Source organism: Rhipicephalus sanguineus, unplaced genomic scaffold (assembly GCF_013339695.2).
Source record: "Rhipicephalus sanguineus isolate Rsan-2018 unplaced genomic scaffold, BIME_Rsan_1.4 Seq1138, whole genome shotgun sequence".
In the NCBI taxonomy this organism is placed as follows: Eukaryota; Metazoa; Arthropoda; class Arachnida; order Ixodida; family Ixodidae; genus Rhipicephalus; species Rhipicephalus sanguineus.
In genome coordinates, this window is record NW_023614391.1 from 323,177 (window position 1) to 395,265 (window position 72,089).

Sequence of the window (72,089 nt, forward strand, 5' to 3'; positions counted from 1 at the left end):
GAGATGTAATATAGCAGTAATATTGCGTGGTACAAGCGTACATTGCCATCGGGCGTCACACCATGTCAATACCATAACGACTGGTGGTTTAAAGACAGCCACCCATTACAAAAGGCACACACTTATGCGCGTATTCCCTTAAGACCACGTAGTGGGTGCATCGCAACTTCGAAAACGTTTCTCGCGCATAATTTCTCCTGGTTGAAAGCATGCTACCCATTACATAAGGTACACACCGTAGTGCGCGCATTCTCTTAAACACTCGTAGTGTGCGAAGTGCGCACTAGGGGCAGGATATCGCTATCGCGTTCAACTCTTAAAGGCGAAGCTTAAGTGTCCCCCAATTTTTTTAGACAGAGCTTCAGTTTTGACTGCAGTTTCCGGAACTTTCCTGATATCGAAAATCTACATAGCACGAAATGTTTTCCGCTTTTTAGTACTTCGAGTTAACGAGTTCACCTAAAATAATTTAAATTTCGAATTCAATCACCCATGCACGGAAGGCGTGATCGCAAAAGCTTACCGAGTGGCCTAAATAAACATCACATTGGCTTGCCTGCGCACCGTGCTGTTGAGTTGCAATATCACGCAGGAAAAGAAAAAGAACTGTTTATGGCCACGTGAATTGTAATCCAGCGCGACCAAGAGGTCACGAGCATTTCCTGTATCAGTGGCGAGGTTTCAGAGATGGCTATTGATTTTCTCATTGTTTCGTTCCCTCTTCTTGCTATTGTAAAGCGCAATTTTCATTTTATTCGGTGACACCGGTGTAGCACAACCCTCGTCATTGTTTTGAGCAAGAGATGCTGAAGAAAAAAACAAGACACACAAAAACGAAAAAAAAAAAAACAATGCACCTACCGACCCCTATGCAATATGTGCTGCTTCGCAAACAATTGAGGTATTCTTTTATAGCACAAAGGAAATGCAATCAAAGAATTAAACCCGGGATGTCCCGGCTATATTTTATTCTTGCCTATGTACGTGCGGTGAGTATATCTTATAGTAATTGAAGTTAAGCTACCCGCCTTTCTATGTACTAGAATGAAAAAAGAAAAGTCCCTAGCGGCTGACTATGCCATGCAAAAGAGCTCCTTCCTTTAAAAGAAAGAAGCACACACCAGAAAGTCGTAGTTAGGAGCGCAGTTTGAGGAGAACTGCGAAGCTAGGAACGAGCGCTAATTGAAGTTTCAGGCGACGTCTCTTTCACTGTTAAATGGTGGTGTAACATTTTGACAATACATTATATGATTGCCATAGCCCTGGAACAAAAGGCGAAGGTATACGCCCGACCAGGATCCCAGCGCCATAGGCACGCTAGAAGCACTACAGCACAACTACAGATGTTAAGTAATCATGAGACCATACCAATACAAAATGAATGGCATGCAGCAACTTGCATGCTTAGAATACCAAGTATCAAATTTTATGAAAACGTAATGACGAACACCTTGACATAATATTTGAAACTAAGGAGAGAAGACTAATTCAACAAAGCTACATGTGCAGAAACAAACTCAATACAAACAATATTCCCATTTATGAATATATTACACTATAAACAGCAAAGAATTCGGAAATGTAACGTGATTATAAGAAAGAGAAAACAGCAAAAAAAAAAGAAGCTTGAAACAATACAGAACGAACGTTTTTGATCGCTTTGTAAACGTAAAGAGATGTAGTTTCCTCAGTGGCATCCATCAATAATGTATAAATGTTCAGCAAGTGCGGAACCTACCATTTCAGTAAATGAGTGTCGCAATTTATTCTTGTTCGTATTCCAAAAAATGTGGTTCTAAACAGATATGTAGCCGTACGAGTGTATTTAGAAAAGAAATTACCACGATTTGTTTTGTATTCAGGGAAGGCGATTTCAGAGAGTCATCGGTAGCACAGGTTATTATTGTTTAATATACAGTCTTGATTAAAATATGAATCTGTGTGCACACTTAGTGACAGGTTATGAATGAAACGGATGCGTTCTTTTGAATAATATAGAAGTTTTCCACTTTAGTTTTAGATGTAATAATTCGTAACGTCTACCGAACATGCCAAGTGATTCCGCTACATTTTCTTTGATAATGTTCATGGGCAAAGTCTAGCGTAGGTTATCATTAAAGAAAAGGCCAAGAAACTTATGTTCCGTAACCCTTTCCAACAACTGGGACTCGAATATAAATGCATTATCCATAACAACTGGCTTATTAGAGGATAAAATACTTTGAATGTTGTCTTTTTATTATTTAGAAGTACTTACTCAATTTGCCAGAGAGAGAGAGAGAGATTATTTAGCCGGCTGTAGATTACTAGAACCAGCGATGATATGTTTGACGACGAGATATTGTCTGCGTATAAAGCTATGTCATGTGTGTTAGGAACAAAAAAAAGTGTAGGGCCTAAATTGGACCCCTGAGGTACACCATAGTTTACAATGGATAAGTCAGATTTGACGTTAATATTATCAACGAACTGTGAGCGATGTTGAAGGTGCAGTAAATTAAATGCACGACCTCGAATTCCATACCGCGGTAACTTTGAGAATAGTGTACTGTGCGAGTCATTGGTGCATTCACTGTTATATATTACAGTGATGATTATCGGCAATATGCTTTTGAAGCATCTAGTTGTATGTCTGATAGGTATGTCTGCTGTTTCTTCCGCAGTCATGCGCAGTGAATTTATTGTTTTTTGTGGTTCCTTTATATGCTTCTTTATACTTCGTCAAAATGATTACATTCTCCTTGCGGGCAAACCCTATATTTTTTCTGCTGAAATAAATTACTACAAAAAAGAATATGCTTTCTTTCTTCATGCTTTCTCTAGTACTTATTAGCTTCCAATGAGGCAAAAATTTCTGTTGTTACCCCAAGAAGAAATGAACAGTATTATTAGTCCAAACGGTAGTTTTATAAAGGCACGCAGTTATAACTAGATAAAGTGGTGGAAAGAAGCCATGAACAATGACGTCACAATATCTGCAATTCAGTATTTCGCGCTTGTGAATACTAAGTGAATAATGATATATCTACATAAACACACACTTCCTTTCTTTTTTACACGGGCTACGCTGTACTGGAAGAAAGACTGGAAGGGATTCAAAATGTTGGCACTAAAGAGGATATTAAATATATGAAAGTAACATATTATGCAGCGTCTGTACCGTTCTATAGGCTCTCCTATTTCATTATGAAAACCAGAAGACTAAAGAGCGTGTGCTAGGACGTGTCGGCTATTCACAGTAATTTGTGATACACAAAAAGAATTTGATGGAAATGTACGACAGAAACACAGCACCAACTTTTAACGCGGCATGCGTATAAACATAGGACAGTACGAGCTCGTGCATGCTAACTTTTTTTAATAGTTAGCACACTGAAACAGCGACAACAACACAGCCAGATTGCCGTCCATGATTTTTGACTCTGTGCATCCTTCGTCAGATTCAACTTCTTCAACTTCCCTTTGCCAAGGCATGTCTGGAGTTTTGCTTTCAGCCAAGCGCCGTTTTCGCGCACGTCTTTAAGGCTCTCAGCAAGCTCTTGGTTTTGTGCTCTTTATTGCTGAAAAAAAAATTCCAGGAGCGCCCGAGAGGCGAAGCATCAATGTGGTGCCATCGAATTAGGTATTGACGTAAGGAGAAACAGACTCCCTAACCTGAAGTTTTCAAAACGGCGATCAATTTTCTCGTTAACACTTCAGTACTAAATATGTTAATTGAGACGTTGAATAAATACAAATTACTAGGCATAGATTTATGCGAAATACAAAAGTAGTATTACTTGCCCTAAGCGACAGCAAAGCTAATTTTGGTATGGTTTCGCTGCTTCGCACTGGCGCATTTTTAAATATATGCGCAAGCAACTTAAGACACCTGGTATGTGTACTCAGGTAGCACCAGGAAGCTGATGCCTTGTCCCTCTGTCCACTCTCATCAAACCGCCCGTGATTCACATTTAGCCTGCTCGACATCGTCCAGCCAAGGGACAAACATACGCCCAGCAGCCCGGCGCTATCAGATGTCTCGGTAAATTTTCTTGCTCCAAAACCTCCCCAACCTCAACATTCCCCAACCCCATTCATCTCAGGAGGATATATCTAGACATCTATTCAGACGATAACTGCAAACTATGCGGCTCGGTTCAAGCATCTTTCAGACACATTATCAGGGGATGTGAGGTTCTAGGTATAGAAAATGCAGTCTCCCCAGATGAAGTTGCAGCGCTGTGGACGGCCGCGCTGCGCAGCTAAAACCTGTAAGAGCAACTATGGGCCATCCAGGAAGCCCGTGAGGCGGCAAGGAGACAGGGTCTCCGCACCATTTAGGGGGCAGCCTAGACCCAAGCCACGAATTTGCCGGAGTTCGCAATAAAGTTTTTACCATCACCACAAGTCTCGTCTCGCTAGAATGCATACATACATAGACTCGCACGGTCGTAACTCATCAACAGGATTACCGGTTCAACCCGCCTTACAAACAACCACTTAAGACTAGAAATTTGCAACCCGAAGTTCCAAGGCGGGGCATTACTTTTGTAAAGTAAATCAGCCATTCTACAGGCAATCATTGCGTATCGGTCAATGCCCGCTTGCATCGACTAATCGATGTGAGTTTTAGAAACATTCCACGACCGCGGGACGACCTTCCACTAAACTTTTTCAGAAGACCTTCGACCATATCAAGACTAGTTGTACATGGCAGGGCCTTTCCGCCAATGTTGCGAAGTGCTTTGGATTCTGTGCGCAGTCACAACACCGAAAAGCTTGCGAGATCCTTCTCTGCTAGTCGTGCGGAAGTTTTCTCTTATCCGTCCGGTACTTTCTAATTTGTTGGCATAAACTTTTATCATACTTTCGACACGCTGCGCTAACACTGTATCTCCGTCTCGTGGTGCTGCCTCCGTAGTCGCCGAGTTTCCTAGGCATTCTTTTCGCGCGACGGTGAGCCTCGAGTCATTCGAAGTGACCCCGGCAAGATGCTCCTTTCCCGCTTTCTGGCTGAAGCCCTGTGGACCTCTAGCGCCACTTGTTATTACGACGTCAGCTTGCCATCCGCCATGAAATCCTGTTTCATCAAGCGTTGCCCTACATGATCGCTAGGTATATTCAATAATCAGACCAACCGGACCACCGTCCGTCCTTTCCTCAGGTTTCCTTGTAAAACTGGAGGCCGTCCAAAGCAACGTTGGTCCAAAGAAGAACAAAAAGAAGGCCCTTTTTCGTCATCTACTGTCGCGTCCCTTCTTTTGCCTTGTATAGTAAATGTTCCTATGGCCAGCTTCCGACGTCCGATACAGAAGGGTTTGACCGCATTGTTGGCCGCCATGAAGTCGCCACTTCAACAGACCAGCAATATAATCTTACCATCGCCATTCCCGATAGGAGTATACTGAACTGGGCACGCGCTGTGTCTACCGGGCGCCTAATTTTACCGTTATGCTTCACCGTACACAGTCGTCGCGTCACATGGCGTGGCACCTATGTGGCCTGCGTTAACCCTAATGTTGCCGTATTTCTTGTTGTCCATCGGGATAGCTTTATAAATAGTATAATTTGCCTTCCATCAGGTTGATCTCACAACGAGTAAGGAGTGCGAGTGTTGTTTTGTCGTTATCATCGACACAAGTTGTTTGTTTCGCGTAACTCCTGCAAGGTCTGCTACTGAACGCTACCGCCGCTGCACCAGACATTGTATATTGTACGCGACTCTCAATTGCAACAGTACAATCTGCGTTTTTAGCTTGCTGCCAGGTTTCGTGAAGTCGGAAGATAGTGCAAGCGCTAAATGCGTGCGTCACAGTCGTAATATGCACACGCTGACCATCATCCTTTTGTCTTTCCCAGTTCTTCTGGCATGTGTCGTTGGCCCTATCGAACAAAAACAGAAAACTGGCCGATGTCCTATTTTAAATATCCAATACCAGCGCACAGCGTGCGCGCGCAGAGGATTGCACAGGTGCAGAGAACGCTAAAGTGTTCCTAGAATCACGACAATTGAACTACCGGCATAAGACCTTGATAACTCGCTCTCGATGTACCCTCGTATGTCCACAAGCATTTCACGAAGTATTCTAGACGCCTTTTGTGCATTAACTCAAAGCATTCTTTACGTATATAAGTATATTCTGTCTGTTCCGGTACGCTTAGTATGGTTACATTCTACACCTGCGGTACCTCGTGCTCTGCGCACACAGGACGTCAGCTACGTTAGATAAAAATAATGTACATTGTCTAGTGATACAGTCACAAGAGCATCATCAGTCTATTCCACGGCGAAGCCTTTTGGTAAGTAAACATGTTGTATCTTTATCACGATGCAGAAAACGTTGCTTTCATATATATGGTCAAACGCAGTTATGATAACAGGTGGGAATAGAACTGCCCGTTTCTTTAGATGTAAGGGAAGAAGTCGCATAAAACAAAATAATTCATGATCACATAGGCCCCAATAAACAAAACATTTATGGCTGTTCCAGCCGACAGTAGTAGGCCCTAAGCCATCGCGAGTAAACCCATCGAATATACACACTTGCTGTTTTACTATGATGCACAAGCATAGCTGACTATTCCTGATATTTTACCATTTAATTCCCCGTATATCTCGCTCCTTGATTATGCAAATCTGTTTAGGTATAGCTCTCAGTGCACAACTACTTGACCTACGTTATCGCCCTTTTAGTGTGACCTGCCCACGTTTTGCTGGGCTGCTGTGGCTGAGAACAAACAGCCTGATGATTGTATCGTCCGATCACGCCAGTGTGACCGAGAGCTTTTTTTCAACCCCATCAGTTGAGGGCGGAGTACTCAATTTTAATCAGCGCATGAAAACGTGAATTCCATAATGTTCATTTTTGGATTAAAGAGCGTGCTAAGCCGCGATAATCATTGGGAAGCGCAGAAACGTCGAAGCGGCGCCAAAGATCACCTTAACCATTCCCACTTTTGTTGGCTGCTACAGCCCAGATTCAGTAAGTTTGCCTCTAAGTGACGTCGACGTTTATTTGTGCATCAGGTCGGTTACAAGTAAGGGTCGAGTGGCGTTGTGCCAGATGGCTTGAAAAGCTTGGCACCATATACACCACGCCCTTTAGCAATATGAATCAAGCGAGCTTGATCATTTGTCCCCGCATCGTCACTTGCCCTCCCTTCACCTCGCCCGCACCGCCTTCATCCTCACCAATTTTCTTAATACCAATCTCACCTCACACTCACCTAAGCAAATGATGGGGATGTCTTGACTTCGGGAGGCTGCCCCCGTAAGGCTGCCCACGCGAGGTCGTAAATACTCAATACCGTAAAGCACGTTGCCGTAATACCATAAAGCAATACCTAAAGCAATACCGTGGATATGCTATGTAAGGTGCTTGTGGCAGTTTTAGCTCTCACTGCGTTGCGCCTCTTGTGAAGACACTCGACTTTGGATAGAGATATGAAGAGTCGCAGCCGGGGAGTACTCATCAATTCAGTGACATCGAGAAGGCTGAAGCGAGAAGGAGGGCAACTCAGAGCGGAGTCGTATTGCTTCGAAAATGCTATACCTAATGGGGTCCAACCTATCGGGAGAAAGCGGAGGGTAGAAATTTAATAGCGAGAAAGCGCTCCGTAACTGCTTTTCGCAGAGATTGAAGAGTGTGTGTGAAAGTAGTGAAAGTGTCATGCGATTGTTGATTTCACAAAGCAGGCCTGATTTACCTACCTGCGCATAACGGCTGCAAGGAATGGATTTTTCGACGACTGAAGGGCGACAATAGTACAGACAATATCCTAGTAAACGAGACCAGTTCTTGCGGCGTTCAGATGAGAGCCGAGCTGATCACTGAGATTAAACAGGATTGTTGTGTCGGTGGGCCTGCGCTCACTTAAGAGCATGGCACGTGTTTTCACAATTGGCTTATTCTAGTTTCTATTACGAAAAAATACTGGAGGCGTTGCCATAAAATCTGCCTTTGTGTGTGTGTGTGTGTGTGTGTGTGTGTGTGTGTGTGTGTGTGTGTTGTGTGTGTGTGGTGTGTGTGTGTGTGTGTGTGTGTGGGTGTTGTGTGTTGTGTGTGTGTGTGTGGTTTGGTGGGTGTGGGTGTTTGTGGTGTGGGTGTGTGTGTGTGTGTGTGTGTGTGTGTGTGTGTGTGTGTGTGTGTGTGTGTGTGTGTGTGTGTGTGGTTGTGGTGGGTGGTGTGTGTGTGTGTGTGTGTGTGGGTGTGTGTGTGTGTGTGTGTGTGTGGGTGTGTGTGGTTGTGTGTGTGTGTGTGTGTGTGTGGTGTGTGTGTGTGTGTGTGTGTGTGTGTGTTTGTGTGTGTGTGTGTGTGTGGTGTGTGTGTGTGGGTGTGTGGGTGGGTGTGTGTGTGTGGTGTGTGTGTGTGTGGTGTGGTGTGGTGTGTGTGGGGTGTGGGTGTGTGTGTGTGTGTGTTGTGTGTGTGTGTGTGTGTGTGTGTGGGTGGTGTGGTGTGGGTGTGTTGTGTGTGTGTGTGTGTGGTGTGTGGTGTGGGTGATGATGATGATGATGATGAGATGGGCTGTGTTGTCATCGCTTAGCAGTGGTACATTCGTCTCACATCGGTGCCTCAATTAGGAACAGTTAAGAGATCTCGAACACACAAGAAGAGAGGGGTGGTTAAGAAAAGCATGTAGAATTGCTGTGACGCCATGGTGGGGAGTAAGCAGAGAAGTAATTCAGGCAATGCCATGACTTTGTGCTTCAGGGTTACTACCGTAAAATAGATCACCAAGTCGGGCTAGTTGGTTGGCAGTCATCGTAAAGGCGAAACTGAGCTAACAATCACAGACAAAAGAAGAATAAAGAAGACTGGACGTGCGCATACTCCCAATTGGATGTTTAATGGGTGAAAGATGACGTATATTCAGAGAACAAGTGAATGAGCCAATCTCATTGGTCATCTAAAACAACGTTACCCTGCCGTCCTAAAGTAGCGTCTAAAAGCCGCAGCTCACAATCAGCTAGTGTCAACGAAGGTTCGCTTATACAATCACGTGTAGTATTTACCTAATACCGTGTAGATTCTTTCGCACGTCCTATATCTCTGTCGGTCTTCGGTGCGACACCACAGAATTTTCCCAAGGGCAACGACGGGAAGGAAGAAGCAAAAATAGTTGATACGTTTTCTTGACAATGGGCTGTACCTTTGCTACAACAATGCTTGCTGGACTTACGAATCGAGTGCTAGAAAGCCTCTATACACGTTATCACTCGGCACTCTCAAAATTAGTCAAAAGGGGGTACAATCAAGCTGTGAATTAAAAGTGTTCTCCAAGGTAGCAAGTACGTACAACGCACGAAGCGTCCACGCAGCGCGTGGACCGCCTGGGAGAAGCTGGCTACCCAGAGCGAGCGGTTGTTTCTTTGGCCTAGCCCAGGAGTCTCAAACTCACCTGAGCCAGCGGGCCGCAGTCACGCAATTTAGTCCCGCAAGGGCCGGGGCAGTGAATAAATTGTCAGCAAACGTGGTCACTTGAAATTTTGAAAGAAAACCTTTCCCATATCTCATATAAGTGCCATTTCTGAAGACTTGGTGCCAGGATTCCAAGAACGTGCTAATACCGATCTCCAAAAATGCCGTTTTACGGTTGTGTTTCAGTACATGGTGACCACGTGCGGTGCTTCACGAGAAGAAGTCATGCCTCTGTAGCTCACGAACATAATGATTAAGAAAAGAAAACATGTGCGGCGAAGACAGTCATGTGTGGGCCGCAAGCGAGAGGCGCGCGGATCGGCGTGTTTCAGAACCCTGGCCTAGGCCGTATTGCGAAAGTCCCGCAAAGGCCAGGCTCAGCAGAAAACTGCCTTCCCTGAGTAAGGGAGGAACCCATTGTGCCGTGCATTCACGGCGTACCATATGAATCAAAAGAAGGCGCGAAGCACGTCGATGTACACGAGTCATTTAGCGATTCCCGCAAAGTGGTCGCAGCTTGCGGCAAGAGCCACGCCGACCGAGTAGTAAAAAACAGACACGAGGTAAAAAGCGTCGCGAGCGATACATGCCATGTTCGGAGCGTGTCGTGTGCAGAATCCCTTTACCGCGCGGGAAAAGCTGTGTCAAACCATTCAGCAGATGAATGAAAGAGGCTTTGTGCTAACATGACACTGTTCTTAGCAAAAAACTATGACGAATTAGTCCTTCATTGAAGCAAGTGCGAATCTGTGGACTGCAAAACCCGACCTGAAAGTAGTGTTCAGGTTTGAACAAATTCATTGTTTGCAGCATTTGTGTAAAAGCAAATGCAATCATTAATGCACGAAGAGACACTCGGCTGAAAGTCCGGGACTGTGTCCTCGCACAAATGTGTTTCATGTGAGCACAATGTGCAATCGCGTTTTGTCAGCACAATGCGCAATCGCGTAGAACCACTTGTAGAATTGTGATAATGCACTAGAAGAGAGAAGAGAATTTCGAAGAATAAGCTGCATACGGAGCTTCGCATCTATTCGCAGTGCGACGAACAAGCTTCACACGCACTCCTTAGCGTAGGTTATGGAAGGTGGCACTGTGAAATCCGGCAGTGAATATAATGCATTATAGAGAAAGTTCTTCAATAGCGGCAGGGGAGGAGCGCCAATGCTAAAAAGCGTAACACGCTGTGCAATTGTGAAGCTTTATTTTCCCATTCGCTGGGATCAACAGGGGCTGTGTTGCGTTATTGCTCTTCGCTGAAGGTTGGTAGCTTGTCGTAAAACTCCAGGTTAGCGTGTATACATTGGTCAGCACAGGCTCTATATAGTAAATGGTTACCGGTGTCTAGGCGCCATTTAGATAAGAATGAGTTATACCAAAGACCGCTGTGGATGTGTACATATTTCGGACCAGGTAATGAAAAGTCGCCAACAGCGTCTCCTGAGAAAGACCAAGCTCCTACTGAATTTTCTTTTTTTTTCTCTTTCTTTCTCTAAAGCCATCTTGTGTCGGCTGCACGTGCGGATAAGTGAATGCATACTAAAAGAAAAAAAGACTTTTGTAACAGAAATCGTCAGTCTGATTTAGACGGACGAATAAAGATTATCTACCTCTAAATATAGCACTGAACTTCGCGTCTCTTTAAATGTTATCGCTGAGAGAGCATCCGTTAGATCACGATGTCTCACACTCATTTTATGAATTTGTGGATTTAAAAGGTTCGTATGCTGACAAGGCGAAAACTGGGAGGTGGCGTGGTTGCTTTCTTCAAACGACCTTAACCATGTCCTATTAATAAGTAGCTGACTAGCTTTCCAACGCACTGCTAAGTTCAACAAGCTGCCAACTGCCGCCACAGAAATAGGGAGAAGACGCCGCCTACCATAATTCTTTTCGCATACCCTCTGCCTTAATCAATGTTCACTGAAAATACGACAGCTACAGTGGTTCTTGCTTAGAAGATGGTGTTATTGCTTAGCATTTGTAATGTCGCTTTGTAATGCCAACTTGAGTCAGTGCGTGTTTCAAGAACCAACACGTACGTGACAATGACGCTATCCTTTCGCATTACGTAGATAATAACTGTGTTATACATTACGTAACTGGCAGTAGTAAGCATTAAGCAAGTATTCAAGGATGTAAAGTCTGTATAGATTTTTGGAGCTATAGATCTACTTCTCCCGGTACAAACCCGGAAAATGCCTGCATGCATGCGCTTGACCTTTAAGCTCTGCGAAGCTGAACGCCAACGAAAAGCCTTCATGCAACACTAGTACGGCGCGTTCGCGAATACGAACTGCGGCTCTAAGTGAGTATTCCGTGCATCCACCGCCAGATGCGATATTTGCATCCCAATTCATTGCGCGTTCGCGCCGACGGAGCCAATCAGCGTCTGTGCGCTGTCTCGTGAAACCCCCTGATTTATTTGTCATGGCGTGTAGTCGAAGTGAGGAGACTTCTCGTCGCCCTTGCCTAAACCAAGACATAAGAGAAAGTTGAACCGGTGCAAACCAATGGTCTCGGCCTTTTCAAAGGCAAGCGAAACCGAGCTGGGGCTCGAAAAACATGCTCTAACAGCGTTAAAAACAGTAATTTTAACACGAAAGTGTTTCATGCCGGGGTCCACCAAGACTTCAGTGACGTATTTCTGTCACGGAAATGACGTCGAAAAAGTCCACACGATCAGACGGCAAAGAAGAAAGGTTACATCAACGGAAGTGGAACGCAAGACCTTTCGGAAAGCGACAACAGATGCCGGGCACGCTATCCACTGCGCCATGGTCACAAACTCTGGAGGCTTTACAAGCGCGCCTTTTATATTGCATACTTTCCGTTCACAGTGCGTTTGGTCGGCAGGGTGGTTTCGCCGTCTGGGAGCGGTAAAGCGAAGTATACATTATGACTCTGGCCTCCGCGATTAGCTTCTGTGACGTGTCGTTGCTACGCGTGCGTCCCATTCGGCACGTTTCTAATTGGAGAAGTGCAATTTTATCAATGCCTTAAGACACCGCTAGGTGGTGACCTTAGGCCAAGCCTCGGCCTCGCTCATAGCATCCATCCATATGTTTTTTTATTCACATACCCTAAAGGCCCTTGCCGGGCATTACATAGGGGGGTTTACAGTAAACGGGGTAGGGGTGAGGTTACCTTTGAATAGATATACACTTGTTAACACCAGCATAAGCGAGGCAAATAATAATGAACACTATCGCACACAAAATAATTTACAGGGTTTAGACATACAGGTTTAAAAGATAGCTCAGCGACGATAGCTCAGCGGCTTATATTTGGTGTATGTAGCAAGAAGTGATTTGCCGCAGCTTCTACAGTGATCATCAATTCAAATCGCGACAGTATATACAAGCGCGTTTCCACGTACGCGTCTTATCATGTTATTACTCCATCTTTTTTATTTGAATTTTACATACTTTATATAATATAATATATATACTTTATATAATATTGTAATATACTTTATATAATTTTATATTCACGTTGGCTCTCTTTTCAACATCCGTTGTAGAATTAACCCAATGGAACAAATGAATCAAAGAAACTACGTTGATTACCTGAATTCAAACACAACACCGAAGGCCGATCTTCATCCAACTAGACCTCGCAATTCAGTTTACAAAGCTTCAGACATTATGAAGTGAGCGGCTATGACGTGTACGAACACACGTCCTCGGTATTATCAAGGAAAGTTCTATGTGTACAATGATGAATGCCCGGACACCACAAAAACAGTTTTTTTTTTCAGAAATTGCAAACAACGCTTCTTACACTGCACAAAAGCCGCACATAAACCGCTGAATCCATGGACCTCACCACCGATTATTATTAGCCTTTGTACATGAAGCAAATTTGCATGTGTATTTTTGATACCACTAATTACTACGCCTAAGGGCAGGCTTTCGAAATAAAAAAAGAGCCAAAAAGATTAAACAGCGGGCTGAACTAACTCTGGGAGTGATTATTTTTATTCGGCTCAGGTGCCGTATTGTTAGCTAACAAGCTCGAACCGTTAAGAAAAACCAGTATGTGATATTACGTCCTGCTAATACGTTTAATGCACGCACGCAGCGGTAACACTAACCTACTGCATGAGTCTGAAAAAGCGTAATCTCTGCATGAGTTCACTAAGCAGCACTGTTCCTTAAAAGATGAAACATGGTTTCCCGTATGGCATGGTATCAGCACACTCTGACATCACTAGTACTGGCAGTATCTATGCAAACTGTTTGTCGTAAGTTTGCGTCAACTGTGGCAACACGCTCGCTTTTTTCTTTTCAGCACTGATGCCTGCTTTCGCAGCTCCTTTCATATTGTGCCTGTGCGTCATGTCTCACATGTTCGAGGGTATAAGCAGCATCCCAAATATTCCGAAAAACTCGGAGAGGCCTAGGACAGTGCCTGGAAAGTCAAGAAACGTTGGAGAGACCGGAAAGATCCGAGGTGTTGGGGCCGAGGGCAACGTTACGAAGACAGCGTTTGTTGGTAAAATTCAGTAAGTCTTCTCTCATTCATATTACTAGAAAATAATGCTAATGAATCAAAAGTAAGGAATTTTATTTCACGTGTTATACCTGCGAAACTTCAATATCGGCGCGTATATTTGGCATGTACGATGATGCTTATTTAGGGAAATAAACAAATAAGCCCACTGGCTCACCCAATTACGATGATCTGTAAGGCTGTTGCGACTCGGAACATATTAATGATGGGTCCACATTTGGCGATCAGATTTATGTCCTCATGACTGTGATGAAGATTGCTGTGGTGATTGCAGTGAGAGAGGCAACGTAGCAGAGTCGTGATACGTTGAAGGAGTTAGTATTTATTAAAAAGGCTTAGCCACGTAAAGCATGTGAGTCCTACTCTGTCGCTGCCCCTACACGATTCAATTGCATTAGTTTAAGGCGCATCCTTAGAAGCCTTATGAAACGCGAAAAAAAAAAGCGAGGCTTGCAATAAGCCGCGGAAGGCTTGACCCAACAAAACTGGGCGATTCTGAAGGCTAATCTGGTTGCGTCTAGGTTGTTTCTAGCCCTTAACTAGGTGATGAGGGTTCTTTTTAGGTTGCTTTTCGCTCGTTGCTAGGCTTTACCTAGGTGACGCTAGGTTGTGTCTACGTTGATTCCCAGCGCAGAGAGGTTCGAGTTAAACCACAGTCTTTCACACACATCACACGCATGTGCTAACTCTATAGAAAGAAACTCGCGCTGAAACCAATCTTTCGCATCTCTCAGACAGTTACAGTCACGACACGGATGTCTAAACTCCAGAGACAGAAACTCAAGCTGAAACCAAGCGTTCGCCGCTCTGATAGATCTACCGGCATGTCGTCTTTGGCGTATGCCTTCCATCGCTTCGGGGTCTTCTCGCAGCAACCGTTGCCTTTCCCGTTCCCCCGTGTTGCGCTGTCGCCTTCTTCCTTTTAAAGACGATAGTCTTTCTTGAGATACTTAAACGGAAAAATTTTGGTCTTTCTGTCTTTCTGTTTGTCGGCACGTCACTCGATTCAGCCACTCGGCCAAAGTTGAACCACTTGCCCAAGGGCCAGCCATCTTGAACGGCTGACTAGGTTTATACTTGTGTACATTGTCGATCAAAAAGAAACCATTACGCATATCTGAGGCGCAACATCACTAGGTAAGTATTAGGTAGTGTGTTCCTTTAATAGAAAATGCATACATGCGTAATTCTAAAGACCCTAGTTTCTTAAGCTGCGCTGAAAATGCGACTGCGCTGAAACTTGCCTGCCTTCGTGCCCTCTGCACGAGCTCATTGTTGTGTTTCGGTTTCGGTTCTGTATTGCACTGTACGAATGCCATGGGGCGCCGCTCTGGCATTCCTGTTTTACCCAGGCGACGTGTAAATAAAAGAGTGTGTGGAGAGTACTCGTTGAGTGCCGACGTTTCTTCTGCTTCAGCGCTTCGCGCCAAACCGCGTGTTCGGGCTGGCTGGCGTCCCCGCCGGTCGCGTTGGTCACCGCCGGTCTTCGCCTGCTGCTGCGCCGGGACTTCCAGTCCGCAACACAGCACTCATGTTTCCCGACGTATTGCCAGATGGCGTCCATATCTCACGCAGCGCCTCTTCTATCGTCTTTAGACGACATTTGCAGCGAAGCACGCAGATATGCGGCCAATTTTTTAGTGGACTAGTGGTGATCAGTGGGAGTTCCTCAATTTCTGTGGCACATACTCGTTTATGACGATGGTAGTTTTCTGATAGGCCGAACAAATTTCTGTGGCACATATCCGTTTGTTGGGCTAACTGTCGTCTTCTTCAATTTAAGTTGACCAGGGGTGAGTAGTGGGATTTACCCAATTCCTGTGGCACGTACCTGGTAGGCCACACGGTGTAGGCCACACAAATTACGGCTGCCAGCGTCGCTGTTAAAAGTGACCGGCGGAGACGTTGGCGTGATTACAAAACGGTCCAAAAAGTACTACGTGATCACAAACGATGCCATGATGGCGTCATCTATGAAGATACATGGTATGACTTCATATGACGACGTCTTCACTTCACATCGCCGCTTGGAAAAAGGTGAGTCGATACTGGAGGCATTGCAACACCACGCGAGGTGCAGGAGGCTTTGGGATGGGAGGAGGGAAGGACAAACACGACAGACTACAAAGAAAAAAAGACGGCATACGCGTTCGGTTCATCATAGGCGATGAACCGGTCATTACCGTTTAACTTACGAGGGTGTAAAAAGACGAGTTGAGAATTGTCAGTTTATGTATATGAAATTTGTTGTGGGCGAAAGGCGCCACAGAGGATTATTGCGCTATATTATGCGGACCACGTATGGCTCCCTCTCGCACCCCTCTCCCACCTATCTCTCTCTCCATGCGCTGCGCGCGCCGCACACTCACTCGCTCAGTCGTTCCCGCCACCGAGCGCAGCAGACGCTCTCCCCACCCGCTCCCCACCCTACCACTTCCATGAAAGCCAGCAGCGAGATCAGGCGCATAGTTGTTTCCGTCCCATTTCTAAGGAGCTTTGCTCATCGGTTGTATTCGTACACGGAACAACTGCTAGTTTTTACTATTGCTTTCATTGAAGCACCTTTGCTGCGGAACTTTGACCTTTCTTTTAAGTGGAGAGTTCAGAAATGCCTATGTTGATTAGGGACGTAACACTCTGGTCAATAGAACGCAATGACAAGCACCGGCTTTTTGCAAGTATACAAATAGCCACAAGCTACTAATAAGCACCAGGTTCATGGCCATGTTGGACAATACGTGGATCACCATGAATTCAGGGAGGAAGTGGGTTGAAACCTAGTGGATATACGACGCCGTGGCTCCAACCGGGGTCACGATGTGCATGACATACAACTGACTGTGCCACATAGATATCGCTAGTGTCTGATACTCCTTCCGGTGGGACTGCGGGCCTGTTTCATTCATTATAAGAGAATTGTAAGGCTGCAGCTATACAATGGATTAGCTGTCCGGTAAAAAGCTCAACAATGTCCCACTTTTTTAGCTTTTTACTTGCAACTGGAAGTGGAGGTTCGATGGGGCACTGAGGTTTAAATTGTGGGAATCTTACCCACACTCTGGAAATTCGAAAGATCCCACAAACTGTGGGAATCGATGCTATGCGAAGCATGCGCGGGATGGTGAATGTGGCGTAATTTTTCAATCGAGCGAAACGTTACGGAATGACGCTAGAGAAATGTGGAAGTGGTATGCCCATACTCATGTTGAAGAGTCGCATATGCATTATGTAACCAGCTGTTTACAGTTGCGTAACGATGCCAACAGCAACATGCGTGTTACCAACACCAGACGCGGTATGCTGATATGTAATGCTTATATTCTTCAATACTGGATAGCGCTAATCCGAACAGGTCAAAGAAGTAATACGGATGCACCGGACAGACGTTACTAGCAACTAAGCTTCATTCAGGAAAGTTTCCCTAGATATTGTCACGTGGTCGTGACGTCGACGAAGACAGCAGTCGGCGTTTGCAAGATGAAACTGTTTATTTGGCCGAACTTGTGGCCGGAAAATGAGAACTAGTACTACCGCAATACACGCTGTACAAAGATAGCGGCGAACAGGGCGTCGTCCGTCGATCAACTGACAAGCGGTCAAGCGCGTCGGCTTTTTTACAGGCGCTATCGAACTTTCCAGCAATATCGCTGGTGGCGGCATTATCTCTAGACAAAGCTGGAACATTCGCGTGCGGGTCGCAATCTTAACAAAACGATCTACTACAATCGTGAAGCTTCTCGAACATTGCTTCGCGGACAGCGTCGAGCGTTGATAACCGTCCCTGCCGGTCAAACCCGAATACATCAAAACAAGACAAGAAGTGGGTGTGGCAATATACACACAGCCGAGTGGCACGCGAACGCGCACTGCACGTACGTTACAGTCACAGTTGCAGTTGTCACAGTTATGCTTGCATTTGTCTGTTATGATGGAGAACGCACGCACGTTCACCAACCCATGCGCATGTGTGGAAGGGGTTCTTGACAGTTCTTGAACAAGGACATCATCACCGTTATCAGTGAGCACCAGCAGATGTACCGGATTTGTTAATCGGATCCGTTCGTTTTTGCGGTTACGAGGGGTCTAAGTGTATAGTGATGTGCGAGGTATAGTGCAGCTGGCGTAAATCCTTAATTCCTCTTACGATGAAATGATCTACGATGCCTCCTGTCCTGGACGTGGCAGCGAGGTCTTTTGATGCCCTGTCCACATTCCAGCCGTCTTTCACCCAGTATAAAGACCAGTCGTTGTTGGGTCTTGATAATTCAATGTTATCGTTATCGCTCACCGATAACGATGAGCGGCCTGGTTCTCTCGGCAGATTTATTGTAGGAAGCATTGACCCCGGTTTTTGCGTAATCGATGTGGTCCACGTTGCGGACCACGTGAACGAGTGCATGATAATTGAGCGTCTTCCAGGGGTGTTCTGTCTACAGCTACCTTACTTTCCTTGCGTCCGCCGCGGCGTTGTAGCGTTTACGGTGCTCGGCTGCTGACCTGAAGGTCGCGGGTTCGATCCCGGCCGCGGTGATGGCATTTCGATGAAGGCAAAATGCTAGATGCCAGTGTACTGTGCGAGCTCGATGCACGTTAAAGAATACCAGATGGTGAAAATTTCCGGAGCCCTTCGCTATGGCGTATTTGATAATCATTCGTGGTTTTGGGACATAAAACCCCAACAATTATTATTATTACTTTCCTTGCGTGTAAGTGTGTGTATTCGCCGTTACAGTGTTGGTTGAGACTATGTATCACCTGTGGCACATACCCGCATAATATTAACTCTGGTATGTGGGTATGTGCCACACGTGACTGAGAGAAAGGGTTTCATGATGTACGCGACATGTATTTTGCGTTATTCATGTCATAACCAATGAATCGTGTTCGTCATGCACTGATTCCCTGCTATGCCAATTTTGGTATATTACAAGTCATGGAGACGACCAGGAGAGAGCTCAGACGTAGGCGGCTAGATAGATAGATAGATAGATAGATAGATAGATAGATAGATAGATAGATACGTAGATTGAAACGGCCAAAGTGCCTGAGGTTCGCTAAGAAATGCTTCGCATTTAATAGGAAAACATGAAGGTCCGACGAACACGATTAAACGGCAAAAACATGGATAACGTGACCTGCCTGTCGCCTACGTCATGAAACCCTTTCCCCAGTCACGTGTGGCGAATGCCTGCAAACCACGGCTCGTGGAATGCGGGTACGCGCTACGTATGATTCAAAGTGTAAATCAACCCGGGAACGGCGAGAATAGGCTGAAAATTTCATGACACTAAGACGGTTAAACAAAAGAAAAATATGGTTTGTTAGGATTGTCATTTTTAATGTAGCAGGCACGCGCTGACAAAGGTGCTGCAGCGACCCTCTACGGCAACCACGCGATGTATTAAAAGTCAATGTGTTACATAAATAGATACGGTGAGCATTTCCTAACAACATTGTAAACGGCCATGCTTCTCTAACGTCAGTTTTGGTTGCAGGGGTGGCTACCCGCTTTAACCGTGCAACAAACATTTAATATGTACTCCAATGACTCGGTAAGCTAAAGTCAAGCGTGGCTGGACCCCGGTGTTATAATCCAACGAAAGCTACTTACGCTATGTCCATCATCGCACCGTAGGACGCACTTCGCTTCGATAAAACTGACGTCTGTGCTATGAACTGAATGCCGATGTATACTTCGAAGCATGAGCTGTCTTTTATGCGCCAGTGTATTCGACGTGTTTGGCGAGCCCACAACAGTCATACAGCTCAGTTTACACAATTACCTATGTCCACCTCGTAACGCTTGGCTAAAAGCCGAGAAATCCGGAATAGGCAGCTACTCACTTACTGCTTTGCATGATATCGATTCGCACAATGCGTGCGATCTGCGACAATTTTTTTCAGATATACCTGTATTGATTTGGGACGTAGCACGGTTGTTAATACAACGTAACGGCAAGCAATATGCAAGTATATGGCGCAGCCATATTCCGTATATATACACTAGGTTCATGGCGGTGAATTACAATACACGGATTACCATTAACTCTGGGAGGAAGTGGGTTGAAACCCAGCTGATATACGACGCCATGACCCTAACGTGGGTCGCGATGTACAGCCCGTCCAAGTGATTGTGCCGCATACATCTCGCTGGAATTGAATACCACTGCCGGTGGGACTGCGGGTCTGTTTCATTCATCCTAAGGGAATTGTAGGGCTGCAGCAAGACACTGGATTAGCTGTCCGGCGGAAAGCGCAACAACGTCCCATTTCTCGCTTTTTTGTCGCCATTGCCCGCAGCAACGTTCCAAAGGTAGTTGCAGGGCACCACACAATCCATTTTCATCTTTTGGCCCTCAGAAAGGCTTGTCTTTGCTCTTTCCATGAGCATCGCTATGTGAGTTTTGCGTGCATCCCTCGAGAGATGGCGCCACACTGCGTGACCACGCCGGCAGCCTACGGTGCGGCGCAGATGGCGTTTGGCAGAGGCGAGACTTGCAACGAGCTTTACTTCAAAACAGGTTCATTCCGGCTCAGCAAGCTTTCAGGCTTGCGTCGCGTAGTAGTCAGACGTTAAGATTGTTTCTGCTATCACCTCCAGCGAATCTGCTTTGCTGGTAGTCATTTCATGCTTGCATCTGCTCTTGATTACCGGAGAGCCAGCTATTTTTTTTATTGAGTTATCAGTAGCAACACCCGTCAAGAATTGATTGGTAGATTGATCGATTACATTACGCTTTGCATAAGAATTTCGTGATTTGAACGGGAGTGCAGCCTGGTCTATTCAATTTCCTTCTGTTCCAGTGCCAGACATTCGAAACATCGCAGTCGGTAAGCGTCATCGCTGCGACGAATGATCTCTCATAGCTTTAAATTGGGATTGGCTATGTGATGGCAAGCTCCATTTTCACAGTATCGCTTCCACAACCCCAAGAAGTCGCCCACAGGTCGTTCAAAACCGACGGGCTGTGCGCTACAAGGAATGAGGGGTAGACGAAAATAGACTGCGGTGTCGATGTTAAGTTTGTAACTAAGTGAATGAATATTTTTCAACGGTGGAGCTATCACTACAGGAGACCACTACACAAAAGGTGCATGCCTTGTCATGCGATTTAGAACACCATTAAGAATGTCCAAAGCGCAATTAAGCGCGTTAGGCCCTTAACCCTACTAGATGGAACCTATGAAGAGCTGCCTGTAAATGCATCAAATTGACATAACATTATGTCAAGGCACTCGATATTCTACTGCAACCAAAACATTGCCATAATATGTTGATTTATTTATGTTACAGTAAATAGTTCAAATAAAATTGCAATGTAATATCTTTTAATACTGAAGTCATTCATGCTCCATTTTTGCATAAATCAAGTCAAATCTCAGGCTAGAAATATAGTTCAAGCTTGTCTTCGCTTATCTAGATTTTCAGCGCAGAAAAATTATGCCTGTGACTTGGCTCATGGGAAGCGGCTCGTCGAACGACTCGTCGAACTTGGTAGTGCAAAATAAAGGTAGATGAAGGCACGCTTATTTCGCAGGAGGCTCAATTCATTCAAAGCTCACTGTATGCTCCTCTACCTGAGTCAGTAGTCAACACAACGAGCAAAAATAAGTGGTCTACACAATAGTGTACAAAGCGTCCCAAAGGGTTAATGCGTTTTCCTCAGCGCTGATGGTTCTGTTATTGCAAGATGGCGAGTGTTAAAGCTTAGCACGTTCTCATAAGGTTGGCCATACTCGTAGGCCTGCGCTAGCGCGTACACCGGTCTCATGCATGCAACTTCCTACTCCAACAAATATTTTACACTCACTCTTAATTCAAGTCCCACAGTGTTACACGTTTTCTCACAAGAATAATCTCAATTTCCGTCCATCATCACGAACATTATTTGCACAGTGAGCTATCACGTTTCACATTCTGCATAATTTGCATAATTTTTCTCTGAAACTGCAAGGTTAGACACAAAAGTGATATGTATATCGGAGGAGGGAGGAGGAACTACTTTAGACGCGATCGTCGGACGCCCTCGCACATAAACATACGAAGCGCGGGGCGATGTTATCGCCATTGGACTTTATGCGAAACCTCACGGCGACGGCAAAAACGCGCCTGGAGTGTCCATACGATCGTTATCGCAATAAACGATAGGAAAGTGCTTTTTGTTCACTGATGTTTTTTTTTCGTCAGTGTCCAATGGCATTGCAGAGAGTGGTGTTTCTGTACAAGGTAATTCAATAAAACAATAGTCAGTAAACTTGAGAGGCCTTTGTCCTGCAGTGGGCGTAGTCAGGCTGACGATGAATATTGATGAATGAAACTTAATCCACAGAACAAAAACTCCTGATTATGCAATGGTATCGCTAATACAACGCTAAATTTGTGGCTATCTTTATCGGGGATAGTATCAACGGAAATTCGGTCCGTTTATGTGACGTGCCAGGCAACATTTATTTTTAAAAAGCCCTTCTCTTGTATGGCGAGAAAAGTACTTGTCGATGATCAATGCGACCGGGATACTTGCTGCGGTTGAAGCTGCAGAAGAAGGCAAGACAAAGATACAGTTGAGGCAAAGGCAAGGAAGGTAGCCGGAATTGAAACTTCTGGTTTGCTGCTGTGCATTATTAGAATGTAAAGGGGGAAAGGAGGGCGCTAAACCAGAGCGGAGAGAAAAAGGAGGCTTGCCAGTACCGGTCGGCAGTCAAACATTCATGGTGATGATCTGGTGAAACGCAACCGGAATGCAGTAACATTAAAACGCAGATTACCCAGGATTGAATGCGAAGCAGCGTAAAGAAGTTGTGTAGGAGTAGTGATACCAGTACCACTGTAACGTAACGCATCTTGGTAATGCAGTGACAGGATTGTCGGAGTTAGAAGTTAGCAGGAAGGTAATCCAATTCGCTCGCTTGCCCAAAGGTCAGAACCAGGACGGAGATCACGCCCGGAAAAAAATTATTTCGTGTCAATTTTGTCAGGTATAAATTGGGCAAACACGTTTACGCCTCTCATGACAGAGTATGGCTGGTAGAAATGGTGGAAGCCCCACCAGTTGGCCCACAGATTCGCCGATACTGAGGATGCGCCCCCATCTTCAGCGCAACCGCTCATTTCACGCCCCGTAGTGGGTGTAATTGCCAAGGTAATTGTTACATTTTCCTTATTATTTCCGCAAAATTAAGAAAAAGATGCAGAAAATAGACAGTGCACTTATAAAGCACGCCTTTCTTTCTTTGCGTATTCACTGGGTGACCTGTCACTGGGGCGCACGTATCAGAAGGTATGCCGCTTCTTTCGGCGGCTTCAGCGATCTCACCATTTTTCCAGCGTCATCCCTGCACGTTTCGGGGCCATAGGCTGCGCTCCATGTATCACGGCACTCGTGCATTTCAGTCATTGTTTTCCTTCCTGAAGGAAAGAATGGCTAGAATTATCTGCAATCGCCAGATGCAGAAGAATCACCGTGGAATTTTCGAAAACCTAATTGCCGTGGTGCAACGATAGCGATCTCGCTCACTGGCATCTATTCTTTCTTGTCATTCGTCTTTCGTGAGAACTCACTTGTGGTGAAGACGGAGGCGGAGCGTCACTTCGTGCAGTAAGAAAGCTGGGAGGCGAATGAAGTATTTAAACAGGAGTGTTGCAATTTATCCGCCCTAGCCACCGTAAGAGTATGCTGTCACCAATGATGTAATAATGATCATGCGTTTTGCTGAATTGTATTTGTTCGTTGCGTTGAACAGCTCTGCTCACTCCTCTGGTGTCTCAGAAACTGACAGCAGTATCTGTACTACTACTACTACTACTACTACTACTACTACTACTACTACTACTACTACTACTACTACTACTACTACTCTACTACTACTACTACTACTACTACTACTAATAATAATAATAATAATAATAATAATAACAACAACAACAACAACAATAACTATTCCTCACGCAACTCAAGCGCATTCTACGTAGTTTCATTTGTACAGACGTCTATTCCGGAGGCCACCGGCTTGCAGAAGTTTTCAGGAACAGCGCTGGCGTTATCCTGTCCTGCAACATGGTCGGCGACAGGTGAGTGCTCCTTAGCACCGTAAGCAATGCGCTCTTCATAAATATTGCGCAAAACTGTAGTTTCGGCATGCAGCAAGGGGTGGAAAACTAAGTAATCACTTCCGCGTGGTGGTCACGCCAGGTCACGCTAAGACGAGGACGCGAAGTGGAAAAGGGCTACCAGGCTATTTTATATCCTACATTGTGCTGAAAATGAAGCGCCCCAACAACCGATTCCTTGAAAAGATAGCTTTGCGTCGCTCCGGTTTTACATTGTCACATTGCATAACTGTACATTACAGGAGAAAGAAAAACATCACCTTTGTGATTAAAGATGCCACACCGGAACCTCATTTCAAGTATAACTAAAAAGGCCAGCCTAACATTATGCTCACGAAAGGTCTTTTTCCAAAGCTGCTCAGTAGCAGCAAGTAGATGTTCATTGATGCTAATAATTGCCGTAAAAAGTGATGTATAATTTGGTGCACGTTAAAGAACACCAAGTGATCGAAATTAATCATGAGTTCTCCGCTACGGCGTCCCCTCATAACCAGAGGGTGGTTTTTGCGCGTAAAACCCCACCAAATATTTCAGCAAATTCTCTAAACTCTAAGAGATGGAAGCTTGCATGCACTTGTCAGCTACCAATTGTTCATAATGTGGCATTGCCACCGTTAAAGCGCGCACGAAGGAACTATTTCCGCATTTATTTCCGGTATAGAACGAGCAAACCTCTCAGGGGAAAAATCACGTGAGTTCTAGCGCTGAGTAGTAGGTTATTACAGACTGTGAGGTCAGCCTTCCCTCGCTGGCGTGAATGTTGCTACAAATATTTATTGCATGTGCGGGGACTCAGTGCAGTGGTCGGCCAGGGTTGCACCACGTAATACTTCGGGCGGCGACAGTACCATCGAGTGGATGTTCGCCACATCATTGCATCTTGATATAACGATGTGCGCTAACAGCGTTCCCATTTCAATTCCTTGTCTATTTTCCCGATACGCCAGTGATACATAATTTTCTGCTTTTTTTCACAGTAAGCTGATCAAACGAGTCCTTTCATTCATTCCTCTTTATATCATGGATCGTGTAAGCAAGAATGATATGGACCAAGTATTGCACCAGTGCTCAAGACGGCCTCAAAACTTCGAGGCCTCCTTTTTCGCTCAGCTCCTGGACAAGAAATATCAAGGAATTGCAGCGTTTCCAGGTAATCACAGTCTGAGCGTACAGATAGCGCCGCTGTTACGTAACAGCAGAATTCGGTGTATAAAGGCCATTTTTCATTGTCCAGGGCGACGCGCATTACAAACCTATATGGAACAAAGATATAAAACATACATATTTTACCTGAATCAGGTTAATCTCGGCGTTTTTCTACTCTCCCTACAATAAACAGTTATTATTAACATTTGTTCACGTCAACGAAGTTAAAAAACTCACAGGGTCCCTTACGTATTCAACTAAGACGACTCGATGGCGAAAGCCATCTTATTTTTCTTCTCAGTCGATATGCTGATCTTGCCCCGCCACCCTCTGAAAGCTTTCTGCACCTAACGTGGTTTTGCACTGCCTCCGTGATCGGCCCACCTTTGACCAAGCTAAGATGTCGTGTTATGGCATCGTCATGTGACGTAACTTCACATGGCGTCATCACGGCGTCATAGCGACGTCACAAATTCTGACAACCTGTAACGTAATGATGACGTCATATGATGACGTCGTCAAGTGATTATTTTTTTGCATCTCTCCTGTTGTCCCCGACGCCGCGGGACGCCGACGCCGACGGTCAATTTTCACGTTTCACGATCTAAGGCTTTCGCTTTAATAAAATCTGTTTTTGCGAAGGCACAGTAAAAGGAATAGTTCGACCAAAATCAATACATGTAGGTCTACACGCGTCATGGTTTCAACTGATTGCTTTACAAGCAACAAAACACGTAAATACATAGAGATAGGTTATATTATGGTAGGTTGGTGGTGTTCTTGACGTGCACCAAGATACAGTTTTGTATAACTCGCGATATTTATGTACGTCGCATGCGTTACAGTATAGAAAATGGAGTCGGCGGCAAGCTAAAGCGCTCTTTAGCTGCGGGTGTGGTTGCGCGGCATTGACATGAGCATTACAGTGTCCGACGATGCCCTGTCACAGGAACCAAATGGTGCGGTAGCGGTAACGTGGCGAGAAACAACGAAGACCTGGGGGAGGCCCGAGATGCGGACATGTGCTGCCGCGAACATGACTTCGCCATGGATAGCATACCACCCAACAAGTCGCGGCACGGATTGGAAAACAAGCTTACCTATACAATGTGAGCACATTTTTTTGTGTATTTTCTTTGCAACTCAGTTCTGCAGAAGCCCGCAAGGCGGTGCAAGTATAGCGAAAGCAAGAATCGACAACCACCTGTCTGCGACAAACGGGAAATCCATACGGCTTTCTCGGAAAGAGTTTCTTAGTTGATGAAAAATCAGTCTTGGTCCGGTGATCGAACACGGGACCAACACCTATCCAGGGCGGTCGCGATACCTATAGAGCTAACCAGGATGCCAGCAATCCGTAGCACGAAGGTGTAATAATTGTCAACTCGAAGCACATGGGCTGTGAATATGGTAAATCAATTTTGGGGGAACCCATTTGCTAATATATCAAAAGAGTTGATTGACCATCAGAATTATATCGAAATTGCTTAATTACCTGAAAAAGAACTTACCACCAAAATTTTCCTCTTATATGAAAGAGACAAACCACACTATCCGCGAAACGTCTATATCTGCATTTTAGGCGATAGCTTTCTGGTGATCATGGACATCCGGCCACTGTACATTAACATACTTCACCGTGAGGAAATCTAGGCTAAGGTATCTGAGTATGAGAAATTGGACCCATCGACCGGTGTAAGTGGCGGGATACTGTCTACTGTCTTGGAACTCGTAACAAACCATAACCACATTGAGTATAATGGCAAGCACTTCCATCAGGTTAGCGGCACTGCAACGGGCACAAAAATGGCCCCTAGCTTTGCGAGCACCTTCGTAGAATCTCTTGGGATCCCATTTATTCAGAAACGCGGCCCGAGAGAGAGAGAGAGAGAGAAAATGCAAACGTTTATTAGTAGAAGGTCCAGAGATATGCTTCGTAGGATGGAGCCCTGAATTCAAGGCCCGATTGGCTCTTGCGACTGCACGTGCCTGCTGTATCAGCTGACGCTGCTCCTGCGGCTCTGAGCTGGTCAGCGCGGTGTTCCAGGAGGAGTGTGAGGGTGAAAGAATAAAGTGCGCCCAGGCGTCTGTGGACATTTCCAGGAGTAGCGATACATTGTGAGCTTCGCTCCACACTAGGGACAGCATGAGGAAACCTTTATACACCGGGGTATTGTAAAATAACAGCCCAAAAGACGACAGACGAACACACAGAGACAAACTAGGGCTGTCGACACACAGCCACCGCAATGAGCGATACTGTTCGAGAAGGGTCAGAATGAACATAGTTGCAAGAGCCCGCAAAACTAGAGGTGAACTTCACAATGGCGGTAAATCAGGCTAGTTGGTTACTCATGATCCTAAAATAATGGCGCAAAAGACGACGGACGAACACACAGAGACAAACAGCGCTCGTTTGTCTTTGTGTGTTCGTCCGTCGTCTTTTGCGCTGTTATTTTACGATCATGAGCAACCAACTAGCCCGATTTACCACCAGGGTATTCTTGGACGACATATTTTTGTAAGGAACAATGATGGCGGGAGCCTTCTTCGGTTTAAATGGGACTTCAACGCGTTCCGGTCATCGATAAAGCTTACACATACTATTTCCAGGACTACCATTGCTTTCTCGGACATCACTGTGTGGATTGCTTTGCACGAAGCACGGTTGAAAGCGCTGCAGTACGATAGCGCATGAGCGCAGCCGCGTTGTTTTATTTCATATTTCGCGGGCTTTCTTTTAAACGGCCGAAAAATCCCCACGCAGCATGTACGTTGCCACAAAAGTTAGACCGGTCGTTAGACTGGAAGAAAAAGTTTAAACGCCCTTTGAAGTATAAGGAAACGCACTTGACCCTACAGTGAATAATAAGAAGTTTTGCTTAAATGATATTACTTAGCAAACTAATTAAGCACAATATAAAAAAATATGGTAACGAGCGCCACATGACACCAAACAATATGTCCTTGGCTTCATGCAGTTGCGGTTAACCGCTTTTTCTGAATATTTGGTTCTATTTAGGTAAAACACCGTGTACACATGGGTTACCCAACATCAAAGGTCCACGACATTGGACTGTCTGGTGCCGTGTCGTTGGAGGGCATGGAAATGTATTCCCACAAAGAAATAAGTAAAAATTTAGATTTTTAATAACGAAGAAAGTAACCACACGAAGAAAGAAGATAATGAAATGAAAGCTCTTGCGACCAATGTCATTCAAATTCAAATAAAATGGATTCTCTCTGGAGACAGGTGTAGACGGTAGTTGTACATCGTGAGTGTTTTAATGTGGACATTTATTTCCCAACATGTGTAATAATGAATGAAAAAAAAAAGCAGCGCTCCTATACAAGAGCTTTGACATTTACCCGGCAGGGCATCTTTCTTTTCTGCCCTTACAGGACGAGCTGCAAGTACGACAAAAAGTTTTTCAAGTGTCTCACAAAAGCGACGAGTCTTGCGGCTCTTTCTGTCGGCGTCAGCTTTTTCGACATACTAAGAACTAAATGCTACGCCTTTGATCGACCAACAAAATGCGCCGACAAAGATAGGTAAGATTGGCTCTGATATTGTACTGGGACCACCTTTGTTAAACAGTTGAATACATGGTGCAGTGAGAGCCGTCCTATGAAAAGTAGGCATGAGGAGAAATCGTTGAGCAGAACATTTCGCTGCAGACTGCAGCGACCCTCTTCGTTGAACTATTTTTCGACTACTGCGACATGCTCTGCGCAAGGATTAATCATCATTTTAAGCTCACATCTATGCTTTAATTGTATTATGTCGACATATGTTTGGTGAGAAACTTGCAAACTATGTGGGAGGTGAGTAGGCATAAATTACTGATAAGTTTCAAAAATCAAGTACTTTCGGCTAGGAGAAGAATTACCCCGATGAGGCACTGTCGAGACGTGCTTCTATAGTATATATGTATTAAAAAACGAACGCTCCTCTTTGTTCTCTCATTAAACTCACTTCACAGACTCCACTGTGAACAAAACGACACCTGGCACCTGTCAGGTGTCGTTTTGTTCTGTGAATTCCACTACCATCTCTGCTCTATTATTACTAGAAAATATACCATAGTTACCGATTGCTCCATGTTCTCTCTGTAAATGCGAAGCATTTCTTAGCGAACCTAAGGTATTTTGGCCGTTTCTTTCTATCTATCTATCTCTATCTATCTATCTATCTATCTATCTATCTATCTATCTATCTATCTATCTATATATCTATCTATCTATCTATCTATATCTATCTACTATCTATCTATCTATCTATCTATCTATCTATCTATCTATCTATCTATCTATCTATCTTGGTCGTCTCCATAATTTGCAGTATACCAAAATTATCATCACAGGAGATCAGTGTATGATGAACACGATTCGCTGGGCATGACATCTCTTCCTCGCAGCACAAGCACAGCCAAACTCCTTGAACTGGGCATGCATAATACCCTTTCTGAGCTAGTTGAAGCACATCTTCAGGCGCAGTATTTAAGACTTTCCGTGAGCGCCACTGGCCGCCATATTCTCGCTTCCATTCGCATAAACATACCCGCTAATCAGCCAACCTTTATACCCATTCCTCGACACATTCATGCCTCTATAATAGTTAAACCCCTGCCCCGCAATGTGCATCCTCAGCATCACATCGCTCGCCGCGTAGCTCGCGCAAATGCCCTTCACCAGAGTTATGGACAAGCTCAGGATGCCATTTGGGTAGACGCTGCTTGTACAGCACAAGAAGCTGTAGCAGTTGCCTACAACCTACTCTGCCTCATCCTCTGATTCACCGCCTTCCTTCAGGCTCTACAGCTGAGGAGGCAGAGGAGGCTGCCATCGCCCTAGCCCTTGCCCAATCAGACGCACAGTACATCTCACTGACTCAAAAACTGCTCTGTACAACTACGCCAGGGGCAGGATACACCCGCCCGCCTGGCAGTTGCTGAACACCCCCACGCAAAATTTACCACGCATGGTAGAACTCCAGTGGGTGCCGGCTCATTCAGGGAACCCCGGAAACGAGGCTGCCGATAAATTGGCCCGAGGATTACTACGCCGGGCTCAGGACAGCCTCGATTCGGGCTTCTCGAAGGAGCGGGCGCACACTTTTGCCGAGCTCACGCAAATACCCCGTTTGAACCGTCGGACATACCCTCCCCCAAATCCCTCCCTTACCCACTCCCAACAAATCCTATGGAGACGTCTCCAGACCCGCACTCTTCCTTCCCCTCAACTGTTGTCCCATACTGTGGCACTTCCCTGAATGTTCCCTGTGTGGCGAACCTCACGCCACCCTTTCCCATATTCTTTTCGGCTGCCCTGCTGATCATCCCCCGCAGGGACAGCCTGCCATCTCCAGCTGGGAGGACTGGGAGGTCCTGCTCTCGTCTGGGGACCCGGCGTTGCAACTTGCTGCGGTGACTCGGGCTGCCGATGTCATCGCGGTGAGAGGCATGACCGTGTAGACGTGGCGTAGGACCGCGCAGTGGTCCAGGGACCCGGGAGGTCCAAACACACTTGCAAATAAAGTTTTTCTCTCTCTCTCTCTCTCTCAGTCACTTGTGGCAAATAACCGCATACCAGAGTTCATGTTATGCGGGTATGCTCCACGGGTGATTCACAGTCTCAATCAACATGGTAATAGTGAACATACGCATTGAAAATTCCGGGAGATCCCACGCATTGTGAGAATCGATATGATGATCACTCATTGAATACAACAGCTGTGCATGGTGTAACGTCAGTTGTGTTTGTAGCGCTGGCTGTCCGCTCTTACAGCAATTCATAATTAGCTATCTGGAAGCGACATGTGTGGCCTGCGGCTTTAATTTGCATGAGCGTCGGCAAGCCCTACATGATCACGGCCAACATCGACGTAAGTGACGACCTCGTTAATGTAAACATGGACACGTTGAGGTACGTGGACTGTGTTGAATAACGGCAAACCTCGTGCGACTGTCGCTTGAATTTCCGGCGTCCAAGGTACGCATTGTGGCCGAGCCAGGACGAAGCACGTCACTAGTGCACACCTCTCAATACGATTGAAATGGGTGCCCGTGGGACTGCATATCACCACAACCACGATACGGCAGACAAAATATCTCGTGTAAGAGGACACAGTTTCCCGTCGCGGAAGTAACAGCAATAGCTATACATAAGTCAAAAGGAATCACATACGCCCACGTAGTTTACGAATATGGTAAGTGCCATCTCTTGAAATTGGTCCACGTAGCCCTTTCTAGGGCTGCCAGTTTTGACAGCCTGTACCTCACCAACGCAAAGGTGACTTCAGGTTCGTACACGTCACCCGCTCTGCCAACAGACAATTTGTCGACGAAATGACCTGGCTAGCAAACAGGCCTCTAGACACTGTCTTGGACCGGGCTACCGCCTTTGTTCGGGGCCATAACCATAACAATCACTTCACGCTCACCGCGAACGGGGATCCACAGTAAGTACAGTGTGTGCACGCGCACGCGCACAATTTCAAACAGACGCTGTGCTCACAGGGACTGACGTGTTAGCACTTGCTGAAACCTGAAGCGACGAGACCACTGCAATCATGCGATTCCAATTTGTCGTCGACTGCAAGCGGATGAATTGCAAAAGGCGGAGGCGTAGCGATATAGTATGTGAACACGGCGATGCGAAGCTTCAGCTTAGGCCACATGATACTTCGCCGGCCACCAGACACCGAACACACACTGGCAAGCAGCGGAATCGGCGACGTCTGCGTTGCGCACACCAATCACAATAACCGAAGCATTGCGCTCACCACCATCTACCTGAGCCCCGGAGCGCCACTTCCACAGTCACCTTCCCACCGCATGTTTCGCATAGCATCGACTCCCGCGGTACGTTAGATCTGCTGAATTTTAATCTTGGTGCTCTCGCATTGAAGTGGCCCATCACCATAGTGTACGTCCCTTGTGCTGCCTTTTGCCTAGCTACTTGAACATCGTGAAAGAATTGTTTAACTTTGGAGGCTACCCAACGTTGGAGGCTACCCTTGTATTTTTTCATTTATATCTTTCATTTATAATTCGTGTTAATACTACGCCTGCTGCCCTTCTATTCATGCTGTAGAATTTTGCAACGTCGCCCGCAATATATCTATGATATAAAAGACCCATGCCACCCTCTCGCTCCTCAGGCAGCCCTCCGAAACAGAGTAAGTTCCCATTAGTCAGCATTCTGTATGCTTCACAAGTTCTAACTTCACTAAGGTCAGTTATATCCCAGTTAACGGCTCCTTACTCATGAAGTAGGTCTGCTGGCCCAGCCTCACTAGAAACGACGCGCATGTTTACCGTTGCCAGGCTCCATTTCAGTAGCGGCCTGTCCAGGTCAATAGGTTTTCTTTGCCGTTCGTTGCGTTACGATTCTAACCGCTGCCGTGACCAGGTGTTCCGTAGCTTCTGTAGTCTGGAGGTCAGGATGTGGTGGTGGGCACCATGTTAGAGGAGTGGGTGGCCTGATGATGCATCGGCGAGGCAGGTTCCTGTTCTGGTGAGTGGTTTGGCACACCATGTAGGCCGAACAAGGTGTGGCCTTGCTGCGCATACATCATTTCACGCTTAGAATATTCAGTTTGTAACCCATGTCCGGATGGTGAAAGGGAAACCGAGCAGCATTAGGGTCATGCAGTGCTGGGCAGTATCGAAGATACATGTATCTTAGATACTATCTTAGATACTCATCGGGTACTTGTACTGTATCCGATACGTCGCGCAAAAGAGTATCTGTATCTGTATTTCCGATACATTCAATAATGTATCGTGTATCTTAAGATACAAGATACCGCTATCGCAACACCACTATGTGAAGCAATTATCGCTGGCTGAACTCTGCTTCTCAAGCTGGTACTGGCGCCACTAAGCCACCTGAATAAAACTAAGGGCGGCAACATAATTTTATTTTTCCGCCAGAGTCTCCTACTGAAGGCAGGCGACGAGGTCTGCGCGTCCCTATTGGTGGAGTGGAGTCATGTGGCAGCTCGCGCAGTCTCCACACAAACAAGCGTGCGAGCGTCTACGTCCAGCCCACGTAGCTTTTGTTTTCTCGTTTTTTTGTTCTTTTTAGTTGCGTCAGTTCCATGACACTTGCTCTTAGCCACGGCCCTGCGTCGCGTACTCTAATGAGTGCAGCGCCTAGTACGCAAATTATTATGCCGCTTTCGTGTCGTATTTGAAGATTCTCTTGCGTGGTGCTTCGTAACGAAATCTGAAGTATGCAAGAACGAAGTGGCCTTGCGTCTCATGTCTTTCACACATCAGCGATTTGAAGGATCTCGTGGATGTAAGTTTGCCTTACATGCGATGACATTGACCTATATGTAAATAACGTTCTAAGGGCAATAGATCCGCCGATACCGGTGCTCGATCTAATAGAACAAGCCTTTACATAATAAAAGATATCTCGGTGTACTATATTATTTCTTTTCGTGCTAATTATATATCCAAAGAACTTTTGAAATCATAATTTGATTATTAGCACTAACGCTTTCTTACCTGTTCTGTTGCATTCCGTACCTAGGTCTCTTTATTGTTTTTTCCGATGTGGTCGCTGCAATATCTCTTTTGTAACGGGCTGCCAAAATAAGCTCTCTGTTTTATAGTTACTTTTAAATGTCTGCGTTATTTCTCCTACTGTTTACACATTTATACTTCACTTGAGTTTACTGTTCTGCCAAGGTGATTTTGAAAAAAAAATATATAATTATATGGGCGTGCCTTTGGTACTATACAGTAAAATTAATATCTGAGGTTCAACGTCCCAAAACCAAGTTACGATTATGAGAGATGCCGCGGAGGGCTCCGGAAATTTTGACCACCTAGGGTTCTTTAACGTGCACCTAAATCTAAGTACACGGGCCTCAAGCATTTTTCCCTCCATGGAAAATGCGGCCGCCGCGGCCAGGATTCGATCCCGTGACCTTCGGGACAGCAGTTGAGCACCATAACCACTAGACCACCGTGGCGGGTCTTGAGTACACAGTACCAAACATTCTGCTTACCGCTTAATGAAACAGCGAAGTTGAGTTTGCGTTATAATAATGGAAATTATTAGGAGCCATCTTAAAGACGTTGCTTGGGGCAACGTTACTGGAACAAACTAGTTTGGCCGTTTCAGGCAATTTTCCATAGGCAATGAATTTTCTATTGCCTTACCTTAAGTTAGTTCAGTAAAGAGTTTCGTTTCTACGATTTGACTGCCGCCATATTAATCGTCGCTATACCACGTGACAATACAATACGTCTGAGACGTTTCCGGGTTGCAGATGTTCTTTTGTTTAAGAAAATTGTTCAAAGATCGCACGTTAGTGAGTATATTGATAACGAACGCTTTACACCAGCAGATACGTAGAATATGAACAGCCATTGCGGTTTTATGTCCCCTACGTATACACCATTCGTCACAAAAGTCGCTTCCAGCTTTGTTACTGCTGTACACCTGTCCGGTGATCAGGTATTGCGTAGTGGTCGTTTACAGACAAGGTTAAACTCCACGCCGGTATTTGCACCATCGTGCGAAGGCTTCTTATCCAAGTTCTTCCCGGTAAGTTGTTTCGGAATTGAACCCCGGTAAGTTGTTTAGGAATTGAACTAATGCACTTTGAGCAAGACAGACAACACTTTTAAGATACTAAAGACATTTCATTCAAATGAAACAAAATTGGTCAGAGTTAAGGGACTTCAAGCAGACATTTTTGTGCATTGGCGTTTGCTACTGCGTCATATGGATATATAATAACTAACTTGCGAATGTATCGAAGTATCTTAAGATACAATTGGTAAGTATCGTATCGGATACAATTATCGCGATAGTATCTTGTATCTGTATCTCAAATACTTCTTGCCTGAGTATCTTGTATTGTATCGCGATACAATTTCAAAGTATCTTTGCCCAGCCCTGGGGTCATGTCTTCTAGGAAAACCTATGAAAATTTTAAGTGCGTTCGTCATAGGAATTCGTCACAAGGTGCAACGCTGTCATGACCCTCCCATTGTTGTCGACCAACGCTTTTTATTGCAATTATATGAACACTCTCGGCGAATTTTTGCCATCGCAGTCGCCGTTGCGTCGCCGTCATGTCCAGTATATGTATATGTATGTATATATATAACAAAGGCACAAAGAAACATAAATCAGAATAAAAAATTACACCATCTCCCGCTAAAGGGGACCATGAGGCGATGCGAAGCCGGAGCACTTGCACGATCGCGTTCCGTTGGCGTTCGCTGGGCATGCTACCGACCTCGCGTCGTGGAACGCCAAGAGGAACGCTACGCGCGTCGTGTCTTCCCTCTAGCCTGGCCGTTAATTCTCACAGGGCATGCGGGGAACGTCGACAGGCGCGCGAGAGAGTTGCAGCGTAGGAGAGGAGAGAGAGGGGGAGGGGACGCGCATGCGCTGGCCCTCGTCGCGGCGCTGCGCAGGAGAGAATTTTGGCATGTCGAGCCCGCATTTCAGAGGAGCCAACCGAGGCAAGCGCTGGACTGAACGCGCGCAGCGCTCTGCCATTTCAAGGAGAGGAGACTAGAGGAGGAGAGTAGCGTATGCGCCGTGAGAGCAGAAGCGAGAACGCAGGAGAAGCGCAAGCAGGTGCTGGTAGAGAAGTGGAGAGAGTAACGCGCAGCTGTTGGAGAGAGGGAAGGAGGAGAGTCGCGCATGCGTAGTGTCAGTGCGGACCACAACGCTGCGTACGGATGACCACGCCGCGTTACATACACCCGAGCAAGAGATGCTTGGCATCTAAAAATATCTAACCAGCGACCCCCCTCCGCAGCGCGCCGCGTTAGGCAACTCTACCACGCGCCATGCATCCGCCGGCACAATAACGGCGAGCTATTTATATACAGCATTTACCGCTGGCGGTACGCTGATCTTAGAGGAGGTTGAGCATGTGCTCTATCACGCAACGCTCCTACATTGTATTTCAATTTGAAAACTGCCCTTGAGAAGCGCACGAAAAAGTGGCCCCTTTCTGTACCCACTCGCGATGTGGAAGGAAAAAAAAAAGAAAGGCGAGTACACCTTGCGTCAGACGCCACCGCGTGGCAGGTGATACAGAGGGGTCACCCCATGCGCCGCACTTTAAAACAAAAAGAAAGATCTAAGAGCGTCGGCTTTTGCATAGTCGACGCTGGCAGCGCGCTGCTCAAACACAAGAACGTAACAACTGCGACAGTTGTCGATTCGCGCTTGCCCTGTGTATACCTGTGCGTTCTTTTCGAGCGTCTTTCTTTGTGCTTCAGCGGCGCGCTGCAAGTTTCGAGCTGCTTGTCCTTCTTCGTGTGACATTACAATTTCTTGTATATTGCATTCATTGCTTCGCTCTTGTAGCGAAACTGTGACTTTTTGGTTGAGTCGAAGGAACAACTGCTTTAGTAGAATGTTTAAAATACCCTCCTCATAGTTGGTGCCAGTCACTGTTTGTTCACCGTAAATTGTACTTCACTGCAGTTCGACATGGATGGCCGCCTCTTGCAAAAATGCTGTTGAGAGATGGTAAAAAAAAGCCACCTGGAACAGGCGGATAGCAAAGAGGTGGTCAGAGTTGGAAAAAAGAGAATACTAATAATTATGATTCATTTTTCAGTTTGCGAGCGAAACAACCGAAGAATCTGTGCAGAAAGTTCAAGAAGGACATATCAAAGCCCAAGAGGTGGCGCGTTTACGACCCGCCCAACTTTTTCACGGCCTACTTTCAAGCGAAAGGAAAAGGCAATATTATGAATGAGTTATGGACTTCTGAATGACAAAGTAAAAGGAAAACAACATTGTAATTTAGAAAAATATGAAGCCTATAGACGCGACAATATGTGGAAATGTATAAAACTGCGCCAATTATCACACCTGCATTCTTTGTGAACACCTGTACTTGAACTGTAAGACGCAAAAGAACTGTATTGCTGATCCTTCTGACGTGTGGCGTTGGTTATACAGTTTCGTTTTTCTTCATTTCATGATGCGCGTTTCTGCCACTCAGGTTCACCAACCAATCCGTGTACGTAAGGTGCGTCTTTCAACCAGTAAAGAAACACATCACTGTGAAGTGGTAATGTGCAATCAAAGTCGGATTTATAACTATGGAGTCACCATAATAATAATAATAATAATAATAATAATAATAATAATAATAATAATAATAATATAATAAATAATATAATAATAATAATTACAGCATATCCACGAGTGAATGATGAAGAGCTTGGGCGAAGCTCCTGAAGCAATCGTGGTCTCGGGATCCGCTTCTCGTTGAGCCCGTTTCACAGCGGCGTCCTTGGCGTGCACCGTCTCAGGATCCGCCTGGCTGCCGCCAAGCGAGCGCCCGCCGCTGCGCATCGTCCATGCTCCACCAACGATCCGACACGTACGGCGACGATCCAGGAGAATGAGAGAGGCGCTCGCTCCCCGCGCATCCCCGCGCAGCCGCCAATCGGAGAGCAGCGGCACTTCCAGCGACATCTAGTGTCAATTCACACAAGCGCCATATTGCACACAATTCTATTTTACCAACGCCATCTAGAAAATGAGACGAGAAATGGTGACGACGACACAAACTATGTACAGCGCCATCTAGAATATCGTCCCTGAACTGCAGTTTGTATGTACTTCTATGAGACAGCGCCATCTATTGCATTATATGGGAGATACTGCCGTTTACGCCGGACAACGGAGACGGGACAAGGTTAGACTAAGAGGAGCTACACCTCTTATAATAATAATAATAATAATAATAATCAATCAATCAATCAATCAATCAATCATTTATTTAACGTGCCCAGGAACAACCGTGAGGTCTTTGTGCAGGCACACGCCAAAAAAATAAATAAAAATAAACAATACAATACAGACAGTCTTCAGAAATAAAAAGAGCAAAAACACGTAGACAAAGAGAAATGAACACAAAAGGGGAGGAGTAAAATAAGACAATATGAGAAATATTGAAGGGGAATAAAAAATTAGATTGCACATATACAACTATGCGGAAAGACGGAGAAGGGAAGACTTTGTACATTGTGCCATACTATGTCAAAACAGTGCAAAGCTCGGATAAAAACAATGATTGTGGACTATGAAAGACGTCAAGATCAAGAAAATTATTATTATAAAGACTTTGTATTCTGTGAACGGTAGAGTGTTGGAAGAAGCAGGCGGGTACATGAAACGGTCTGTTCTCTCTGGTTAACTTACGCGGAATTCGAAAATTAACACAATTGAGAAGTACAGGGCAGGATATGATACCGTGGACTAGCTTGTAGAGAAATAAGAGATCAGAACGATTTCGTCGGCAGTGAAGTGATGGCAGTGATAATGACTCAGGAGTACTTGAACGAGATGCAGAGTCATTTTTAGCAAAGCGATGATTATATATGCTGAGGAATTTTTTCTGGACTCGTTCAATGGTGTTACCGCTGGATTGAGCAATGCCATTCCATATCACGGACGCATACTCAAGTTGCGGAAGACATATTGCCGTGTACAATTTGTGTAGGGCCATGGGAGACCTGAATTCTCGAGATATTCTACAACACATCCGAGAGAACGAAGGCCCCGCATAGCAGCACGCTTAACGTGAGAAGAAAAGTTTAACGCGCTGTCAACAATAACACCAAGATCACTGATTTCATAAACCTTGCATAACGGCACAGAATTGACAAAGTATTGAAATGACACGCTAGACGTTTTGCGAGTGATAGACATGAATTTTGTCTTTGAGGTATTTAGAGAAAGGTTATTGCCGTTGCACCATTCGGAAAAAGAACACAAATCCGACTGCAGCAAGCGACAGTCGTAAACTGAATGAATTTCCTTAAATATCTGATGTCATCGGCATACAAGAGGAAAGAAGAATTACGGATGGCAAAAGAAACATCATTAACGTAAATTAAAAATAGGAATGGGCCTAATACCGACCCTTGAGGGACCCCACTAGTCACTTTATACAGAAGAGGTTTGGCCATTCACGGCAACATAACAAGATCTATGAGCAGATAGCTGTGCAAGAGATTCACAATCGACAAGTCAACGTCAAAGTTCGCAAGTTTAACCATAATCAGTGTGTGGCTGACTACGTCAAAAGCCTTGCTCAGGTCACAGTAGATTGCGTCACCTGTCCTCTCTGAGAAATAGGTGTGGAGATCGCGTCATGAAACTAGCAAGATTTGTGGTAGTGAGCGGCCAGCAAAAAACCATGTTGATTTGGAATCAATGAGTTTTTCACACTAAGAGACAATATTTTGTGAAGAGCCAGTTCGAAGATCTTTGATGTGGCACATAGTAGAGATCGGGCGATAATTAGAAACATCTGTCTTAGAGCCCGACTTAAACTGGGAAAACACGAGCAGTTTTCCACATGCTAGGAAATGTGGAAGTGTCCAGGCAGTTATTAAATATCGTAGTCAGTACTGGGACAAATATAGTACCATATGCTTTTAGTATGGCGGAGGGGATGCCATCTGGGCCACATGATAAGGGGTTTAGCGCTAATGCATTCGCTGATAGATTTTTCATCCAGCGACAAGACTGGATGAGCAATGCCTTGGGCTGTTGTCTGATATCAGTGCTGGAGTCTGAGGCCTTATAAACGGATGAGAAATGTGGTGGCAAAACAGTCAGCGACGGCATGCACTTCTACCCCATTTGAGTCTAGTATCTGAAGGACTCTCCGCTTTTGCTAGAGCGTTTACGTACATACTTCCAAAACTCAGCCGGCCTGTCAGAGGCGCTTTTTCTAAGAATTCAATGTACGAACTATGATCCCGTTTATATAGGCGTTTAGAGAGAGTTCGAAAAAAGCTGAACTCTTCCTTCCACTCGCTGGATGGAGAACATTTAGATTTCCTGTGTGCGTGATCTTTATGCTTCAGTGCACTGATAAGTTCAGATCAGAACCAGTGGGGTATTTACGTTGTTTAGTGTATCTGAGGAATAAAATTAAGCATGCTGCTCAGTACAAGCTCCGTAAACCGATCAACCTGGTCATCAACATTAGGTTTGTCAGTAACCTGTGTCCACTCAACGGTGGACAAGTGATGATAGAGGCCCGTGTAATCACCTCGCTTGAACGCAAATCTTGGAGATTTGTTTACGTAACTGCTGTAGCTCGTTGTTTCGGCTGATGCAGATAATCTTATGTTAAGTGGTGGGAATTTGTCCGGACGTACAAGAGAGATGTTGGAGCGGGAACTTCAAGGGGTTGATCGTTTGACACACACAGGTCTAAGACTTGCCACTGGAATTGACGACTGAATTATGTTGCACTAGGGAATTAAACGCCAGAAAGTCCAAGAGCAGGCTGCACTTTTTCTCTGTGAAATGATTGTAATGAGAAAAGGTAAGCGTGCTCCAGTCAATTCCAGGTGCATTGAAATCCCCAAGAACAATAATTCTGTGCCCACTATGAGAAGATATCACAAGTTCAATAGAAGACATGGCATCGTGAAACAAGGCAGGGGAAATGCTGGGCGGTAAATAGAAGCATCCAATCAACAATTTTTCACGGCGCTCAAGGTTGATTTCTAGCCAGATCGATTCTTCGATAGTTTCTCGGTCTTTCCGTCTAACGGATTTCAGTGAATTGTCAATGGCAATCAGCACGCCACCGCCTTTCTGTTTGGTTTCACTGAAATCTCGGTCACGGCGGTCACGGCGTGACCGCCGTGACCGCCGTGATAATAATAATAATGACCGCCGTGATAATAATAATAACGACAACAACATAGTGGCTGTAATAAAAGCATATTTGAAAACGTTCTCCCGCAACGGCTAAAACTCGAATTTCGTGGTCGTTGGCGGACACTGGAATTATGAACAAGCTTTACACTTTACGCTCACATCACTCGTAAGGTCTTCGCCCTCTTTAAATCACAGCACCAGGATCTTTGTGTGGTCTGCCTACATTGCAGTATGAAATGGCGGTGCAGAACAATGTCGCAGTCTGAGCTTTCGGATAGTCAAAGAGCCCAGCGAAATCTTTCCTGCCATCTCGGTTAGCTTTAAGACACTGTTGGTGGACGTGCTGTGGATTGAAAGACCCAAGGACTGGCAAGTTGTTCACAGCTGCAACTGCGCAACATTACCCGGATTTAAGAAAACAAGACACGACGCAGGCGTTAATTTTCAATTCCACGTTGCTTATCAACGATACCAATCACGTGGTCTTAAGCCCTCCGTGTATAGAAGGGACACCGGATGTAACATATTCATGGTATATATAACATTAGAATATGCGCAAATTTTTAAAATATCCCGCGCGCAAATGACAGAAGTTGTAGGACGCTTAAGATTCATATTTAAAGGGACCCTGAAATGGCTTTTTTTAATATTTGTTCAGGGTTTAGGACAGAGCATCATGAAATCATTCGCGCCATAAATTAATTTAAGCCTTGTATCATGGCAGCTATGAGCAATTATATGATACCCTCCTTCTCACCTCTGCCTAGCCTCCTCAACTTGTCGAACGCTCCGCCGTCGCTGACAGCGGCAACGCAGCCAACGTGTTGAGTTGCGCTACCCTCTCTATGGCCTCCGCAATGAACACCACCAGTGCGTCTGGCGAGCTGTCGGGCAAAGGCAACGAAGTGCTCGCAGTGGTTATCCACTCCGCCAGGTGCCGCAACACTACCAGTCGTTCTTATTTTAATTTTCTGTACGCCTACAATCTGCAAATGCCAAGCATGCGGACAAACAAAAAATGTTGCAGTGGCTTAGCTCGGCTATGCCAGGATAACGTAGCGTTAGCAAAGGTTCAGCTGATTATTCTTAGCTTACCTGATTGTCTAGGATTAGCATAATTATCATGGTTACTGCTGCTCCAATAACACCCACGGTATATGTATTATGTGGCACATGTATATTGATTTTGCCAGGCAACTACTTCGGGATCCTATGAGTTAAGCTTCTCCGCTCATCTGCATCGTTGAGCAGCATTTGCGCTCTCCTTCTCCATGACTATATCACGCTGGCAAACGCTAGTCAGAGGCGCTATCAGGCGGCTCCAGCGCAGTGTCATACGGCGACACAGCGAAGGCAAATAGCTGCGCGCGCGCCGGCGCCAATATGTCTGCCACGACTACGACGTCACTCCTATGGAAAGCGCAGACCGGCGGCGGAGTGCGCGGAGGTGTCGGCTCCGGTGCGTGACATCATTGATCCTCGCGCATGCGCAGCACGGCTCTTGAGGAGGCACGCGAAACTGGCTAGGCTAGGTCAGTGTAGCTAACGCTACAAAAGTGTTTAAGAACGATTACCGATAAGCGTAAACTCTGGCAATGGGGTTGTGTCTTCAGGGGTGAACCTACAGACACAGACGCGTAGATGTTGGCGTTGATCGGATAGCCGTTGCTCGTCGCTCACTGCAGCGACTAGCTGAAACGACTCTGCTCGCCAGTCGCCTTACATGCATTACACGATGTCACAGCTTTACAAGTCGCCAATCCCTAGATTTGCAGCACACAACACAGCTAGGGAAATTGATGATGTTCAAGAAAAGACACCTCGAGATAAACACTGTCGCGGAGCTCACGTCAACACGGAGCACGTTGTAACATAGGCAGACTACGTTCGATTGCCGCCGCAGGTTCACTGACATGGGCTGGACATATAAAATCATATTGGTCATCAGTGCTGCGTATTGTGGAAAAATCCTGCGTAGAATGGAAGCGAGAAGTTGAAAACTCGTTTGTCTGCGCAGCTGCGATCTGTAGCGGTTCGCATGTTTAGAGTCGTGTAATACATTACACAGTTGGTGCAGAAAACCTAAGTTGGTCTGCAAGTGATCGTCAGGACTTGCTTTAGCGGTTCAGTGCGTTTATACAAAATCGTCGAAACAGTACAGGACGACCTTGATCCGGTTAAGTGATCCACTACCGCGATGCGATCGTGAACTTACTTTGGTCCTTTTCAAAACTGTTCAAAAGGGAGTGTTAGTTTGAGTTTGGGGAATGGTATGGGTGAGCTTGACTGGGGCAATATCGTTGTTCCCATTAGGATGTCCACCAATTGGAATTCAGATTATAAATCATTCCTTAAACTGAGGAACCTCTGCTCATTCGCGATTTCCGCTAACATAAACGACGACTTTCTCGGCCGTTTTCTTCAGCGCCTTTCAATAGTACCTCCGCCGATACGCATTGCCTGGCGATCAAAAGCGCAGCGTTATCGGAGGAGTAAAAGAACGGTCGAGTACTTGCCATGGCTACGCGATAGCTGTTCGGGCTAATCCAGGCACGCAGATAAACCATCCGACCACGGTCTCCGCATGTAGACACTCGCAGGTGCTTCTCCCGGGACCTTGCAGAGGGGCGGTGCACTTGTAATTACCTGTTGCCATGCCTCCAGAGATTCATTCGTATGCTGTGTTTGGATTCTCCGAAAACCTCGACTGGAGTACCCTGCACTTCGTCAAACCCATTGATGACATCCGAGTGTGCAGTGCTTGCAGAGTCGTGGCTAGAAAGGCTGCCTTTCTACCCTGTCGCCATGTTCTACGCGAGCCTTGCTACGAGCAGTGGAAGCCAAGGGTGAAAGTGTGCTTCCTCGATGGCGACCTGTGTCCAGAAAGTGAAGTCCATTGGAGGGTGTTTCCAGTGGAGAGAATGATGAAATCTGAGGTATGATGCTGATGATTAGTGTATTTCTGTGGTGCTTGGGCCAGGATTGGTCAAATAGCGCCATGTCTATTCATGTGGTGTTAGCGATGACCAATGATCATGAAAGGATGTGTCATGGCTCTAAAGATGCCTAAGATCATGCGCTATATAAAAGCGTAAAAGATATCTATAGAGTATAAAACTATGGCAGCGAGACGTGATGGGCTTGTGGGAAGAATGACCAGTTAGCATAATTTGTACAAGTCTGAGGTAGGAGGCGCCTTACGCATACTTCTCTATGAGTACTTCTCTTGGTGTTCTTACTCGGCGGTAACATAAAAAGAGAGCCATCCGAAGGAAAGATGGGAAGGTCAATATGAGGCGACCTCCAGTCGGCTACCTTGCACATGGGAAGCGTAAAAAAGTACTATCGTGAGCAATATGGGCGGGAACACTCGAGTGCGTTGCAAATAGCTTAAAACACTAATTGATACCTCTGATGGCGCCGCGAAAAATATAGTAGAAAGGGTGCAGCTTCTCCGCGAACTACTGTCACGGCCAACAGGCGTCTGTTTTTACGCCACGCTTGATATATGACTAGGAAAAGAGCTTGATGTTGTACCGCGCCGCGTCTTGTAGGGATCACACGCAGCAAAAGCAGCACCGTTTTTTTTAAATCCTATTTGCTGTATCTTGATAGTGTGTGGGCACACAAGCGATCAAAGGAGCGGTTTCTTGCGTGGACCTATATATAGCACACCGCCGCGCTCTGCGTGGGGTAACCGTCTTATCACTGCGAGCGGCTGGTGACACGCAATCAGCTGCCGTTTTGTATCAGCGATAGCGAGGCGGGAGTGTCAAGAGCTAGCGGGATCGCGTCGCCCTTCCCTCTTTGTTTCTGACAGCGGGCGCCGCGAATCACCCAGAGTCGGGTTTGAGGCAATTTGTCAAGCCCTCCAGTGTTCCTACTCATATTGCTCACGGTAGCACAGTTTCTGCACTATCAAAAATACTGACATGTAGCCTCGACACGATACAGGAATGCTTGAATATTATAAGGCGAAAGCCTTAGATGCCTCATAAAAAGCGAAACGTGACCGTCGGTTGCGTCAACACAAAAGGTGCAACAATGATCTTCGTGCGATGACGTCATCTTGACGTCACAGGGTGCCAAATTAAGTGCCGTCACTCTGACGTCGACATAACCTGGCGTCACATGATGAGGTCATCAGATGAAATCGTTGCTTGGCCAAAGGTGGGCCGATCGCGCATGCACTTTGAAAACACGGTGAGTGCACAAAGGTTTCGGGGAGAGGGGGGATGAATACAATCAACTTAGAGGAAAGAAAAAAAAAGCAGTTGGCTTTTGCCTTCGAATCGTCATGATGGACTGTGTGACTTTGCTATACCGGTCGACACACACCTCGAGTGTCCCGGTCGTCACTTTTTTTAGAGCAGTCTATAGCGCCTATCCGGGGTCAACTTTAGCCATATGCAGTCATTCCCAGCATTTTATGAACGCCTGATGCATTGCAGACAGGGGCACATCAGCGGCAGTAAAAGGCGACGCGGGAAGGTGTACGTAAAGAAAAAAAAAACCGCAGTAACTGTTTCACATGAGCAGGGGAATAAATAGGAAGATGGGTCCTCATTGATTTTTTACGGCACCAGTCTTCGGTGCGAGATACATAGATAGAGAAGAGTCCCACTTGTTTCGCCAGTATCACTCACGGAGTGGACAGGGGAGGGACGCGACAATCATCGATATCGCTAGGAGAGAACAGTAAACTAATAAATTTCTATATTTCCGTCACGGCAAAACAACGTCAGGCTTGCTTCAAGAGCGCTGAGAGGACTAGTGGACATGCAAAAAATACGAAAACACGCAGACAGGCTGCAAATTTGCGATAAAGATTAGAACTGCGAGTAGCTTGGTAGCATGAGAGACCGCTAGTGAATGTAGAAGTTTGAAGCTGTGTATTAAGTGGGCGCGAATGGTTCGCTTTCGAGTCATTGTCGAAAAGAGTAATCGAAAAATCATGAAGCATTCGTGTGTTAAGGTTGACCAAGGATCCCGCTGCAGCTCTGTCAATATTCGCTAAGAAAGCTTTCCCTATAATTCTCCTATAGTGGTGACTATGCAAGATCCATAATATACTCACCTGCCTAACTTATCATCTTCATTAATAGCTCTTTTGCTCGCCTGTCACCCTTCCCCAGTGTAGAGTAGCAGCCAGAGCAAACTGTAGCTCAGGCCGACCTCTCTGCCTTTCTGTATATAGAGTCTCTGTCTCTCTCAAACTTATGGTCTTTCCTGGCGCTATCAAGCACTTTGAATAAATCTGTCCTACCTTAAAATTTAGTACATTCTCAATGAGAAAAATGGTCATGTTTTAATAGTGATAACCAAAGCGAAAGAATTTGAGAACCTCGGTTGTCATAATTCGGCTAAATTAGGTGAACATGAATTACTAGCTAGCTTTAAAAGCCAGTCAAACAGACTTTCAGCGGCTGGCTATTCTTTGCATCTAGAAACCTCAGTTGTCGACATCTTGCTGAGAAACTTCGTCATTCGCCAATTGAAGAGAGGGCTTGTGCGGATACACCTTACAAGGCAGCTCTCCTACAGAGGTACCAGATTACCACAAGGTATCTCATACTCTAAAGAAGTGTAGCACAACGATCTAAATTAAAATGAGTTTTTTGGAGCCTAGGAATCATATTTGATGAGAATGTATGCTTTAATAAGCAAGTACAGAATTTATGCTCGAATGTTGCCTATGGCTGCTTTTGTGCATAAAAGCTCGACAAGACTTCCTACAAGCTATACTTCGTACATTCTGGTTTTCATTATGTCACTATCGCATAAGTTACTGTCTGGAATCATGGCACGGGACGTACAAATGCTAGGTAAACACTGTTGATTGACATTACAACGTGTCATAAGCCAAGACGAAGCAACAGTAAATATTTTCCGACCATAACGCGTTCTTTCAGCTCCCATGTTGCTCGACTACAAAATTACTCATTCAATGAATAACATAGCTAAGTAAAACACACCTCTCCATGTTGATCTTTTTTCCATTCCAATGCGCAACACGCGACATGCTTCAAACGGTAGCTTTAATCTGCCCAAATCTCATAGCGTTTATGGCGAAAGACAGATAGAATTTAGTGGAACTAAGATGTAGAACCGGGTCCTTCTTGAGATTAAAGTAAACGTAATTCCATCCTAGCATGCAAGTAATTTTCTCTGTCAATTAAAAACATGTGAACATATCTGTACATTAATTGCAACAACTTGTTGGAGTTGATGCTTAGTGTTATCTTTTTCTGATAAGATCTACAAGTACAGGTACTTGTAAACCGGTATACGTTTACTCTTGTAATGGCCATTACAAGAGTAAACGTATAAAGGTTGTGCATGAATGCATAGATCTTTTCTTTTTATTTCCTCTCCTCTTAGCTTACCTGTATATACTTAGTTGCATAATGTATTGGACTGGCCACAAGCCACATTAGCCCATCGGTCCAAATAATCCCTGTATATGCAATTTTTTTCATGAAAATAAAGCTGCATTGATTTCCTTATTGACTAATTGATCGAGAAAAATCCAATAATATAATAATAATAATAATAATAATAATAATAATAATAATAATAATAATAATAATAATAATAATAATAATAATAATAATAATAATTGTCGGGAAAAGAATTCTAGAACTCTGCTATTGCAAGGACATCGAGAAATGACGAAATGACAGTGAAAAGTAACTAAAAAAATCACCTTCGCTCTCTGCACTAGCAATGGCATTTACAGGATCAGCCGTTCTAGTGGGAAGGAGTACATCGTTCCGATAAGCACTTCTAATAATGATAGACTTAGAGAACAGAATAACAACGTCAAAAATGTACGTAATGGGTCGCTCCCGATTGCTTGTAAATCCTGCGGTTGTGAGCCCTTCTAATTTCATGTCTTTTTCTCAAAATGATTGCCAACTTTCATGTTTTTTATCAATTAACAGGTCAGCTGCTGGAACAGAGCGAACGGGTGCGAGACCATCACTGATGTGTCAAGGATAGCGGATCACTTTCACCGGGACTGCGAGTACCACACCACATGCTGCCCAGAGTGTTCGTCGACAGTGCTTAGGCGAGACATCATCGCGCACCTTGAATCACACTGCGTCAAGCACGTTTTGAATAGAGAGTCCAGTACCCCACCTAGGGAAGGAGTCTTCAAGGAGGTTGAAGACATTCGGGAAGGACTTCGCTGTTTAGAATGGACATTTAGAAACGCATCCCCGAACACTGCGTGTCTGCTGTCAAGTCCTCCCAGCATTACTGCAAACGACGAAGCAAATCTCCAACCCCTTTTGAAGATGGAAGTTGAAGTCAAGCAGATATCACAGATGATGGAGCAGGCATCCAGTGCGATGGAAGAGAGAAGTCAAACACGCTTGGATCAGATAGCAGCTTTGAAGGCCTTCGGTGCATGTCTCAGCGCTGAGTTGGATGAAATGAAAAGGGCTGCAGTTGAGTGGGCGTCTTGCGAAACCACCGCAGCCCATTGTGTAAGGACGGAGAGGGAGGAACATGTCGAGAACTTGCAGCTGTTACAGAGGGATCTACGAAGTGTGTCAAGCAAACTGGAACAACTGAACAGATACTGAAGCCCTTATAGCGAAGAGCGTGATCGTAAAAGACTTGTCAGAGGCCCTAAGATGCCACGTCTCCATTGGACGGGTGGAAGTCCCTGGCGGAGGGTTTGCAGTTGGTGCGACCGCACACGTCTTCGAAAATGTACTGAAACTTCCCATTGAAGTCGTGTGGTCCGTCAATAACTGGTCCAAACTCACACACGCGATTAAAGCGTATGAGTTCTTGCTGTGCTACACAGATATCGCTGTTGACAATCGATACAGAATACGCCTGAGCATGAAAGTTCATACCGGAAGATGGTTCGAATTTCAGGCACAAGTGTACGAGACAAATGGCACTACTCTCGCAGCATCACCTAAGAAGATGAAGTTGAACTTCCTCAATGCAAGAGCTTGCTGTGTGGAACGCGAGATTAACGCCAGTGATGCTGGGCTAGGAGACCAAAGATCGTGGGAATTTTTGTCAGGTGATTGTGGTGCTGAGGATCTGGAAGCCAGCGGAAGCATACGGCATGACAAGCTAAACTTGGGCTTCACATTTTTCTATTAGTCGCTAAACTGCGCAACTCGAGATGATGAAGGTAGGGTATTAGAGAGTGTTGAACGCAATGAAGCAATTCTGTGATAACAGCTTCAAAATCCTGATGCCCCTTGTGCTTTGCTGATTGTGCCATAGAATTCGCAACAGATTTATTGAAACTGCGGTTCGTTACTATTCGGTGACATTGAATACCGCTGCCTACGTTGAAGCGGCTTGTCTTTTTTGGGAGAAGACCAGCGTGTTTATTCATTTGTGCTCCATTCACTTACTGTTTCTTCCAGGCTACTTTGTTAGCGTTCCTGCGTTTCTCATATTTCTTTTTAATTACGTTCCTTTACCATCGAGAAGCTGCAGCCATCAATACCAGAAACCGGTATAAGCCTCCCCATGCGATTATTTCCAATAAAAGATTTGTGTGCACTGCCTACGGACCGTCGCCGTAGTCCTTCAGCAGACTCAGGACAGGGCAGTCAACTCTGCGGCATCTTATTTGCACAAGCGTTGAGTTACGGCTCGGTGATTATAGAGCGCGGTCTAGGATCAAATTTGAAGCAGGCTGAGTGGATGGGCTCTGCGCTGTCTCCTATACTGTTTGCGTTACCCTGGAACCACTCTCATGGTAACTGCATAATATTCCAATCATGTTCTTTATGTGTGCTGACAGTGTGACAGCGTGGTCGCAATATTCCCGTCCGATTGTCAGGAGAGAGGATTTCCGACTGCTTTACCACAACGCTTATCTGGTGCGTTGGCTGTGACTCGAGACTCACGGCCATCAATACATTAATACAAAGTTCTTGTTCAATACAAATCGACAAAGCAATGCCACCCAGTATACAAACACGTATAAAACTGAACTTGAGTGTCCAATTCCTACAAAGCGCTTCTGAGAGACGCCTGCTCGAATCATAAAACACTGTTGACCTGCACGATCCTCGAGAATCTGCATATATAACGTTTTTCTTTGAAAATGAATCTTACTTGGAAGTAGCACTCTGTGTGGCTGGTATCCTTTCGCTGCCTGTTGCATACTACGCTTTAGCGCTCTCAGAATGTCAACACATCGACTAGGTTTGATCCGGACCTTAGTATGGGAATGACAGACTCGGGCTTTGGAATGCTAGGAGGTTCACTGCTTCTGAACGCAAGAATACTGCTGGAAAGACCAGTGACAGTTGTTTCAGCACAGCAGACATCAACGCTGGGTTTAAGCCGCAAATATTTTTTACCGGAAAAAGATGCTTAGAGCCTCTGGAAATCTCGAATTGTTGTAATATTATGATGTGTTGTCGCTGCTTCGTAAAGCTGATTTCGGCTGCATTTTCGACCAAGAAAGTATATAGGCTTTATAACGACTGTATTTTTAACAGCAAAGCTTTTTTAGCCCGCCGTAGTTGTAGTTGTAGCTCTGTACTCCCGTTTGCCATAAAGTATTTATCTGATAGAGACACATTGTTAATTACCAAGTGCGTCGTCGCTCAGGGCATGGTTTGTACGCTTTGCAGAAAACCAAGTCCAAGTTCTTAGTGTTGTTACACGTGGAGGATGAGATATCGCAGAGCCGTTTTTTGCGCCTGCGAGGAGCAGCGGCAGCACGGTTAGTCATCACAAAAAGACTGCTGAAGCGTAATTTCAGGTCGTTCATCTATACGCGGTGGGTGGTGGTTACGTCAGAGGCTCTCGGTTGCATGTCCTGCTGACGTCACATCACGTGACGATGCATTATGACGTGATCACGTGACATCGTAGCTTGGTCAGAAATGGGACGATCCCAGAGGCACGCCAGGTGCAGAAAGCTTGCGCGCCTACCATCTCTGTCACAGTGCGAAACCACGCTAGTTGCAGAAAGCTTTCGGCGGCGGGTGAATCAATACAATCGACTGAAAATAAAAGGAAAAAGGATATGGCTTTGGCTTTCGAGTTATCTTAGGCGAATGCATTAAAAACCTTGTGAGGTTTTTTTTTTCTTTTTTTTTTGTTCTTGACAATCGCGAGCCTACACTCTAAATGCCGTAAATTATAATTATGTAACTTTTCGGCGTGAGTAATTTTAGAGATGAAGGTTCCGAGTTGTTTACTATCATGTTCTGCCTATTTTTGTCGTGTCCAAAGTTTACGACAACCAAAATACGAATAAACTATTGATTGCCGTCACAAGTTGCGCCATGTAACCTTTGCGCAGTAAATTATGATGAGCAACGTGGTGAACTACGCTTATACTATCCACGAGCTGTGCATATGGAGCGGGCGTTTGTTGCTCGAAGTGCCGAAATATGCATATTTCAGCGGCAGCGCGGGTGTGGTTGCTCGCAAGACGGATTCTAATATACCACATATTCTGAAACCTGACCGGTCGCGTCGGATCGGTACTCTCGTTTTCGGCTACAATCATACGGAGACCTAACCGCTTTGAAAGTCTGATTTATTTTGTTTCGAAGAAAGCTGCGACATGCAATGCAATTATAGTATTTTGTGGCTCGATATTGTAAAGCACAGCTCGATTATTTCGTCCCTAAGTGATTTGTACACATGTGCTACATTCAGCATCCCCTCACTCCGGCACCAGATGATTCGCGAATAAATGTCAAATGAAAAATCATTTAAATCACAAGCAATTACGCGGCTTACTGTGATAGGTCTTTGGGCCACCCACCTAATGTATAGGTCAAATCTGCGATAAACACTCGCACTTAATGTTCGAAATACAGACAAGTGGAGAAGGACAGCATCCGAGAGGGCAGCAGCGGTCGTAACCGGAACAACACGCTGCCGACCGCACAACTTCATGCGCAATTTTGTGGCATTGCCCCTGCATTTCCAATATATCAGCAGCGCTAGGCAGTGGGAAGAAAAGTTAAGGTGAGAACGGCGGGTACAGTCAAGGAACGAGAAATTGTACAAAGAGCCATCAAACTATCAGACAACGGCCGGTCCGTTATGCGCGAGACGCGCGTCAGCAAATAAACGCTGATGGTTCACTCGCGTAAAAAACACAAAGGTTGAAAGCATGGGCACGGCCGCTACATAAAAAAAACACCTGTTTTTTTTTTTTATGTAGCGGCCGTGACATGGGGGAAAGTAGAACTACGGCTGTGAGAGTGGCTTACCCTGCCTGCTTGCATCTTGGCTGCATTGCACGCCGGAAGGCGCCACATGGCGTAAAGGCGCCAGAGCGCCTGCTGAGCACCTTTATAGTTCGAACCATTCAGACCGCTCGCATTAGCCACGCTGTTTTCTGGCGGCGTTGCTAAATTGCTTGGTTCGCCATTTGGCAGAGCGCGACCCCTGGCAACACCAACATGGTTGAAAGAGAGATGATGGTCTCCTCTTTACAACATTGTTCTTCAGTCATACCAGTTGCGCAACTGCGTTCCGAAACTGGGAGATGCCCATGGCTGATTCTGGGGGGGGGGGGGGGCTGCAGATTGTCGCACCATCTGGGAGCAGCAATGCAAAACACCAGATCACCGCGGCGCCGCCCCTATATGCGCTCCTCGCAAGCTGTTCAACGCCGCACACAACGCTGGCGTCGTCTGAAGCGTTTATTAGTTTGTTTTTTGGCCAACAATCAGCACCCCCCCCGCTATTTCGGACAATGGCGAGTCCGAAGTTCGTTACATGGGATCTATGGGGAGTTCCGCAACTCGTGTGATTGAAGAAGTCAGCTTTTCGTGACCGTGCGAGAGAAAGAATGGTTACCTTTAGCAGAAGCCTCATGTGCGGTGAAATCCTCAAATGCTCACCGCCAGAGAAATCCCTTGAGTAGGAACTTAGAGGATGATTGTTTTGCCTTTAAGAGCACAAAGCGATAGCGTAACCGGACCCCGGTTACGCTATCGGCCTGTGCTATTAGGCCTGTGCGCTTTGTAATTGGTGGGCCTTTAAACCAACCACTCGTTGCCCAATTGAGACGTGTTGACGCCCGGTACAATCCTACGCTTCTGCCACGCAGTATTACAGACCTAAAGCGTTTATTAGGTCTCGAACCTAATAAACCCTCGAACTGCATGACATTTTCGAACTGCATGATATTTTCAAACGCGCGTGCTTCTGTGGTAGAACACCTGCTTGCCACGCAGAAGCCCTGTGTTCGATTCACATTCGATCCGAATATTTTTATTATATATTCATTTGCATATATCTCGTATCTTCGCTAACTGGAAACGCAGATTTTCCGCTCACAATCAACGACGCCGCGACCCACACTGGAATTTCGGCGAAACGAGCTCTTTAACGCTCTCGCGTTAATGAGGAGCAGTCTACCACCTGGTGTTTATTATAGACCGGCACTAGGACTTTAATCCATAACCTCTTTCCTTTGCCCACCCCTTGCTATACAATACTATACGTGGCTGTGCGTGCTTTCTCTCTTTTTCTATCTTTCTTGTGTCCCCTTCTTTCTCTCAGGTTTTCTATTTCTCCTTCTTTCTACGCATTTCTTTCTCTCTCTCTCTCTCTCACTCTCTATACACGTTCTCTCCTCCTCCTTTCCCTCCTCCTCACCCTCACAACTATCCTCCTAAACCTCACCTCCCTTTCCCACCTTCCTGCTATACTATAGTATAAAATGCTAAGCTATGCTCTGCTAGCGTGGCTGGATGGCCGAGTGGGTACGACCCTCGCCTTCGGATCGTGGGCACGCGATAAAGCGCGTGCCGGTTCATGATGATGAAAATTTTCTATGTACGACGCACGGCAAACCTCGAGCATAACAGCACTTTTGTGAAAACTGTTATGGCTCGTACGTGTCGCAGAAATCAGGCAAATGCCACTACTCAGCACACTGGTCCACTAAAAATTAACAGGAGAACACACGGGTGGCAAACACCGATTAAGGTTTCTGTACAGACGTAAGCAGTAATTGAGAGAGACTTAAACGAACGGTCGTGATTAAACCAGAAGAGGACGAAGATGAAGAAGATAATGAAGAGAGCGCGTGCGGTTCATAAAGATGATAGTTTTTCTACCCAACACGGCAAAATATAATTCTGATATTGTACTATAAATGGCTATGATAACTCTCTTTATTTCCACCTTCTTTTTTTGTATATATTGTTTTCTCTCTCTGTCTATTCCTTCTTTTGTCTTTCTGTCGTTTTCTTTCCTTCTTCCTTTTCTTCATTTTTTTTCTATTTCCGTTTCTTTCTATGTTTCTGTGTCTCTATCTCTCTCTTTGTGTAGTCGGTCTCTCACCTTTATATCTTTTTGTCTGCTTCTTCAATTTCTTTTTTTCTCAATGTCGATCGCTCTGTAGTCGTTCGCTCACCTTCTATACTTTTCTCTGTTTATCTCTTTTTCTCTGTGTCTTCTTCTTTCTCTGTCTTTCTGTCTTTCCCACTCTTTATTCCCTTTCATTCTCTCTTTTTTTCCACTTTCTATATTTTTTGTTTCCCTATCTGTTTCTCAATGTAGTCGGTCTCTCGCCTTCTATCTCTTTCTCTGTCATGGTAACAGGAAGCCGAACTCAGCAAGCACTATCTAGCACCAGCTGATAACTAGCCAGCGTTAGTCACCAGAATGAGACCTGCAGCCGAAATTCGCACACAGTAGCCTACAGCAGTAAATGGTCTCGAATAAGTAACGTCGTTGAGCTCTAGATAGATTAGCAAACACTAGCCCCCTTTAGATAATATTGCTGAGTAGTATTCAACAGTCATTAAGCAAGTAGTCAGTATTTCTTGCTCCGTCGCATTTACCTGAGCTCAACTGTAAAGAAACATCGGTAAAACATCATGGTAGGAGACACTAAAAATGGAATAACGTTCGCTACTTAGAAGATGATAAGCGCTCTTGCACACGTCAGTAAAAAGTGTGTGCAGTGTTGCCACAGCTGCCATTAGGATTTTAACTGAAGGAAAACTGGCGCCCCAGAGCGCTGAGGAAGCTCCTCGTGCAGCCAAAAAAAGCTAAAAAATGGGGCGCTTTGATCCGGACAGCTAATCCAGCGTCATAATGCAGCCCTACAATTCTATTGTGATGAATCAAACAGGACCGCAGTCTTACCGGAAGCACTATCATACTCTGGCGATATCTATGTTGCACAGTCGCCTGAACGTGTTGCATATTGTGACCCCGGTTGGGGGAGGCGGGATCGTGTATTCGCTAGGCTTCAACCCGCTTTCTCCCAGGATTGATGGTAATCAGCATATCGTACTACATGTCCATGAACCTGGTGCTTGTTTATAGGCTATGGCTGCACTATGTAGTACCTTCAAGTAACGGTAGTTTCTATTGCATTGTACTGAAAACACTTTTACATATATCATTAAGACCACCATTTCTGAACACTCAACAGATTGATTGAATGAATGAATGAATGAATGAATGAATGAATGAATGAATGAATGAATGAATGAATGAATGAATTTTATTTAAAGCTGGTACGACAGTTTCCTTCACACAAAAATATCCAGCAGATACCAAGCATTGTCGAAACCAATCTTGTGCGAAACCTTCATCGAGGAAGCGTTATGAAACTCCCCTGTAGCTCTCTCAGAGAGCTCGTGGCTTCTGCGATTAGCTCCGCGGCGCGTTACCGTGCGTGCTTGTGTTTCGTTCACGTCAACGCGTCTCTCCCTGTTGTGACATGATTTTTTCGCCGCCTCCAAAAGAACAATCGTTGTATTACCTTAAAATGAGAGATGTTGGTCTAGAAGATATGAAGCGACCTTAAAGTATTTTCGGTTTCCATGTTTACCATATCTTGGAGCCCAAATAATATTTAGATGTAGTAACAAAACCATCAATCTAACCAGAATTTGCACTCAGGCTTTTCACTATAACAAATCTTTGCGGTTTCTGATACATTCGGCTCCATGGACAGCACTGCGGATGTCAGTTGGCTCAGGTTTAATGTGCCTGCTTGAATTTGCACACCCTGCCGTTCTCTCTTACTGCCCAATATAGCACTGTAAATCGTAAACCTCCTTTATGGCGTGCCCCGAAACGGTGGTCTAGGGGTCATGGCGCTCTGCTGCTGACCCTAAGGTCGTGGGAATAAATCCCGGCCGCGGCGGCTGCATTTTTGATGGTGGCGAAAGTGTGAGGCCTGTGTACTTAGATTTAGGTGGACGTTAAAGAACCCCACGCGGTCGAAATTTCCGGAGCCCTCCACTAAGGCGTCTCTCATAATCATAGCGTGGTTTTGGGCCGCTAAACCACAGATACTATTATTATTAATATTTCATTTAATGGTCTGTAGTAGCATCGACGCATTTATAAAATTGTTATTTTTCTCCCTGGCCGTATATGATTGCTTTATATCTTCTAGAAGCGTTTTTTCAACCCCTAGTACCATAGAGAGCAACTACATTGCCTCGTTTGACATTAATTTGTTCACCCGTTCGCAGCGGCCATGCTGCGATGGAGGCGAAATAATAGAGGCCTGTGTACGTAGACTTAGGTGCGCGATAAACAACATTAGAAGGTGAAATTTTCGCGGGCCCTCTACTGCGGCGTCCTTCGTAATCATATCATGGTATTCGTAAGTAATCCCCCCTTCCCAATTACAATTCTTGATTAGTCCACCGGGCTTATCATATGTTACATTTTTGATATGATATGTCCTTTGTGTTATTTCATACGCCCCTTCTTATGTCATGACTTGTAAAAGCCCATTAACAGTGCAATAAATGATTATGGAGATAGTGATCTGGCTTCGCCTCTCGCATAGGCAAAAATAAGATATGTTTGACTGGATGATTAGAAAATTGGGAGGGTCGAAGCACGTAGGGAAGGGTGTTTGAGCTCTACTAACGCTAACGTGAAACCCGTGGACGGGCGAGATATGCAGTGTGCGCCGGCGTTTCCCAAAGCAATATCACTGCTGATGGGCAATGAGAGGTAGACGAAAGATTAGACACAGACACCCGCAGACCGCTTTTAGTTAACGTGCACGCTGCGAATATTTAGTTAACGTGCACGCTGCGAGCTTGTAGTTCAGCGTTCATCGCAGAAAGAGCGTTTCCGTAGCAAACGCGCCCCGTTCGCTCACTCTCGCCACACGACGAGCGCTGAGGCCGTAGCGCCCTCTCTTGGTCTCAAGCAAATGGACCGTCCCGACAGCAGACAACAATGCACAATCCACGCCGACCCCCCGAGACCCTAACGTGCTTCGCCCCTAAACAAATCAGGTCCCCTATGACGCTTACAGCAGTGCGCAAACATTCGAGGGCACATTTCATGAACATGAGCTGCGAGCCCGATAATATGCCGTTCCGCTCGCCACCGAAACGCTCTAAAAACATTGCCTCTGATGAGGTCCTGTGGGTTACCTGGGGGTTTTTCACGTGTGTGTCATCAAGAGTTTCGTCGAAATCGCAATCCTCCATCGAAATGTGTATGAACATAAAAGAAAGTTTGTAGGCAAAATCATAGGATAATTCCCTGCACTGGCTGTTGACTTAAGCTAGTATTTATAAGCGATCAATATTATGCCTATGAAAGCATACCTTATAAAAGTACTACCTTATAAAAGTATTCATAAGGTATTTTTTATGAGCTAGTACAAGCGAACACTAACTGATCGTAGACATCGAGTGCTAGCAAAGAGGAATCATAACTCTGCAAGCAGTATCTAGTATCAGCTGATAACTAGCCAGTGTTAGTCACCAGGAGGCGACCTGCAGCCAAAATTCGCACACAATAGCCTACAGCAGTAAACTGTCTCAAATAGCCAACATCGTTGAGCTGTAGACAGAATAGCGAACACGAGCCCCCATTAGATTGCTGAGTAGTATTCAACAGTCATTGCGCAAGTAGTCAGTATTTCTTGTTCCGTCGCATTTACCTGAGCTCAACTGTAAAGAAACATCGGTAAAACATCATGGTAGGAGACACTAAAAATGGAATAATCTTCGTTATATACCAGAAAATAAGCTCTCTTGCACACGTCAGTAAAAAGTAAGCGCAGTATTACCAAAGTTACCATTAGGATTTTAACTGAAGGAAAATTGGCGCCTCAGAGCGCTGAGGAAGCGCTTCGTGCAGCCAAAAAAAGCGAAATATGGGACGTTGTTGCGCTTTGATCCGGACATCTAATCTAGCGTCATAATGCAGCCCTACAACTCTATTGTTATAAATCAAACAGGCCCGCAGTCCTACCGGAATCAATATCATACTCTAGCGAGATCTATGTTGCACAGTCGCCTGAACATGTTGCACACGGTGGCCCCGGTTGGGGCCGCGGCATCGCTTATCCCCTAGGCTTCAGCCCACGTCCTCCCAGGATTCATGGTTATCCGCATATTGTACTACACGGTCATGAACCTGGTGCCTGTTTATAGGCTACGGCTGCACTATGTACCTTTAAATTACGATGGTTTCTATTGCACTGTATTGAAAACACTGACGTATATCATTAAAACCGGCATTTCTGAACACTCCACAGAATGAATGAACGAATGAATGAATAAACTTTATTTAATACTGGTCCGACAATTTCATTTACTAAAAAATATCCAGCAGATGCGACGCATTGTGGAAACCGATGTTATGCGAGTCGTTGATCGAGGAAACGTCATGAAACTCCCGCTTAGCTCTACCAGAGAGCTCGTGGCCTCTGTGATTAGCTACGACAACGCGGTCGCAACGCCGCCCCACGGCGTTGCGTAGCTGCAAGACCACGCTATGATCGCTCTAGGCGCTATGGACGCGGCGTGTTACCGTGCGTGCTTGTCTCGTATGTCTTTGACTTCAACGCGCCTCTCCCTGTGCTGACATGATTTTTTCGCAGCCTCGACAAGAACCTTCGGTGTATTATCTTAAAATGGGAGATGTTGGTCTAAAAGATATGAAGCGACCTAAAGGCATTTTCGCGTTGCATACTTTTCTCATCGTGGAGCTCAAATAATATTTAGATGTACTGTCAAAACCGTCAATCTAACCAGAACTTGCACGCAGGCTTTTCACTATATCATATCTTTGCAGTTCCTGAAATATTCGGCTCCATTCGGCTCCCGACATATCACGCGGTAGTAGACCCAGGTTTAATGTTCCTGCTTGTATTCGTACACCTTGCCGCACTAAAACGAAGATCCAGCAGACGCTACGCATTTTCGAAAACCGATGTTGTTCGAATCCTTTATCGAGGAGCTTGAATTAGGCGTCATATTTGAGGCCTTCTATGTGTCGCTTCATATGCTTTTTTAACACCCGACCTCTAAACAGAGTGAACCAATGTTAAATACTTGGCAGTTCTTTTTTAAGCTGATATGCTTTGGTAGCAATGAAACAATTCGTCGATTCCGTCATATGCAGCGCACACTACTTTCCTCACCAAAACTCACTAGAGTGTTAACCCATAAGACCGCTATACTGTAGACATTGGTGTATGTCTCGTTCCCATGTGATTCGCATCATAAAAATTTCGTGAAGTTGTTAGCATTAGCATAGAAAGAAACTGTTAGGTTTATCTGTCGTCGTTATAGTAGATGTTTTTGACTTTGTTCTAATACGTACTTTTAAGCTGAATATGGATACACTCCAGAAACTTCGCCGCATTCATTGTATAAAACTTTTTTACACAAGTATGTAAAGTCTCCCGTTGTGCATCACAGGATTGTCTTTTATTCAGCACCATGAAATGCTCGACAATATCATGCCCCAAATATTGGTGAGTAAAGCTCCAGTTCAGACGTGTTTTGCACAGTCTTTTCGCTCATACAATTCTGTGCTGGAATTCTTTGGCCGGGAGTGTACGTGAAGACCTTTAGATGAATATGTTACTGCGCTATTGAAGAGTTGTAATTTTGGTGTAAAAATTTACAGATATTTTCCTACGCATGACATAACAATTAATTGGCCTTAGTACGTAGAACTAAATAAATAAATACAGAATACCTGAAGTGAATTCAAGTGTATTAGCACTTACTTGCCGACTATAGCAAAAACTGTTCGCACGCCTTCTGTCACGCAAGACGATAATCGCTCTAAAAAATAAACGCACAGAACATTAAAAACCAGCTCTGCGCGAAACACGCAGCACACTCACAGCGTATGCTGGTGGAGCGGCCTTCGACAATTCCTTTAAACTATCTGAGGGCGCCCAGTGAAAGTAAATTTGCGAAGTACGCACTATGCCGTAATTCGTTATCATTTTGCATTGTAGCGCAGTATCTACTAGGCATGTGCAAGTCAACGTGTGCACCTACGTATTTGCACACTTAGCTGAAGCTTTGACAGATGATGATGATGATGATAATAAAAAAATATGGCTGAGCCTTTTGGGATACGTCGGCAGCTATGGACACACACTCGTTACGGAATTCACATAGTGTGACAACTGGTGCGATCATACGCTTCTCAAATGCCTTAATTACACCTTGTAACGCGACCACTCGCACGACATGGCGCCTGTATGGGGCATATTTTCCGAATAACTTCCAGCGCTGGTGTGTCTCTGTGGTAGTATGCCTGTCTCGAACAAAGAGTGTGGATTGGATTCCGGCTGAAACCCTGTTTATTCCTCATTGTGGGGGTGGATCTCCGACGCGCACCGGCGGCGGCTTTACTTTTCACCAGCGCTTCACTTTTCTGGGCTTTCAATATGCACCTTCACCACAGAGAATCGAGTTGTTTTATTAGAGGAACCAGAACATCTCTATCTGAAGGAGAGTTTATTTTTTTTTTTGAGGGACGATTGAGGTCATGACTCATGATGCCACAATAAAATAACTAAGCAGAGCTCCCAATAACAATTGCTGGGCTTTTCGTGCAAGAAACGTCATATGAATTTGAGGCATATGCCGCAGTAGGGGACTCTGAATTAAGTTTCACAACCTGGGACTCCTTAACGCACACTTAAATCAAGCACACGGATGTTCTTTGAATCTCGCCCTCATTGAAATGCTGCTGCGGTGGCCCGGAGTCAAAACCGCACCATCGAGCTCAGCAACGCAACACTTTGGGTGATAAGACATCACGGCGGGTGATGGAGACCTCCTGTAAGTATTACAATTGCTGTACGCGCACGTGACGAATCATCACATGGATAGAAGGTAGCGAAGGAGAGTGCCGAAAGTGTAACACCAGCGTCAGCTGGTCGTTTCACTTAGGAACCATGCAGTTATAATGAATGCGGAAACAAGGCACTCGTGATAAGACGATTTTCGGGAAAGGCATGGTGTTAGCCTCGGAATTTTGGTATTCATTCTGGCCAGCTTCTTTATCTCTTAGCAAATAAGGCGAATGCCGTATAGTATATTAGAGGTAGATTGCTTTAGTGCATGGAATATTGAAAAAAGAAAGATGGCTTATTCCTACATCATAGGAATCGTTATAACACGAAAGCGAAACGTGTCGTCACAGAAGTAGTTGATTGTTTATAGTGCATTGGTATATGAGAGGTTGTACAATGTCTATTGTTGTCTGGCAGATATAGCACCGCTTAATGTGCACGCACTCACGTTGACGCCTAGTGGCACATCTCCGTACCGACGACTAACGCACATGATCATGACTTGCTGTAGCTGAAGTTCTTAACATATACGTAGACACCGCATACGGTGAATCCCACGCAAAGATAGCATCAACAAACACATAGTAAACACTGATACTCGATATTCACTCCTTCAAAGCGTCGTGAAACGCGAAGAGAAACGCGACGAGCATCGTGTTTTTCTTCTAGCATGGACGTTAATTCTCACAGGGCGAGCGGGGAACGCGGTGGGACAGCCAGGCGAGCGTCGGAGAGCTATTTTTCCATATGGATGGATGCTATGCGCGATGCTTGGGTTAAAGCCACCACCTCGCGCTGTGTTAAAGAGTTGACAAAATTATAGTTCTATTGAAAACGCGCCGAATGGGACGGTCGTAGCAACGGCGCATTTTTTCTTCTTTTCCTTTTTCGAGCCTGGTGGCAGACATGTAACCGACCCGTTACAAAGGGGACGCTCATTGAATCCATCCATCCATCCGTCCGTCCGTCCGTCCGTCCGTCCGTCCGTCCGTCCGTCCGTCCGTCCGTCCGTCCGTCCGTCCCCGTCCATCCATCCATCCATCCATCCATCCACCCTCCTTCCATCCGTCCGTCCATCCATCCATCCGTCCGTCCATCCGTCCGTCCGTCCGTCCGTCCGTCCGTCCGTCCGTCCGTCCGTCCGTCCGTCCGTTCGTCCATCCATCCATCCATCCATCCATCCATCATCCATCCTCCATCCACCTTCCGTCCCGTCCGTCCGTCCGTCCGTCCGTCCGTTCATCCATCCGTCCATCCTCCATCCATCCATCCATCCGTCGTCCGTCCGTCCGTCCCGTCCGTCCGTCCGTCCTCCATCCATCCATCCATCCATCCATCCATCCATCCATCCATCCAAGAACACTGCGAGAAGAAAGTGTGAAAGATAAAAGGCGCGTTCATGTAACCTCCGTTATGTGTTTGGCGGTAGCTCAGTGGGCTAAACAACGCCAGCCATCGTCGCTGACCGAGAGGGCATAAGTTCGACTCCAGTACGGAACCTTTTTTAATCATCGTTTTTCTTTCTTTGATATTTGATGACGATCATTTCGCTGACGCGTTTCCGTGGCAGAAATACGTCATTAAAGTCTGGGTGGACCCCAGCATAAAACACTTTCGTGTTAAAATACCACCTAAATTGTATCACGATGGTAGGTGATTAGATATGGATATCTCTTGTAACTCTCCGCATTCGAAAAAAATTATCCATATATGGACATTGACACATAAATTACCAAGTCACCATACACCAAGGGTATTCATAAAGAACGTTAATACAGCTGCTTTCATCTAATCTTTTCTAAAAACAACATTCGTGGCTTACCCAAATCAGCGATACCTATAAAAGTATGTGAACAGTAAGAAAGGTTAGAGCCGCGCCCCTCGTATTCTACACACACCAATGTGACATTTTACATTGCGGATTGTTATGTGCATTGCTAGCAGTATAAGATATATTGAATGCGTGAGAGTTGGCTGTTAGGAAACGATAATGTGTTCTGCATATAAGTACTCTACCGATCTACTGGGAAGCACACGTTCAGTAACAGGACATGATAGGTATTGTCATAGACGAGAAAACTCTTGTTTTCATTCAAGTTAGGGCGTAATATCATAGTCCACATTAAGCGAGCTCCCGATGGTGAATCCGCTTGATGTCGCGCGTATGGCCTTCCGCAAAATCACATACCCGTTGTTTCGCGAACATACAAACTGTTGTTTCAAGAATGCTGACAAGGCAGATTGGGTGAAAGCGTTGAGAACACTTCGTGTAGCAATTGCGCGTGCAGCGCTGCAGCGGAGTCTCCATGTTGACGTCAAAGCCAAGAAGGCGACGCTGGTATATCTGGAGGTTAGTACTGCTATAACGTAAATGACTTTGACAGAATAAATTCAGTTTCCGTGGGCGTTTCAGTGGGTGTCAGTGCTCGTGAAATAAAAATGTCCGTCGGACGCTCTATCCTGTATCACTACTTCTCTCCTTCTACGAAGACACAGTGACGCAACTAATGTTCCAAATTAACTGCTGGTACCGTAAATTTTGAGGTGTTTCTTGAAAGCCAACCTGTTCTTACCAACACTGTCAGAGGAGAATTTCGAAGGAAGGGGAAATTCTCTTCGCATATGTGGAAAAGATGAGACCGATGGTAAACCATAAGCGCTGTGAAAACGAGGCATGCGTCACAACGCGCCAACCCGCACCAGGGAAAACGTCGGCGCCGCAGATGTGCCATGCGTCTGAACCACTCCGTGATCTGAAAGCACTTCCTTGCACCCAGTACATCCTTAAAGGCACCTGCACCCGAAATTATGGGTGCTCTTCTTCGTGTACATTTGTTTGTCATGGGCCTCGACGATGACTCTAGCGCCAGCACGAATGAACCGTTTGCTGTTCTCAACAAACTCATATAGCTCACCTGTACAACACAACAGCTCGCCTCACGGTGATGGGTAGAGGGCCTCGAAAACCCGTGTAGTCCGTATCGGTAGCTTGAAATCATTCACGCTCAGACAAATCAGTTACTCCTCCGAAAAGGGCTCGTCTGCGAGGAGCGGAATGTTGTACGTATGCGCGAAGAAGATTAAGGCTGATCAGGGTACTTGCTGTTCCGAGCGAGAGAGACGCGAAGTTAACATCAGCCAGTAGTTGGCCACTCCTGAGCTCACCTTCGAGAGCTTGAGTATACGACTTCCGTCAGTCGTAACAGTGATTAACGGTCTTCTTTGAGCGCAGCAACATCTAGAGTGTCGGGTGAAAGTAATTATTGAAATTTCGTTCCTGATTGCACAGGTTTCGCATTTCATTACCTGTAATAGCGTCGATACGTTTATTACTCGACGTTTTTATCTCTATCAGCATCGCATTCGTTTATACCTTTTACAAATATTGTTACTACCACTGATGTAACAGACCGCAGCAAATTATTGTGTGCATGAGCTTTCTCACCTGTTCCGTCAAATATTGCATGCCTGTTACAACATGTCCACTATCTTATTCTTGCCTCCCATTCTGTGGTAATGACTTGTGAGAGCCGCTTAAGGCTACAACGAATGATAATGATGACAGGTATGTGGCTTCGTCTTTCGCAAGGGTAAGAAATAAGGTGTGCTTGAAGGGATGGTTTCAGAAAAGTCCGCTCACATGTGCCGCCTCAAGTGCTGCACAAACATTACAGAGCGCCTTTGAGGAACATAGGAACGTAAGTAGTGTGACCAGATAAGGGGCCCAGCTCTCAATGGGAAAATGCCCTGAAAACGTTAGCTATGGTGTGGCTCTGTGGGTTATCTGGGTGATGTTACAAGAGCGTGTCAACAACAGCCTGCTTGAGATCACAATGATTGCGCCGATATGTAATGATGAACGTGAAAGAAAGATCACAGACAAATTCACACGAATATTTTCGGCGCAGGCGGTTGGTTTTGGTCAGCCCTGCAAAAGAGTACGACAAATTTTTGTGCTGTTATGGAGGCTCCGCTTCCCCTTAGCTGCGTTGCTGAGCATGAGCCGCCACTTAAGCAATTTTAGCCAGTGACAGTCAGCCTTCGCGAACGTGTATTATGCAGTACTAAAGAGCACTAATAGGGCGGAGTGCTAGTAAAAAGCAAGAAAATCTGAGCAAGCACGGTCTACCACCAGCTGCGAGCTACACAGTATTAGCCGCCAGTTAGCGAGATGCAGCCAATAGTTACGCGCGCTAGCCGACACCACCCATCGGGCACCGCAAGTCAACACTAGCAAGCACTGGACAACATTAGCCACCAGTAGCCATCGTTTAGCTAATGCTGGTCTGTAGTATTCAACACTCATTGCACATATGCTCAGTGTATTCTTGCCACATTTAGAGTTTCAGTGCAAGGCGGCATACGAGAAAGGCGACAATAAGTGACGCAAAACATCAAATTATTTGCGTTATTTACAAGAAAACTGTAAGGTTTATTGTGCACATTAGAAAAAAATGTACAGCTCACAAATATTTAAAAACTCGCCTTTTTTATCTTGGCTGCATCTCACTAATACACAACTCACAGACTATGAATAAGTTCAACACAGCCTCAACTGGCACTAAAACTGGAATTTCAGTGCTCTATGGAGACTTCTAGTGCAGCCAAAAAAAAACGAAAATGGGACGTTGTTTCACTTTGATCTGGACAGCTAATCCAGCGTCATAATGCAGCCTTACAATTCTTTTGTGACGAATCAAACAGGCCCGCAGTCCCACCGGAAGGAGTATCATACTCTAGCGAGATCTATGTTGGACAGTCGCTTGAACGTGCTGCTCACCGTGACCCAGGTTGTGGCCGCGGCGTCGTATATCTGCTAGGTTTCAACCCTCTTCCTCCCAGGACTCACGGTAATCCACGTGCTGTATGTACTACATGGCCATGACCCTGGTGCTTGTTTATAAGCCATGACTGCGCCATATACTTGAAAATGGCGATGCTTTCATTGCATTGTATTGACAACACTCTTACGTGTTTAATGTATATAGCTATTTTCGAATTCTACTAAAACAGAAGTTAGCAGATGCCGCGCACTGTCTAAACTGATTATTTGCCTAAATAAAGTTTACTATTGTAAGGCCTGGCGTCGCGAGAAAGAGTTGACTGTCTTTTCTCCAAAAAGCGCGTCATGACATTGCCCCGAGCCCAGTCAGCAGCATCAGCGGCAGGCACCTGACACCAGTGCGGCGCCTTCAGGGAACGACACCTGGGGGAATTGGTTGCAGGAACCGCTAGATGAAAGCAGGCAAGCAGGTGCAGCTACAGTGAGACGGTATGCCGCTATGTGCTGATTGCAATGGGCGCGCTTTCTGACAGGGCGCACAGGTGAACATGACCGGGGAGCTGGACGGCGCCACCATCGCGTGTGGTAGTGCACATTTAGAAATGTCGTTTGTCGGCCGTTCCCCTCCTCTCTCTAACGCAGGTGGCTGAAAGACCGCAGAAAGTGAGAGAGAGGGGAGAACGACGGCAGACAAAATTACAGTCGGCCAAATCAGGTCATTGAGTGTTCTTCATTTGCCGTGGGAAGAACGGGGAGGAGCAACCAAGAAGTTAGAACCTGGCTCCTGGCTTCCCACGGGCGTTCTTGTTGCAAGAGCGGTGCTATCTACTCTCGGCTTTGCCGAGGAGTGTAGCGCAACTCCAAAAGTAAATGACTACCTTGTAACCTTGTATATATTGTGTTTAAAAGTAAAGTTGTTTGCTAGGAAAGGACTCGTCTCAATCCTTGGGAAGCGACAACAACTACGACGAGGCCGTTGAAGCACATTCCGCGCCCTTCTACGTGAAAAGTGGCTAGGCAAACTAGGAGAGCTCTGCTCTCAAGGAAAACAAGAGGGGGTGGGTAGGAGGTTGTTTATTTACTGGCGCATTAGACAGGATCCAAACAATGACGACAAAAAAAACGCTCTGTGTTTCAAGGAGAACATCGCGCTGCGGAGGAGACGCAAGGAGAAGGCCAAGGCGTCAAACGTCCGGCTGAAGCGACGAGGGAGCTAGTCACCGGAATGAAGGAGCCGGCGGTCCGACAACCATCGCCCGAAGACGGCGATCCGGCGACACCCCAAGCGACATCGGGCGACGGCGAGCGTCTGGCAACTGGAAAGGCGAGACAGCAACCAGCGGCCGCTTCTGAAGTGCTGAGTCCTCTTGTGTTCTTTCACCTCAGGGATACCACTGCCTTTTGTTTTGTGTGTTATGAACACGAGGGTCGCTTCTTTGAACCCCGACAGGCGCTCGCCAGCGATGAGGTGGGGGTCTGTGTCGGAGGACGAAAGCATCCACGGAAACCCTCAGGTGGTTGTTCCCGTGTCCACCCAGTGGTGGACAGGGGAACTGGAACCCTAGGGTGGACACGGGTGGCTCGTGGTGGCTGACTCATACCAAGTGTGGGCTCGTACGTGCCAGTTTAGGTTATTAGTGGTTAACTGGTCGCTAGTCTGATCTAGTATTTGCTACTGTTGGCTAGACATCAGCCAGTGCTTGCTAACATTCAGCTGCTCTAAATAACGTCGGCTAATATAACGTCACTGGAATCCACAGAAGACCAGGGTGCGGCAGACAAGCTTTATTCTTAAGGAGGCGGACTTGTGCCTCTCGCTTAAGAAACACAAGAGGGACACTAACAGAATGAGAGCGGCGTGCCCATGCACGGCTGCCGTTCCACCCAAGAAAAACCCACATCTTACGTGCTGCCAGTTATTTAAGCGCTGAGAAAACAACACATAACATGCGCGCACCTACCATCAGATACTGCACTGTCTGATACGATAGGCCCATCGAAAGTTCATCGCAGTCCGCTCTAGCCTATCTAAATGACGCGACGGCTGTCGCTCGACAGTGGCAGCTGCGAAGAACGGCATGGCACGTGGCAATATTTGGGCTTTAACGTCCCAAAACCACGATATGGCTATGAGAGACGCCTTAGTGGAGGGCTCCGGAAATTTCAACCACCTGGGGTTCTTTAACATGCACCTAAATCTAAGCACACGGGCCTCAAACGTTCTAGCCTCCACCGAAAATGCAGCCGCCGCGGCCGGGATTCCATCCCGCGACCTTCGGGTCAGCAGTCGAGCGCCATAACCACTAGACCACCATGGTGGGGCAGATAACGTCGGCTAACTACTGGTTTTTGTTAGGTATTGCTCGCTAATGTTGGCCAACTGTTGGCTTGCTCCAGACAATGTTGGCGAACTTCCTGTTTGCGTAAGGCAGTCCTAGTTATTATTGGCTGGCGTTGGCTAGGACTAGCTAATGTTGGTTGGTTATGAGAGTGTAGTCAAATGTAGGCCACCGATGGGCACTGCTCTTTACAATCGAGTTGCGTTGCCTTGCGCCCTTCTAAGAAAGCCTGAAACACTCTAGATATACAGTAAAACCTCGGTGATACGAATTTCGCGGGGTTGCTAAAAAATATTCGTATCATCCGAAATTCGTATCACCAGAAAACAGGTAAAATTAGTATGCGACAAAAGAAAGTTGGCACACGTTTTGATTTAGTGTTTCTCAGGGCCGCAGCGATATCATCAACAGCTCTGAATGATTGCCAGTATAAACTTTTTAGACGTGAAATACGATCATACTTGTACTCGTAAATATACGGTGCGTGCGCGCGTGTGTAATTAATGAACCAGATGTGTTGTGACGCGTTACCGCTAGTAGCCCCTTCCTAATCGTACTACGCTTTTCTACATTACACTAGAGTACTGCAGCGAAGGTAACTAAAGAAGCGCGTTGCACGCGATTGATGAAGGCCAGAAAATTTTAGAATCGCTGTCCTTTGTTGCTGTTATTTTCTTATCGCGGTGGTGTTGCGGGCGCTGTTCGAGAGATTTACGGCCGTGCCCGCACAATCGGGATGTGTGCTCAAAATTCGGGAGTCTCCCGTGCAAACCGGAGAGTTGGCAGGTGTGCGCGTATGTTGCGAGGCCTAGCTCCTTCGCCAAGACCGTCCGCTTCGTCACTTGGGGTCTTCGTCCTGGGACTTCATGATGGACCCGCAGCCCAAGTTTCAGACTTGTTTCATAGAACGTCTAATTGCGAGGACATGGCTTGCATCCACGTGGCAGGCACGTGTTAACGCAGTACAAAGACGATTCTGCCTCGAGCACAGGAGCACACGTGAACGCGTTAAAAAAACGCGACGTCAACGTCATCTGTAATCTAAACGCGAAAGCGCATAACGGCCTCCAAGATTCGGGCGCACAATCTCGGAGGCAAGGTTGATGGTCGCGCAGCACGCATGCCCGCGCCCGCGCGAGACTGCCGCGTCTTCCGCGACAGCGCGGGCAGCACCTGTTCGTACCTGTGCGCGAGCGTACGTTCGTATCAAACTTCGCGGGGTGAAAATCGGTTCGCAACAACCGCACCCTAATACAATGCAGGCTAATGGGCCTTCGCCGGGACCACAGAAAAATTCGTACGAGCCGTGATCGTATCACAAGGTTTTACTGTACTAGTATGATGCTGTCACTTATAACCTACTGTCTCTGGACCCCACAGAAATGCGCCAAGAGACACTGTTTATGATGCGCACGCCTTCCTGCCGCCAAACCACGTGCACGGCCGCGGACAGAGTGCTACGTGACCCGACCGCGCCGTGCTGACCGAGCAAGGAGGAACAGCAGCGCCACGAGGTGCGAGCATCGGTGGTCGTTTTTTTCGCATCCCAGTGATCCCACCATGGTTGCCCGCAGGTGGAGATAATGTGTAATTTTAAAGACGATAGTCTTTCTTGGGGAACTCAAACGCAGAAATTTTGGTCTGTCTGTCTTTCTGTCTCTCTTTCTGTTTGTCGGCACGTCCCTCGATTCAGCCGCTCGGCCAAAGTTGAACCACTTGCCCAAGGGCCAGCCCTCTTGAACTGGTACGGCTGTTCATACTTGTGAACGTTGTCGATCAAAAAGTAAATATCATGCATATCTGAGGTGCAAAATCACTAGGTAAGTATTAGGTGGCGTGTTCCTTTAATAGAAAATGCATACATACGTAATTTTAAGGACCCTAGTTTCTTAAGCTGCGCTGAAAATGCATAAGAATGGAAGCTTGAGCGAGTTGGTATGCGTTTATCTTTGTTGAAACAGCGCTCACTAGACGACGACGAAGTAAAAGAAGGCACAGGACAGGCGCTGCCTGTCCTGTGCCTTCTTTACTTCCTCGTCGTCTAGTGAGCGCTGTTTCAACAAAGCTGAAAAGCGACTGCGCTGAAATTTGCCTTCCTCCGTGCCCTTCGCACGAGCTCATTGTTGTGTTTCGGTTTCGGTTCTGTATTGCACTGTACGAATGCCATGGGTTGGTGTTGAAAAACTTTAGTTTTGAGAAGGGCAAAAAGGTGAAAAAAATATTTAAAAAATGAAAAAGCAGCGTTGTGGGCGGCCTTCAGGCTGCCGGTTGTGGGCGCCGCTCTGGCGTTCCTGTTTTACCCAGGCGACGTGTAAATAAAAGAGTGTGTGGAGAGTACTCGTTGAGTGCGGACGTTTCTCTGCAAAGGTCTTCGCCTGCTGCTGCGCCGGACTACCAGCACGCACACGCACTCATGTTTCCCGACGTATTGCCAGATGGCGTCCATATCTCACACAGCGCCTCTTCTATCGTCTTTACACGACATTTGCAGCGAAGCACGCAGATACGCGGCCAATTTTTTCTTTGTTTTTCGCTCGACGTGGAGGCTGAATATAGAATTGAGGCGCCACTTTGTATGCCGGTTTAATTAATGACGACCTTCCTCATAGATTGTGAATTAGTCATAGCCAAGATTGTAAGAGCAAATCATTGACTATTTGGAAGCTGTCAAAGATATTGAACTCTTTTTTACTAATGTGGTAGAGATTTTACAATTTACTTGTAAATAACTCATATTATAAGATGATAAGGGTCCCCAACATCTTTCTCGGATGCTGTATTGTCTCGGATGCTGTCGAGCAATGCTTGAATATAGCTTGCTGAGTCATAGGAATAGAAATGTAATGTTTATTAGACTGCTATAAAAGCGAAGCCAACACTCGAACCACAGACGTTAATCTGATATTACGCCTGTATCGTAGGAGTACATATGTAGTGTGTTTATTGCTTTCTAGTAAAATTAGATAGCCAGCTCCACAACCACAATTCACATTGCACCGACATTACGTCTACATAGGCTGTTTTTCCAAACCAGTTCATAGATCTGGCGCTGCTCTGTGGTAAAATACGTGATTGCCACGCAGAATCTTTGGGTTCCATTCCTGCTGGGATCCTAATTTTTATTCTTTCCATTCTTCGGGCCAATGCTGCAGATCTCTGTTTTTCTTAACGCTCTCGCATTTAAATTACCAATGTCTGTTCGCGCCGTTCCTGGGTAGATATAAACTGTCAATCACCTGTGGCGCATACCCGTACACCGCGGCCCGTGATAAACGGGTATGTGCCACACGTGTCTGGAGGAAAGGGTTTGACGGCGTACGCGACATAATTTTCAGGTTTTTCATGTCTTGACCCGACAGTCATATTCGTTAAATCTTCTTACCCTCCCACCCAATTTTGGTGTGCACCAAGTTAAGGAGGTGACCATGAGAGCATCCAGACGTAGGCGACTAGATAGATAGATATGTAGATAGAAACGCTCAAAGTGACAAAGGTTCGCTAAGAATTGCTTCGCATTAAAAAAAATCGGCAGATCTCACGCATTTTGGGAATCGGTTTCATGCGAAGCAGTCAGCCAGTAGCTTCCTATGCTGCATTTTTTGCTGCAGCATAGGAAGCAGCTGCAGCATCCTATGCTACAGTATGGATGTACTACTGATTTTTTATGGTCACCACATGGCTAGCACTTCTATGTCTTATGAAGTCTATGAATAAGCGCGAAGAGAATGCCATTTCTGCGACATCGCAAGAAACTTCGTCATCCTGTACGTAATAATTGCTGAAGTAAAAAATTTATGCTTTAATATCAGAAATTGCGATTTTGAAGAGTTCTTAGTGTACCTATTTACATTTCCGTCAAAATTCTCTTTAATTTAGTCATTTAATTCAAAAGCGTCGCAGTTGTTTTCACACATGCGTGACTACATTTGGCTACTTTTGCTGCCCGTGGCTCAAGCTGGCTACCTTTTGGCTAGTTTTTCTCATTTCCTCGCTATTTTATTGTCTTTTAGACCTGCACCCCTGCGTA

General features: G+C 45.7%; 2 protein-coding genes across 3 annotated transcripts; both read left to right on the plus strand.

Annotated features, from left to right (window-relative positions):
- The first annotated feature begins 6,210 nt into the window (after window positions 1-6,210).
- On the plus strand, window positions 6,211-37,171 carry LOC119376249 (uncharacterized). 2 transcript variants are annotated; one of them, XM_037646149.2, is made up of 7 exons: window positions 6,211-6,282; window positions 13,695-13,908; window positions 23,887-23,985; window positions 25,002-25,174; window positions 26,120-26,279; window positions 28,573-28,722; window positions 36,782-37,171. In XM_037646149.2, the coding sequence occupies exons 2-7, from the start codon at window positions 13,700-13,702 to the stop codon at window positions 36,939-36,941; spliced, it is 951 nt and encodes a 316-aa protein (XP_037502077.1). In that variant the 5' UTR covers window positions 6,211-6,282; window positions 13,695-13,699; the 3' UTR covers window positions 36,942-37,171. The 2 variants fall into 2 exon arrangements, with proteins under 2 accessions (XP_037502077.1, XP_037502079.1); XM_037646151.2 differs by lacking the exon at window positions 28,573-28,722.
- A 6,064-nt stretch (window positions 37,172-43,235) lies between these two features.
- On the plus strand, window positions 43,236-49,403 carry LOC119376259 (uncharacterized). The gene is made up of 2 exons (XM_037646166.2): window positions 43,236-43,799; window positions 47,808-49,403. The coding sequence occupies exons 1-2, from the start codon at window positions 43,518-43,520 to the stop codon at window positions 48,453-48,455; spliced, it is 930 nt and encodes a 309-aa protein (XP_037502094.1). The 5' UTR covers window positions 43,236-43,517; the 3' UTR covers window positions 48,456-49,403.
- The last annotated feature ends 22,686 nt before the right edge of the window (window positions 49,404-72,089 follow it).

Excerpts from the sequence above, each read along its gene's own strand:
- LOC119376249 (XM_037646149.2), top strand. The coding sequence starts at position 13,700 with ATGCCTGCTTTCGCAGCTCCTTTCATATTGTGCCTGTGCGTCATGTCT. Across the intron at positions 23,986-25,001 it reads TGCAACATGGTCGGCGACAG|TAAGCTGATCAAACGAGTCC; the intron begins GTGAGTGCTCCT and ends TTTTTTTCACAG. Across the intron at positions 28,723-36,781 it reads AAATGCGCCGACAAAGATAG|TTTGCGAGCGAAACAACCGA; the intron begins GTAAGATTGGCT and ends TTCATTTTTCAG.
- LOC119376259 (XM_037646166.2), top strand. The coding sequence starts at position 43,518 with ATGCCTCCAGAGATTCATTCGTATGCTGTGTTTGGATTCTCCGAAAAC. Across the intron at positions 43,800-47,807 it reads AGAGAATGATGAAATCTGAG|GTCAGCTGCTGGAACAGAGC; the intron begins GTATGATGCTGA and ends ATCAATTAACAG.